Source organism: Schistocerca americana, chromosome X, assembly GCF_021461395.2.
Source record: "Schistocerca americana isolate TAMUIC-IGC-003095 chromosome X, iqSchAmer2.1, whole genome shotgun sequence".
Lineage (NCBI taxonomy): Eukaryota > Metazoa > Arthropoda > Insecta > Orthoptera > Acrididae > Schistocerca > Schistocerca americana.
In genome coordinates, this window is record NC_060130.1 from 662,777,925 (window position 1) to 662,850,013 (window position 72,089).

The following is a 72,089-nucleotide window of genomic DNA, read 5'->3' on the forward strand; positions in this document are numbered from 1 at the left end:
CTTTTAAAAATTAAAAGTTCTTAAAACTGAGGCTTATAAAGTTTTGCTTGCAAGGGAACCTCCCCATCGCACCCCCCTCAGATTTAGTTATAAGTTGGCACAGTGGATAGGCCTTGAAAAACTGAACACAGATCAATCGAGAAAACAGGAAGAAGTTGTGTGGAACTATGAAAAAACGAAGCAAAATATACAAACTGAGTAGTCCATGTGCAAGATAGGCAACATCTATGAGCGACCGAGTTCAGGGGCGCCGTGGTCCCGTGGTTAGCGTGAACAACTGCGGAATGAGATGTCCTTGGTTCAAATCTTCCCTAGAATGAAAAGTTTACTTTCTTTATTTTTGCAAAGTTATGATCTGTCCGTTCGTTCATTGACGTCTCTGTTCAGTGTAATAAGTTTAGTGTCTGTGTTTTGCGACCGAACCACAAAACCGTGCGATTAGTAGCCGAAAGGACGTGCCTGTCCAATGGAAACCGAAAACATTTGATTGCAAGGTCATAGGTCAACCGATTCCTCCACAGGAAAACACGTCTGATATATTCTATACGACACTGGTGACGGCATGTGCGTCACATGATAGGAACATGTTGTCGACCCACCTAACTTGTACACTTGGTGAATGGGTAAAAAGATTCTTCTACCTTGCCCAATTTAGGTTTTCTTGTGAATGTGATAATCACTCCCAAAAAAGTGTGAAAACATAAGAGTTTGTCACATAAACTGCAACAAATGAATGCAACAGTTTCACAGTCGCACAGTTTTGTCTGTGCTCTGTCAAATCATATGTTTTTAACGTTTTCAAATTTTTCCATGTGTAGATAGTCAAATCCTGCATATGTCCAAGCAAATCTGAACATGTCCTGGAATTTTGGAGAGCGAAGTTGATTATATGTTAGTGCCTGAACTTTGATAATTGTCTGATAATAAAAAATTAAAATTTTCTCCCGAGGGAACACTTGAACCAAAGCCCCATCGTTCCGCAGCTGCACACGCTAACCACAGGACCACGGCGCTCATGTGTTTACAGCAACCTGATGTTGCCTATCTTACACATGGACTACTCAGTTTGTATATTTTGTTTATTTTTTCATAGTTCCACACAACTTCTTCCTGTTTTCTCGATTGATCTGTGTTCAGTTTTTCAAGGCCTATCCACTGTACCAACTTACAACTAATTCTGAGGGGGGTGCGATGGGGAGGTTCCCTTGTTAGTTTATGATCATAGTGCTGCCTGTAGCAATTTTTAATAGGTGAGTCAGTTTCTTGTAAATTTGTCAACATTGTGTCTTACTGCAGCAAAAGTCGTGAATTGCAGTTGTGGAAAGTTGCATACTTGCTAAGCACTTGTTTCTTTTGGGTATTGAAAGTGTTTATTAATAGTGTAATAAGATCCACAGGTTATCATTTACCACTATTTATGAAAACAATAATTTCTTTATTCAAAAGACAGTGAGAAGTAACCTGTTAGAGAATTCCATTTAACTTTCATTCTAAATAGAATAGTATTTAGTTGAGAGATATTTAACTTGTGACCAGTTCATAATTTTGCAGTGAACTACATTTATAATTTTATGTCAGCTAGGAAAATGTTTGAACAATAATACTGAACCTATGTCCAATTAATGATTCTGCACTGAATATTAATAGTAATGTTATAAAGACCATTCAGTTCGAATAAGCCCTGAAAGTAATAATGTGTTTCGTTATCTGTTATATTTTTGCAATTAGTTTGTTCTGCTCTGTTAGCTCAAATCTTACCGTGAACATATGCAGGTGTCACAGTTCATTGCACTCGCGTGTAGCAAAGTATAGGTTGTGTCTGTCCGTTAAGGTTGCTCATACTTAATTTCTTGAACGAGAATGTCAATCATCCTCTTGCCCAATTAGGCTGGCGACCGTTTTCCTTGTTCTTTGAACAGTGTAGGTAGGTAAAATATTGTTTGTACTGTTCAGATATTTACGTAATTCTGACTTTCATTTCCAATAAGCCACCTCCGTTAGGTATAACACGGTCAACATAACAAAGTTCCTCTCAGAGGGTAACGCTACTCTGTTGCATTATACCAAAATTGCTTTAACTAGATAGTTTTATTTCACGACCTGCCTCCTACTTTAAGGTTATGGTATAGCAGTAGCAGACGGTAGTGTTATACGTGGCTTTTCCGTGACAGGACTACTTGTTCTGTTGGGGCATAGTACGTAAACTAAATTTGGTATTTGGTTACATAAGGTACGTAAATGCTGTTGCAGTGTTATAATACGTTTTCAAAAGCCGTGGAGTTTCGGCCGTAGTATATTGTTTCCTATTATGTCACCATAGCTGTGTACATTATACGAGAAGATAAGCAGCTAGTGATAAATTAAATTCAGCACATGCTGATGGAAAGGTATTTAAAAGAACCACCTGGTGATTCGAAAGAGTCTCTCTCTCCAATGGTTGATACATGAATTTCAAATTATAGAATAATATTTTAAACAGCTATATATAAGAAACAAACAAAAAAATTATTTTTTTTATTTTTTCCACTGGAACCATATTTAGAAAGCTTAGAAATATGATCACTTTTTCTCCACTTGGTTTTCTAAGCTTTGAGTACAGTTTTTGTATACAAAGTTGCTATGACTATGATGTAGCTGTGTGTTGAATAACAGCTGATAAATAATCTCCAGTCTTCTGCATTTTGCATTTTTTCCTATTTTCTAGCTAAATTGCATCGATAATATTTTCTCGCACTCCCAACCGAAGTGATTTAGTGTAAATAATTTCGTGTAATTCAGTGCGACTCCTTCCGTTTTGTATGCTGTTAACATCTTCTTAAGCATCATCATTTTTGAACCGTCGTTATGTCTCGAGAAGCTTTTCTTCATAAACGATAAACGTCAAAAATATTGAAAATATTTTGGGATTCGATAGTGTGACCACACTTTTCAATTGAAATGTTGCATCCACCTTAGATGAAATGTAGGAAACAAATAGATCATACGACTTCAGTGGGACAATAGATAACAAATTAAGTTCGAGTCAATGCAGACCTGTGTTGCGTAACTGCAGAATTTTATGCAAACACTCAACTTGGCATTGCATTGTGAGGTAAAACAAAGATGAATCATCAAGTTTCCTTTTGATTTTGTTCCACCGAATCTTCTAGAAAATTTTGAAAGAACCACCATTTACAAGTATTTGTGTACAAGCAATTGAAAAGTAAGCTATTGGAAGCTTGAAATCTTTCTGTATTATCAAATATTCGATTCCGTTTCTGGAGCGTATGTGAATCATCATTACAGTTTGGATCTAAATAATAAATCAATGCCAACTGCACTCAGACTTAATTTACGCCTTTTTGGATAGCAGATATGGATGTCATTGCCATGTGAACATCGTTATTGTTAAAGGGATTGTTTGCTAAATAAGTTCGTGTTGTAAACCACAAATCACATACTCGATTAAATGTAATGTAGTAGCGCAGTATGATCTTCGGCTTGTTAATTAGCGGCATACGTCAGCTTCATAACCTCTGTGGTCTACTTTCGGGCGAAATTGTTATTTCTTCTTTAGCTGTGTTGTTCCAAAATATTTTCCGACATGATGACCAAAGGTCTTTAAAAACATCTTAAATTACCAGAGGTAAGAAGTGATGAATTGTCTTGTCAACTAATGAGTCATTCCTAAATAGAAATTTACATTCTTCTCCGAGAAATAGGCAGCTAAACTACAGTTTTAGTTAAGAATGGTACTGACCTATAGCTAGTAATACACTTCTTTTTCCTCCCTGTGTAGAAACCTTAACACTGAATATTTGAAGTCCATATGGGAAAAGATCTACATGAGAAAATATGTTATAGAACAAATGGAATAGAATGTTCCTGTAATGTTCACAAACTCTTCACTATTTGCTTGGTGTCTGTTCATTTCCATATAAATATTTGCTTATAACATACTTAATAATTACCCCAATTTTCTTTCTGGAAGTCACCAATAGTTTGATTTACTATTGATCCTTTAAAAAGGGTTCTGTGAAATATGTGTTATTGGCGTTGTGCAAAAATATATTGAATTAGCTTATCCTGCTCTTTGTTGCTGTTGTGGTCTTCAGTCCAGAGACTGGTTTGATGCAGCTCTCCATGCTACTCTATCCTGTGCAAGCTTCTTCATCTCCCTGTAGCCAGTTCAACCTACATCTACATCTACATTTATACTCCGCAAGCCACCCAAAGGTGTGTGGCGGAGGGCACTTTACGTGCCACTGTCGTTACCTCCCTTTCCTGTTCCAGTCGCGTACGGTTCGCGGGAAGAACGACTGTCGGAAAGCCTCCGTGCGCGCTCGAATCTCTCTAATTTTGCATTCGTGATCTCCTCAGAAGGTATAAGTAGGGGGAAGCAATATACTCGATACCTCATTCAGAAACGCACCCTCTCGAAACCTGGACGGCAAGCTACACCGCGATGCAGAGCGCCTCTCTTGCGGAGTCTGCCGCTTGAGTTTGCTAAACATCTCCGTAACGCTATCACGCTTACCAAATAACCTTGTGACGAAACGCGGCGCTCTTCTTTGGATCTTCTCTATCTCCTCTGTCAACCCGACCTGTTACGGATCCCACGCTGATGAGCAATTCTCAAGTATAGGTCGATAGGTCGAACGAGTGTTTTGTAAGCCACCTCCTTTGCTGATGGACTACATTTTCTAAGGACTCTCCCAATGAATTTCAACCTGGCACCCGCCTTACCAACGATTAATTTTATACGATCATTCCACTTCAAATCGTTCCGTACGCATACTCCCAGATATTTTACAGAAATAACTGCTACCAGTGTTTGTTCCGCTATCATATAATCATACAATAAAGGATCCTTCTTTCTATGTATTCGCAAGACATTACTTTTGTCTATGGTAAGGGTTGCTTGCCACTCCCTGCACCAAGTGCCTATCAGCTACAGATCTTCCTGCATTTCGCTGCAATTTTCTAATGCTGCAACTTCTCTGTATATTACAGCATCATCCGCGAAAAGCCTTCTGAATCTGTTTAGTGTATTCATCTCTTGGTCTCCCTCTACGATTTTTACCCTCCACGCTGCCCTCCAATACTAAATTGGTGATCCCTTGATGCCTCAGAACATGTCCTACCAACCAATGCCTCCTTCCAGTCAAGTTGTGACACAAATTTCTCTTATCCCCAGTTTGGTTCAATACCTCCTCATTATTTATGTGGTCTACCCATCTAATTTTCAGCATTTTTCTGTAGCACCACATTTCGAAAGCTTCTGTTCTCTTCTTGTCTAAACTATTTATCGTCCACGTTTCACTTCCATACATGGCTACACTCCATACAAATACTTTCAGAAATGACTTCCTGGCACTTAAATCTATACTCGATGTTACCAAATTTCTCTTCTTCAGAAGCACTTTCCTTTCCATTACCAGTCTACATTTTATATCCTCTCTACTTCGACCGTCATCAGTTATTTTGCTCCCCAAATAACAAAACTCATTTACTACTTTAAGCGTTTCATTTCCTAATCTAATTCTCTCAGCATCAAATCATTTAATTCGACTACGTTCCATTATCCTCGTTTTGCTTTTGTTGATGTTCATCTTATATCCTCCCTTCAAGACACTGTCCATATCGTTCAGCTGCTCTTCCAGGTCCTTTGCTGTCTCTGACAGAATTACAATGTCACCGGGAACCTCAAAGTTTTATTTCTTCTCCACTCCGAATTTTTCTTCGTTTCCTTTACTGCCTGCTCAATATACAGATTGAATAACAACGGGGATACGCTACAAACCTGTCTCACTCCCTTCCCAACCATTGCTTCCCTTTCATGCCCCTCGACTCTTATAACTGCCATCTGGTTTCTGTATAAATTGTAAGTAGCCTTTCGCTCCCTGTATTTTACCCCTGCCGCTTTTAGAATTTGAAAGAGAGTATTCCAGTCAACATTGTCAAAAGCTTTCTCTAAGTCTACAAATGCTAGAAATGTAGGTTTGCCTTTCCTTAATCTTTCTTCTAAGATAAGTCGTAAGGTCAGTATTGCCTTACGGGTTCCAATATTTCAACGGAATCCAAACTGATCTTCCCCGAGGTCGGGTTCTACCAGTATTTCTATTCGTCTGTAAAGAATTCGTGTTAGTATTTTGCAGCTGTGACTTATTAAACGGATAGTTCGGTTATTATCACACCTGTCAACACCTGCTTTCTTTGGGATCGGAATTATTATATTCTTCTTGAAGTCTGAGGGTATTTCACCAGATGGCAGAGTTCTGTCAGGGCTGGCTCTACCAAGGCTTTCAGTAGTTCTAATGGAATGTTGTCTACTCCCGACGCCTTGTTTCGACTTGGGTCTTTCAATGCTCTGTCAAACTCTTCATGCAGTATCATATCTCCCATTTCATCTTCTTCTGCATCCTCTTCCATTTCCATAATATTCTCCTCAAGAACATCGCCCTTGTATAGACCCTCTATATACTCCTTCCACCTTTCTGCTTTCCCTTCTTTGTTTAGAACTGGGTTTCCATCTGAACTCTTGATATTCATGCAAGTGGTTCTCTTTTTTCCAAAGGTCTCTTTAATTTTCCTGTAGGCAGTATCTATCTTACCCCTAGTGATATACGCCTCTACATCCTTACATTTGTCCTCTAGCCATCCCTGCTTAGCCGTTTTGCACTTCCTGTCGATCTCATTTTTGAGACGTTTGTATTCCTTTTTGCCTGCCTAATTTACTGCATTTTTGTATTTTCTCCTTTCATCAATGAAATTCAGTATCTCCTCCGTTACCCAAGGATTTCAATTAGCCCTCGTCTTTTTACCTACTTGATCCTCTGCTGCCTTCAGTATTTCATTTCTGAAAGGTACCCATTCTTCTTCTACTATATTTCTTTCCCCCATTCTTGTCAATGCTCTCCCTGAAACTGTACAACCTCTGGTTCCGTCAGTTTATCCAGGTCCCGTTTCCTTAAATTCCCACCTTTTTGCAGTTTCTTCAGTTTTAATCTACAGTTCATAACCAATAGAGTGTGGTCAGAGTCTGCATCTGCCCCTGGAAATATCTTAGAATTTAAAATCTGGTTCCTAAATCTCTGTCTTACCATTATATAACCTATCTGAAACATTCCAGTGTCTCCAGGCCTCTTCCACGTATACAACCTTCTTTCATGACTTCTTAACCAAGTGTCAACTATGATTAAGTTAATCTCTGTGCAAAATTCCACCAGGCGGCTTCCTCTTTCATGCCTTACCCCCAGTCCATATTCACCTACGACTTTTCCTTCTCTTCCTTTTCCTACTATCGAACTCCAGTCACCCGTGTCTACTAAATTTTCCTCTCCCTTCACTATCTGAATAATTTCTTTTATCTCATCATGCGTTTCTTCAATCTCTTCGTCGTCTGCGGAGCTAGTTGGCATATAAACTTGTACTACTGTGGTTGGCGTGTGCTTCGTATCTATCTGGACCACAATAATGCGTTCACTATGATGTTTGTAGTAGCTTACCCGCATTCCTATTTTTTATTCATTATTAAACCTACTCCTGCATTACCCCTATTTGATTTTGTATTTATAACCCTGTATTCACCCGACCAGAAGTCTTGTTCCTCCTGCGACTGGTCTTCACTAGTTCCTACTACATCTAACTTTAATCTATCCATTTCCGTTTTTAAATTTTCTAACGTACCTGCCCGATTAAGGGATCTGACATTCCACGCTACGATCCGTAGAACACTAGTTTTCTTTCTCCTGATAACGACGTCCTCCTGAGTAGTCCCCGGCCGGCCGGGGTGGCCACGCGGTTCGAGGCGCTACTGTCTGGAACCGCGCGGCCGCTACGGTCGCAGGTTCGAATCCTGCCTCGGGCATGGATGTGTGTGATGTCCTTAGGTTAGTTAGGTTTAAGTAGTTCTAAGTTCTAGGGGACTGATGACCTCAGAAGTTAGTCCCATAGTGCTCAGAGCCATTTGAACCATTTTTAAGTATTCCCCACCCGGAGATCCGAATGGGGGTTTATTTTACCTCCGGAATATTTTACACAAGAGGACGCCATCATCCTATAACCATACAATAAAGCTGCATGTCCACGGGAAAAATTACGGCTGTAGTTTCCCCTTGCTTTCAGCCGTTCGCAGTACCAGCACAGCAAGGCCGTTTTGGTTAGTGTTACAAGGCCAGATCAGTCAATCATCCAGACTGTTGCCCCTGCAACTACTGAAAAGGCTACTGCCCCTCTTCAGGAACCACACGTTTGTCTGGCCTCTCAACAGGTACCCCTCCGTTGTCGTTGCACCTACGGTACGGCTGTCTGTATTGCTGAGGGACGCAAGCCTCCCCACCAACGGCAAGTTCCATGGTTCATGAAGGTCATTAATTTGTCGTTGATATCTCCATTCTCCCATTTCAGTGAAATGCTGATGCTGGGTAACAAGAAAACAGGTCATGCTGCCAGTTGTTACTGAATCGTGCTATCGGTTTCATGAGTATTTTCATATTTTAAGTATTCTCATACTATTAATAAGAAGTAAAAACTGGAAACTTCAAGAAATTTGTATATAAGATATTCAAAAGGGCTTAAAAATAGTATCCAAGTGGGCTGATGTGTTGACAATCTATTAAATACAAGAATTCTATCCTCCCCTGGACTCGTCCTTGTCACTGAAAATTCGAAAGGGATAGTAATAGTCATTACGGTGTTGATGTTGTGAACTTCAGTTCGAATACTGATCTGTTGCACTTCTCTGCACTAGTCTATCCTGTACAAGCCTCTCCATCTTTGCATGAATAATGCTACCTATCAGTAAATCCATTTGAACCTGCTTACTAAAGTCGGTCTTGGTCTCCCTCCATATTTTTGACTCCCCCACATTTTCTTCCATTACCAAATTGACAGTTTCTTGATGTCTCAGGATGTATCCCGTCTAATTTTCAAATTCTTCTGCAGCATCACATTTCAAAAGTTTTGTCTTCTTCTCTGAAATGCTTATCGTCCACGTTTCGCTGCTACAGCTACATCTACATCTACATGGTTACTCTGCAATTCACACTTAAGTGCCTGGCAGAGGGTTCATCGAACCATTTTCATACCATTCCACTCTAGAATGGCGCGTGGGAAAAAGGAACACCTAAATCTTTCCGTTTGAGCTCTGTTTTCTCTTATTTTATTATGATGATCATTTCTCCCTGCGTAGGTGGGTGTCAACAAAATATTTAAGCATTCGGAAGAGAAAGTTGGTGATTGAAATTTCGTAAATAGCTCTCACCGCAAAGAAAACCGCCTTTGTTTCAGTGACTGCCACCCCAACTCGCGTATCATATCAGTGACACTCTCACCCCTATTGCGCGTTAACACGAAACGAACTGCCCTTCTTTGCACTTCTTCGATGTCCTCCGTCAATCCTACCTGGTAAGGATCCAATACCGCGCAGCAGTATTCCAGCAGAGGACGGACAAGTGTAATGTAGGCACTCTCTTTAGTGGGTTTGTCGCATCTTCTAAGTGTTCTGCCAACAAAGCGCAGTCTCTGTTTCGCCTTCCCCACAACGTTATCTATGTGGTCCTACCAATTTAAGTTGCTCGTAATCGTAATTCCTAGGTATTTAGTCGAATTGACAGTCCTTAGATTTGTGCGATTTATCGTCTACCCAAAATTAATTGGATTTCTTTTAGTACCCATGTGGATGACCTCGCACTTTTCGTTGTTTAGTGCTAATTGCCTCTTTTCGCACCATACAGAAATTCTCTCTAGATCATTTTGTAATTCGAAGTGATCGTCTGATGAATTTACTAGACGATAAATTAAAGCGTCATCTGCAAACAATATAAGGGGGCTGCTCAGATTATCACCTAGATCTTTTATGTAAATCAGGAACAGCAGAGGGCCCATGACACTGCCTTGTGGAACGCCAGATATCGCTTCTGTTCTGCTCGATGATTTACCGTCTATCACTACGAACTGCGACCTCTCTGAGAGGAAATCACGAATCCAGTCACACAACTGAGACGATACTCCAAATGCAAGCAATTTGATTAATAGCCGCTTGTGAGGAACGGTATCAAAAGCCTTCTGGAAATCTAGGAATATGGAGTCAATCTGAGATCCCTTGTCGACAGCACACATTCTTTCAAGGAAATAAAGACCTAGCTGTGTTGCACGAGAACGATATTTTCTGAATCTGTGTTGGTTATGTATCAATAAGTCATTTTCGCAAAGGTGATTCATAATGTTCGAGTACAGCATATGCTCCAAAATCCTACTGCAAATTGAGGTCAGTGATATGGGTCTGTAATTCAGTAGGTTACTCGTATTTCCTTTCTTGAAAAAAAATGGTTCAAATGGCTCGGAGCGCTATGCAACTTAACTTCCGAGGTCATCAGTCGCTTAGAACTTAGAACTAATTAAACCTAATTAACCTAAGGACATCACACGCATCCATGCCCGAAGCAGGATTCGAACATGTGACCGGAGCGGTCGCTCGGCTCCAGACTGTAGCTCCTAGAACCGCACGGCCACTCCGGCCGGCCCCTTTCTTGAATACTGGTGTGACCTGTGCTACTTTCCAGTCTTCATGAACAGACCTTTCGTCAAGTGAGCGGTTGTATATGATTGCTAAGAAAAGCGCTATTGTGTCTGCATACTCTGAGAGGAACCTGATTGGTATGCCGTCTGGACCGGAAGCAGGCTACACTCCAGACAATGCCCTCGTGTATGGTTTTTTAACATTTAAATTTATATTCGATGTTTTCAGTGTTTTAGTGAGAAATACTTTTTTTCTGTTATCAGTTTTCATTTAATATTTTCTCTCCTTCAACCATCAGCAGTTATTTTAGTGTACAAATAGGAAAACTCGTCTACTACTTTTAGTATCTTGTTTCCGAATCTAATTCCCTTAGCATTTCCTGATTTATTTCGACTGCACTCCATAACTTCGTTTTGTTTTTGTTGAGTTTTGTTTTATATCCTCCTTCCAAGATACTGTTCGTTCCGTTTAACTGCTCTTCCAAGTCCTTTGCTGTCTCTGACGGAATTACAAATTCCTCGGCAAATCTCAGAGTTTTTCTTTCTTCTCCCTGAACTTTTACTTCCCTCTTCAAATTTCTGCTTGCTTTCCTTTACTTATTTCTCAATGTATAGACACAATAACAAGTAGGTTAGGCCGTCTAGTTTCTGTACAATTTTTAAATAGCCTTCCATTTCTGTATTTTACCTCTGCAACCTACAGAATTTCAAAGAGTATATTCCTTTAAAACAATTACATAAGTTGTCTCTATATCTAAAGTAGTATAAACTGAAATTCTCCTTGGTTTAACCTCTTTTCTAAGATAAGGCTTTAGGTCAGTATTGTCTCGCTCGTTACTTATTTTCTCCAGAGCCCTAACTGATATTTCATTGTGTCGACTTATACCAGTTTCTCGATTCTTCTGTAAATTATTCGGATTAGTATTTTCCAAACATGGCATTACACCAGTGTTTCTGCAATATTCAGAACTGTCAGCATCGTCTTTGGAATTGTAATTATTACATTCTTTTTAAAGTCTGAGGATATCTGGGCTGTGGCACAGCTCTTGCATACCACGTAGCATAGTGTACCATATTTTAATAGCAGGCAGAAATTGCAGGATTATTGCCTTGTTACAAAACAAGCACTATTCTCGAATTACTAAGGACGTATTTGTATTATAGTATTAGTGAGAGGCTTTGTTCCAGCCGTTAACTGTATTATTTCTGTGTAGTAAGTTAAATAGAAATCAACTGATGCGATGGTAGTGGACAAGCCGTTTACATTACAGGCATTGCTACGCTCCGCCGGATAGCAACAACGGTGAATCCCCTACGCGGCATCGTGTAGAAATACATGCCAAATGTTTTGAGCCCTGGAAGGAACAAATGCTGAATGGTCAGATTTAAATGGGTTCTTCATGAAGGCAACCATTTCTAATGGCGTGTTTACGAATTGGTAGCATCAATTTCGTAATTTTTACTGCGTAATGTGAGATATTTCATTTCTTTGTGTCATTTTAGTATTCTGGCACTTTGATATTTTGCGTCTGAAACTTGTCCGACGACGAATGTTTGTGCTAGTATGAAGGCAACCATTTCTAATGGCGTGTTTACGAATTGGTAGCATCAATTTCGTAATTTTTACTGCGTAATGTGAGATATTTCATTTCTTTGTGTCATTTTAGTATTCTGGCACTTTGATATTTTGCGTCTGAAACTTGTCCGACGACGAATGTTTGTGCTAGTACCTAAAATAGTAAGGAATTCACCACTATTAATCGTTGGTTGCTACGTGAATAGCTACATACACAGTAAACACTGCAATATTAAAGCAAAATCATAAATAAGAATCTTATTTTTTGCATAGTATATTTAGTTACTTTCTAAAAGTGTTCAGACAGGCGCGATTTTTTTCCAAGAATTGAAGTAATTTTAGCGTTTAAGCTTCCGTCCATGCCAATGGCATTAGGTATGGAGCTATAAGGCATAAGTATTACTGCCGGCCGGAGTGGCCGAGGGGTTCTAAGCGCTACAGTCGCAGGTTCGAATCCTGCCTCGGGCATGGATGTGTGTGATGTCCTTAGGTTAGTTAGGTTTAAGTAGTTCTGAGTTCTAGGGGACTGATGATCTCAGCAGTTAAGTCCCATAGTGCTCAGAGCCGTTTGAACCATTTATCTATAGCTGTGTAATTCCAGTGCGCTAAATTTATTTCACGGTATATACACAGAGTTATTCGGAAAGGTTGTTGTAAAACTAATGATTATTTATTGTTTACTGAATGGCCTAAGTGATTGAAGATATCATGGAGAGACAGTTTATCTTCATATATCTGTTGTCTATGAATTTGACATAAGTGTAATTCACGTGCTAGCCGTCAGAAGCGCTTGTCACAGGCAGCCGAATGCATGAGTGATATACACCCACTAAACATACGGCGTCTCAACAGAATTTGTTAGTGCCTTGTCTAATTGCTTTAACCGCCTCCTTCTCCTCCCCCTCTTCTCCACACACACACACACACACACACACACACATATATATATATATATATATATATATATATATATATATATGGTGAGTCATCTAACGTCACCGCAATTGCTTTATCTAACGTTACCGCTGAATATATTTCGTAAACCACATCAAATACTGACGAACCGATTCCATAGACCGAACGTGAGGAGAGGTAATTGTTTAATACAAACCATAAAAAAATGCACGGAAGTATGTTTTGTAACACAAAACTACGTTTTTTTTAATGGAACCACGTTAGTTTTGTTAGCACATCTGAACATATAAACACATACGTAATCAGTGCCGTTTGTTGCATTGTGAAATGTTAATTACATCCGGAGATATTGTAACCTAAAGTTGACGCTTGAAACCTCCGACGTTCAGTTGCGTGTTGTAACAAACACGGGCCACGGTCGGCGAGCAGCATCAGCAGGGACATGTTTACGATGACGACCATGGTTACGAGTGTGGCTGTAGTGCACTGTTGTGGTTTGGTCTAGCTGTCGCAGTGTCCGCATGTAGCGCTTGCTGCTATTGTTATTCTGCATTCGTCTCCGCACGGAGACCAACTGTAGTACACCGTGTTACCAGACGTCTGTGATAGTGTAGTGTTGTAGGAACTGTGACCATGGTGTATTCGAACTCTGAAAAGGCTGAGATGATACTCATCTACCCGGCCGGTGTGGCAAAGCGGTTAAAGGCGCTACAGTCTGGAACCGCGCGACCGCTACGGTCGCAGGTTCGAATCCTGCCTCGGGCATGGATGTGTGTGATGTCCTTAGGTTAGTTAGGTTTAAGTACTTCTAAGTTCTAGGGGACTGATGACCTAAGTCCCATAGAGCTCAGAGCCATTTGAACCATTTGATACTCATCTATGGCGAGTGTCGACGAAATGCAGCTGAAGCCTGCAGGGTGTATGCAGAACGGTAACCGGGCAGAGAGCATCCAACGTGCCGCACATTGCAAAACACCTACCGCCAACTGTATGCAACAGGTATGGTCGTAGCATGCAAACGGGTCCGTAACAGGCCCGTCACAGGAGAAGCGGGTGCAGTTGGTGTGTTAGCTGCTGTTGCCATGAAACCACACATGAGTACACGGGACATTGCGAGAGCCGGTGGACTGAGTCAAAGTAGTGTCATGCGCATACTGCATCGTCACCGCTTTCACCCGTTTCATGTGTCGCTACATCAGCAATTACATGGTGATGACTTTAATCATCGAGTGCAATTCTGTCAATGGGCATTAACAGAGAATGCGTTGCAGTTCTACCAGTTTACCGATGAAGCAGGTTTCACAAACGACGGGGCAGTGAATCTACGGAACATGCATTACTGCACCGTGGACCATCCTCGCTGGCTCAGACAGGTAGAGCGACAGCGACCGTGGACTGAAAATGTACGATGCGGAATCATTGGCGACCATCTCATTGGTCCTCACTTCATTGCAGGGGCCCAAACAGCTGAAACATACATCGCATTTCTACAGGATGATCTGCCAACGTTGCTCGAAAATGTCCCACTGGAAACGCGTCGACGTATGTGGTATCAGCATGATGGCGCACTTGCACATTCCGCAATTAACACTAGGTTGACCTTTGACAGGATGTTCGACGGGCGTTTCATAGGACGTGGAGGACGCATAAATTGGCCAGCCCGTTCTCCTGATCTTACACCTCTGGACTTCTTTCTGTGGGGTACGTTAAACGAGAATGTGTACCGTGATGTGCCTACAACCCCAGAGGATATGAAACAACGTATTGTGGCAGCCTGCGGCGACATTACACCAGATGTACTGCGGCGTGTACGACATTCATTACGCCAGAGATTGCAATTGTGTGCAGCAAATGATGGCCGCCACATTGAACATCTATTGGCCTGACATGTCGGGACACTCTCTATTCCACTCCGTAATTGACAACGGAAACCACGTGTGTACGTGTACCTCACCCCTCATGGTAATGCACATGTGCGTCAGTGAAAAAGACCAATAAAAAGGTGTTAGCATGTGGACGTAATGTGCTGTTCCAGTCTCTTCTGTACCTAAGGTCCATCATCGTTCCCTTTGGATCCCTACGCAATTCGGTGCTCTCCGATAGACACGATCGAACAGCGGAGGAGTGGTACTCAAGCGTCAACTTTAGGTTACAATATCTCCGGATGTAATTAACATTTTACAATGCAACAAACGTCACTGATTACATATTTTTTTATATGTTCAGATGTGCTAACAAAACTAACGGGGTTCCATTTTAAAAAAAAACGTAGGTTTGTGTTAAAAAACATACTTCCGTGCATTTTTGTATGGTTTGTATTAAACAACAACCCTAGCCCCTCGCCTCACGTTCGGTCTGTGGACTCGGTTGTCAGTATTTGATGTGGTTTACGAAATATATCCAGCGGTAACGTTAGGTGACTCACCCTGTATATATATATATATATATATATATATATATATATTGCTTTAAAATCGCTATGTATTTTCGGGATGGATGAGGTACATACATATACACTATTAGCAAAACTATAAATATTTCGATAGAACTTCATGTTAGCCGTGGAATGGAACTGCAGGCAAGAGACTTTGTAATAAATCGGTGTTTTATGAGCACAGAACTTGGGAAACATTAACAAACTGAAACAAGTCGCGGCCTCCACGCAGGTTTCAGCGTACCTCTCTGAACCAAACTAGTATTCCCATGATACAGAGAGCAGGACAGCGTGTTTGCGGTGACATATTGTGCGGGGCCTGCAGGGCATCCACCGCGACGTGAGAGCGCGAACAGTTGTCACTCTCAGTTTAGCCGCCTAAGAATGCCGCAAGCAGTCAAAGACCCCCGGAGCGTCAGTCCACCTGGACTCGGTGCCAACAGCAGGCGAGGCCAAGCCGTCTGCATTTGGACAGCGGCGCGCGCACCTCCCGTCTATTATTTACGAACACGCGTCGTCTAAGAGATAACCCGCTATCCTTCCGCCCACAAACGACTTAAACATAACATCAAATATAAAAGTGCAAAATCAGACGATGTAATTAACCTCTTTATCTCGGGTCACAATTTTTGGTGAAATTGTGATCGTAACTTGCCGAAAATACATACCTGTATTTTACTCATCGAGTACTTGAGTACTAATTATTTTATTCTCATTTAGGCATTCACACGAAAACATTTGGAAAACTATGAAAATTTACTGTTATGGCGGCAAGAGATGAAACTGTACCTTTGTCGTTCCGAATGTATTGGGTTGGTGCATAAGTTCGTAGCGTAGTTTAATAAACACAACAGGCATACATAATAGAGACTTTAATCAGCAATAATATATTATAACAGTCTTCCAATGCTGGGGTAACTATTAAATTCCGCGACGCTAGCAATCACGTGGTTTTAAGGCGGAGAACTCGTCGAGACAGCGCTCCGAGCGAGCGCATTTTCATGCGTAAGGAAAATTCCTTGGAGGTTGTTCGATAGAGAGCGAAAAAGGTGATTATTTGCCCGAGATCGGATGACTAAGGTGAGAGCGGAAAGACTTCCGAACCAAACCTCGTATAGTAAAGGGCGTCCTAAAAAGAATGACCCGATTTTAACTTGTAATAATATTGAGAAAAATGTCACTAGGTAACTGAAATAACGCTAGATGTAATCGGTATGGTCTAGAGTTTCAGAAAAAATCTGCTAGATTCCGCTACTATCTCTGACCTGGAGCGTGTAGCCAGTTTCGCACAATATGGCGTCCGCGCAACAGAAGGCGTATTGTGTTATTGAATTAAGTCGATCTTAATCAGTGATCGCAGTTCAGCGGCCGTTTCATATTCGATTTCGTGCTAAACCACCATCACCAAAGAACCTTCGACGGAGGTATAAACAGTTTGAAGAAACAGGGTGCCTCTGTAAAAGCAAAAGTCCTGGCCGACCACGCGTTCATGAACAAACAGTGGAACAAATCCGTCGAGCATTTGAGCGGAGCCTCCGCAAGTCCACGCGTCGCGCTAGCCGAGAACTTGCGTTACCACGCATGACAGTGTGGCGTGTGTAACGGCGTCGTTTAGCCCTCAAACCATACCGATTACAACTGGTACAAGCTCTTCGAGATACTGACAAAGTGAAAAGTAGACCTTAGCAGTGCTATTCTAGAAGACATGGAAGATGACACTTTTATGTCACGTTTGATATTCAGCCATGGGGCAACTTTCCATATTTGCGGTAAGGTTCACCGTCATAATACGTGTATATGGGGGCTCTAAAATCCTCATGAAACGATTGAACACGAACGTGATTCACCAAAAGTGAATGTTTTTTGTGCTGTTTCGCAAAGCAAGGTTTATGGACCCTACTTTTTTGATGAGGAAACAGTGCCAGTAAAATCATATCTTGCAATGCTATGGAACTGGTTATTCCCAAAAATTGACTCTGACTATTTCATCTATCAGCAAGATGGGCACCACCGCACTGGCACAACAACGTGCGCAGTTTCCTCAATGCCAACGTGACTCAACGTTGGATAGGGCGTACAGGCCTGCGAGACCAGGCTTTACATTCTTGGCCTCCTAGGTCCCCTGATTTAACACCATGTGATTTCTTCCTATGGGGATATGTTAAACAATGTGTTTACATTCCTCCCTTACCTCGTGACATTGATGAACTAAAAACCAGAATATCAGCTGCTGACAGAAGACACCTTACGCTCAGTTTGGAATGAATTCGGCTATCGGCTAGATGTCGTCCGTGCAGCCAATGGAGGACATATTGAACATTTATGATGGATTTTTATAAACTTCTGCCTTTTTTGAGTAATTTAGTATGCAATTCGTTGGTGTTTGGCCCTTTTTCCTAATAAATGATTCTATTTAAAATCTTGTCATTCTTTTTGGGACACCCTGTACTTTTTGTCAGTCTGTAAGTAAGCAGGTGAGGTTAAGTGGAGTAGCAGCACTTGATGCAGTCTTCCTGGTCACTGTTCCTGGACTACGCGTGCAAGATGTCTCAGTTCTTGACAATAATTGACGGGTACACCTTGGGAAAGCAGTTCGCAGTACATCACACTGTCGTTGTTCCACCAGATGCATAGCATTACCTTTCGAGGAAGCGGTAAGGTCTTTGTTTGGGCTCAACCATTCCTTTCTTTTCCTTATGTTAACACAGAGACACAGTTTCTCGTCACCAGTATCGATATAGGACAGGAATGTTCCGTGCTGTTCACGAGCCAGTTGATGACGAACAAGCAGAGATGCACGCTTGGCCACCCGCTCATTTTTGCGGTTTTGGTTTACAGCATGCGATACCCATACACCAAGTTTTTTAATCTTCCCCGTTGTGTGCACATGTCATACGATGTTGGAACGATCTTAGTTTACCACATTTATCAGTTCTTGAGTAAGCAGACGTGGATCATTGTGAATTAATGCATTTAAACTGTCTTCATTAAACGCCGAAGGTCTTCCTGAACGTGAAGAGTCACTAAAGTCAAAACGATCCTCCTTAAATTGAGAAAACCACCTCCTCGCCGTGCTCTGTCCAATGGCATTATTCCCGCAAATGTTTCTGGCTGCCTCTGCTGCTGTCTACTGAACTCAAACAGAAGAATGTGTCGGAAGTGTTCCGGTTTCTCCACTTGCCGCTCTACTTTCTAGCATCCACAGCTCCACCCACTATCTCCAGATGACAATATGTAAACTCCGACAGCAGCAGTGAACTACAAATACAAAATGACAATCGAGAAATAAGCCCATAGCAAGCGTAATACCGACATGCAAAACAGAAACGCTACGAACTTATGCACCAACCCGGTATAACGTTGAAAAAGAGATCTCTATTAATCTCTTTAGTATTAACCATACAGTCAGCTTCATTCACCTTCATAAATTTTTCTAAAAAGAAGCCCTAAAGACTTGAATGTTATATACGTACTAGTGGGCATGTTTGTTGGTTGAATCCTACTTTATGGTACTGAAGATATATTTTGTACCATTATCGTACTATTATCACATACTGGCGCTATTTTCAAATAACATTTTTTTTGGTTAACTAAAAATGTACCTCCTAAAATGGAAGTTTCTGAAAGGAGCAATATTCTGAAAGGGAAAAATGAAAATCGGTGTTCACTCGGGTCACCAAGTCTTCAGCCCGGGAACCAAATTACACAGAGAACATATTATACATCCTCATGGTTCAGCTTGAGTAAAATTCTAACTCCGTCGCTTAGCTGTATTGTTGGCCTTGGTGCGCAAAAAAGAAAAGTAACGATACTTGCTAGTAAATACACTTAAGCAATACTTAGCTGCTTTGATTTCAGCAAGACAATGCTCAGCCACGCGTAGCGAGGAAGAACAACGGTTATCACAATTACTCTTGTCAGTACGTTTACGTTATATGTCTTGGATATGGCTCGCCCCCAACTTGTTCTTCACAGTACTGCGAATGATTTATAGATTAGCATTTAAATGACGTGGAGAATTTATTTTTTTCCTGCAGATCATACAGCTGTATCACAGCATCCGACAAATGTTCTAGTATTTGACGGGGTAAGGTAGCATTACTTAAGAAATTTTGTAATTATTTTTTAAATTGATGTGTTATTTTCTATATAATGCTGAAGCACCATTTTGAATTCTCTAGTTTATCAGTCATGTACAGTTCTGTAATCCGCATCACTTTTGGACTGCCATATTGATAATCTGTGTTACGAAACTCTTTTTCACTCAAACGCTCCCATATTCGTGTTGCAATTTCCAAGAACTTTGACGTTTCAGTTCATTTTGAAAGCTGAGGTACTTAGCTGCAAGCGAGTATCTTTCTTCGTAGTGATGTCCTTCCTATCCATCAGAGATGTAGCGTAGCTAATGTGCAATAACAACATCACCTCCTTTTCTGAACGGAAAAATTGATACTGGCAAGGGAAAATCTGTGAACTAGCGTATGAAAAGTGAGATAAGTCTGTAAGAATAACTCATTTAGCATGTAGGTGTAACAGCTGTTGGGAATGTTGTTCAAGCAGTCACCACCTACAAATAACTAATCGGAATGCAGCCGGGTGACGTCTTCGACAGCTGTTGATATTTCCACAGGTGAACAACCCGTCATTTTCAAGGTAAAACTGCGGCAGTAAGCACTGTGCAAGGGAGTTTAAAACCTCGGATTTCAGAGAAATTCTATGAAGATAACACACAGACACAGACATACATACAACACACACTAAACACTATCACCATTGGTTGTGTGGTCGCACTGGTGTTTAGTGTTTGTGTTTGTGTGTGTGTGTGTTTTATCTTTTTAGAATTGCTCTGAAATCAGAGGTTTTAAATTCCCTTGCACAGTGCTAACTTGCTGAAGTTTTTACTTTAAAATGACAGGGTGTGCAACTGTCGAAATATGGGCGGTTGTCGACGACGTCACCTGGCTACATTCGCGTAAGATATTTGAACATTGCATACGCCGGGATAAACTCATGTCTCACAGTCAATACCAGTCCCGTCAGTCGAGGAAATAGCTCTTGTTTTTCTGGAAGATATCATATAGGTGTACTGAAGAAAGAGGAGAAAGCTGAAAGATGAAAGGAATAGAACTATACGAGGGAAATGAACTGGGAGACAGTACTACAATTAGAAAAGATTAAGTAGACGAAATGGGAGGTATGACACATCCCCACAGAGCTATTGAGATCCTTGGGAGGGCCAATCATGACAAAACTAATTCACCTGGTGTGCAAGATGTATGAAACAGGTGGAATACCCTCAGACGTCTAGACGAATTTAATAATTCCAGTCCCAAAAACGGCAGCTGCCGACCTTCTTGAATATTACAGAACCATCAGATTAATAAGTCATGGTTGCTGACATGAATTATTTACAGGGAAGTGGAAAAGCTTGATAGAGACCGACCTCGTTAAAAATAAAACTTAACGACAAGAATAGCATTATCTTGCTGAAATTTATTAAACCAGCTAAATACTGCTTAAGTGTATTTACACGTAGATATCGTTATTTCACTGTTCTGTAACTGAGTTCAACATTTAAACAAGCTGAGCCACGAGGATGTGTACCGTAATATGTTCTACGGGTAATCTGGTAATGTGGCAAATAGGAAAAGAACGAAACAAACAGCGGTGATCTGAATGAATGGACTGGCTTCTGTTTAATGTTGGAAGACCGATTTTCGTTTTGCCTTTTCAATAGCAAAACTCATTTACTGTCTCCTTCCCTGATCTAATTTCCTCAGCATCGCCTGATTTAATTGTTTTACATCCCATTGCTCTATATTTGCATTTTAGAATGTTCATCTAATAGCCTCCCTTCAAGACTTTGTCCATTCCGTTCAGTTGGTCCTCAGAGTTCTCTGCTGTCTCTGACAGAGTTACAATGTCGACGGCGAACCTCAAAGTTTTTATTTTTTCTCCCTGAATTTTTATTCGTTCTCCAGTTTTTTTCTTTGGTTTCCTTTATTACTTGCTCAATGTACAGATTGAATAACATCGGTGACAGATCACAACCGTGCCTTACTCCCTTTTCTAACATTGCTTCTCTTTCATGTGCTTCGACTCTTATAAATGCGATCTGGTTTCTGTACAAGTTGTATAAAACCTTTCGCTCGCTTTGTTTCACCCCTGTTAGCTTCAGAATTTCAAAGATTATTCTCCAGTCGACATTGTCGAAAGATTCCTCTAATTCTTCAAAAGCTATAAACGCAGGTTTGCTTTGCCGTAACCTATTTTCTAAGATAATTCATAGGGTCGATAGTGCCTCGCTTGCTCTTAATTTCTCCGGAATCGAAACTGATCTTCCCCGAGATCGACTTTTACCAGTTTTTGCATTCTTCTGTACATAATTCTTGTATTATTTTTCAACCATGTCTTACTAAACTGATGTTTCGGTAATATTCACAATTGTCAGCACCATGCGTTCACATAATTCATTCGCCAGGATGAACCATGAATCAACCATCGTCAGTGAGCATGTATAATTACGTTCGACCTACTGCCGGAATCTCAAAGTAGCGAGCACGGAGCACATGGACGTCGACTGCGAGCACGGAGCACATGGACGTCGACTGCGAGCACGGCACGTGGACATCGACTGCGAGCACGGAGCACATGGACGTCGACTGCGAGCACGGAGCACATGCACGTCGACTGCGGACAGGTGGCGCTCGGTGATAATGTGGGTCGGCCTGGAGGCGTACGGAGACAGTCCGCACAGTTGTGATAAACAGTGTCGAGATGGCGCAGTGGTTAACGAAACTGCCTAGTAAGCAGGAGATCCCGGGTTAGGGTCCCGGTCCGGCATACATTTTCACTCGTCGCCTCATGCCGCATTATGTCCCGATGCAGCTGACATCAGTAGTCCCTTCCCTGTCGTTTCCGCTATCCGGCTCCTACCCTCAATTTACATGATCTACGAAATTCGTCACATGTTGGAAATCACTGCCGTCCAGAGTTGGAAACACCTAACATGCCTGCGTAACGAGAAAACTTCCGAGCGATTGTAGCTGATTGGCTGTCATTGTCGTAGCTCCACAACAGTGCATTACTGACCCATGCTTATGCGAAAAATTGTGCTCAACTGGACGTCGCCAGTGCCTCCCATTCGTCGCTGCGGAATGCAGCGAGACATTGTCAACTTCTGTGGTATCGATGCGAGGTGCCGACTTCACTACGGCTCCGCGATCGTTGTACGATACCGCTCCTTCTCATAAGAGAATGTTACCTATTCACATTGAGGGTGGACACTTGCTACAAAACATGCGTCTTCCGTACGACACCTCTCCCTAATGACATTTGCATCTTCGATAGCTGAGTGGTCAGCACGGAAGAATACCAACGAAAGGGGCCCGGCTGGGTCGGAGATTTTCTCCGCTCAGGGAATGGGTGTTGTGTTGTCTTCATTATCATCTCATCCCCATCGACACGCAAGTCGCCGAAGTGGCGTCAACTAAAGAGACTTGCACCAGGCGACCGGTCCACCCGACGGGAATCCCTAGCCACACGACATTTCATTTCAGTGACATTTGCTTCATCCACACCCTGCATCCCCATTTATAGTCAACCACACTTCTTGTTTATAAATCACTTAGATTGATGAACTCTTTACTTCTGAACTGACAGAAATCGAAAGACTTCACGCTGCCAATGACTAGCGTATGACCACTGCTAGCAATAATAGTAACAATAACGGTAATGTTTAGACCCTACAGCAATGTGTAGCATACGTAGTTACTGTTGAATCGTGCTGTCAATTAGTTTATTTGTTGCGAAGCGAATCATGAAACAATTCCTGTCCCATTGCGGGAACTACATATAACACAGGGAAGGCATTTTTATGAGATGTTGAGACACATGTGATGCATATGGCAATTTTACTGTCACAGGTGTATCGTACAAAGTCCAAAATACGTGTTTACTGGATGGACAATATGAGGAAGATGATGTTCATGCATTCGTTTCACAAGCTGTTTCCTCCACCATATTGTATCATGTGTTAATGCCAGTATTAAAAAATGTATTTATTGATAACTTACATAATCTGTAATACAGACTTACGAAATAGTAATACTATAATGATTTTTTAAAATAATTTTGTTTCGTGACAGAAACGCAACTGAACTGTTTTGTTTTTACACCTCAGAATATTTCATTTCACCCTTGGGAGGGAAATTACCCCCAGGTTAGGAACCACTGGGGTAAGACAAATTTATATGTAGGTGCATCTCTTACGATACTGCTGAAACATTCAGACTTTGCCCAAAATATTGGCGCAACCTTAGACGACCAGTAATTGCATATTGTCAACAATGTCCCCCTCGATGACTAAATTCTTCAACTAAGGAATCTGAGCTGTCTTCCAGGTCGGACGTCACAGGTATTTAGCGACCGTGACGACGGGGGCGGGTCCTGGAAATATAGCTCCGTATATTTTAACAGGCCGAAAAAGTAGCTGTCACCAGAGCAGCGTGCCTATAAATTGGGAGCCGCGATGTATTTTACATATTAACTCTGCCTCAGGTGGAGCCGAGAGCACCAGCCGAGGCTCCAGAAGCGGCCGCCTGGAGGCAGCTGGAATGTCAGCCTGACGAAAGATTAGGTGCGGCGCCGGCTATCCCGGCGTCTCCAGTAATGCGGTTACATATTGAGACCCGTCCTCGGACAGGCATGTCATTCAGCATACCCTAACAAGACAAAAACGACGGCTCTTTTTTTTCTCAAAAAGCCGAGATGTAATCAGAGGCCAGTTCGGCATGGAAGTGGAAGTGGAAGGCGACTCGGTGCTCCTCCCGGCAGGCAAGCAAAAAGGACGACGACCAAATCACCGGCGGGGGCCCGGCCCACAAAAAAGTGTCCCAGCTGTGATAAAGACAATACGCCAAAGTGTCAGCTGCATTATTAAAGGGCGACACAAATATTTAGGACAGCGGGGAGCTGTAATGGTTGTACCTGGCGTTCATTAGGCCGGGGAGGGCGTAGCCGCGTGCTGGGTGGCTGGGCGGCGGAGCTCCAAATATTTGTATTGTCCTCGCCTTATCTCCCGCGCTCCCCGACTGGCTATCAAGTAACGAGCTTAACTTAAAAGTTTCGCAGCTAGACAGCACCTTTCGGGATAAAGTCTCCATCTGACACCCGCAGACGCTATGGAAATACTCTTGATAAGAGTCCATTGGTTCTGTAGAGGAGGAAGATTCATCGAACAGCTACAACTGTTCGTTAAACTTCATTCGCAAACCGGTTTCGGAAACTTATATTTACACTGTCAGTGTCGTACAAAGAAAGGAAAAGTCATACCATTAAACAATAAAAAGATAAAAGTTTACATATGATAGTTTTGCTTTCTTTTTAGCACTTTCCTTACATTGCCGACAAGCAAATGAAGACTTCAAATAAAATTCATCAGTGGCTCATCTGATGAGCTACTTGACAGGTTAGTAGCGGCTCCAAGGTCAAGAAAGTCGACAATGGTGGGAGAGCGGTGTACGGCTCCAGTGCCCCTCCATACTGCATCCAAATGACACTAAGGGCAAAGGATGGCATGGCGGTCGGACGGTCCCGTTTGGCCCCTCAAAAGCAGAACATAAAGCTTTGCTTACCATACTTCCTCACATGCATTGAAACCACAAGCTTTCCCTGTGGTAGCAGTATCTTTAACTGTCACACTACAATTATTACTTCTTTAATTATTATATTTTTAATATTACTTCTACAGTGTATGTCATTCAAATTCCAAATAACAAGATAAATGGTTGAAGAGTGTATAATTTTTGCTCTTCCTACACTAGGATCAGGCGGTTACACGCTATGTGTATCAGGCGCAGATCCAAGGGGGAAACAGAGTTTATGTAGGGTGTCCCTCTTAAGAGTCGTCAGGAACGTTTTTTCTTATATTTCTGCGGATATCTGCAGTTAATTTCTCGCAGTGTCGAAATGGAGCGAAATGGAGAAAGTCCACCCAAACACTGCTCATGACGTTTTTCATGCAACGCCCGACTCAGTTATCTCCAACTTAATGCACTCGTATCTGCGAATTACAGTTGTTGTTGTTGTTGTGGTCTTCAGTCCTGAGACTGGTTTGATGCAGCTCTCCATGCTACTCTATCCTGTGCAAGCTTCTTCATCTCCCAGTACCTACTGCAACCTACATCCTTCTGAATCTGCTTAGTGTATTCATCTCTTGGTCTCCCTCTACGATTTTTACCCTCCACGCTGCCCTCCAATACTAAATTGGTGATCCCTTGATGCCTAGAACATCAACCGATCCCTTCTTCTAGTCAAGTTATGCCACAAACTTCTCTTTTCCCCAATCCTATTCAATACTTCCTCATTTACTACGTGATCTACCCATCCAATCTTCAGCATTCTTCTGTAGCACCACATTTCGAAAGCTTCTACTCTCTTCTTGTCTAAACTATTTATCGTCCATGCTTCACTTCCATACATGGCTACACTCCGTACAAATACTTTCAGTAACGACTTCCTGACACTTAAATCTATACTCGATGTTAACAAATTTCTCTTCTCCAGAAATGCTTTCCTTGCCATTGCCAGTCTACATTTTATATCCTCTCTATTTCGACCATCATCAGTTATTTTGCTCCCCAAATAGCAAAACTCCTTCACTACTTTAAGTGTCTCATTTCCTAATCTAATTCCCTCAGCATCACCCTACTTAATTCGACTACATTCCATTATCCTCGTTTTGCTTTTGTTGATGTTCATCTTATATCCTCCCTTCAAGACACTATCCATTCCGTTCAACTGCTCTTCAAGGTCCTTTGCTGTCTCTGACAGAATTACAAAGTCATCGGCGAACCTCAAAGTTTTTATTTCTTCTCCATGGGTTTTAATACCTACTCCGAATTTTTCTTTTGTTTCCTCCACTGCTTGCACAATATACAGATAGAATAACATCGGGGAGAGGCTACAACCCTGTCTCACTCCCTTCCCAACCACTGCTTCCCTTTCATGTCTCTCGACTCTTATAACTGCTATCTGGCTTGTGTACAAATTGTAAATAACCTTTCGCTCCCTGTATTTTACCCCTGCCACTTTTAGAATTTGAAAGAGAGTATTCCTGTCAACATTGTCAAAAACTTTCTCTAAGTCTACAAATGCTAGAAACGTAGGTTTGCCTTTCCTTAATCTGTTTTCTAAGATAAGTCGTAGGGTCAATATTGCCTAACGTGTTCCAACATTTCTACGGAATCCAAACTGATCTTCCCCGAGGCCGGCTTATACAAGTTTTTCCATTCGTCTGTAAAGAATTCGCGTTAGTATTTTTTAGCTGTGACTTATTAAACTGATAGTTCGGTAATTTTCACATCTGTCATCACCTGCTTTCTTTGGGATTGGAATTATTATATTCTTCTTGAAGTCTGAGGGTATTTCGCCTGTCTCATACATCTTGCTCACCAGATGGTAGAGTTTTGTTAGGCCTGGCTCTCCCAAGGCTGTCAGTAGTTCTAATGGAATGTTGCCTACTCGCGAGGCCTTGTTTCGACTCAGGTCTTTCAGTGCTCTGTCAGACTCTTCAAGCAGTATCGTATCTCCCATTTCATCTTCATCTACATCCTCCTCCATTTCCATAATACTGTCCTCAAGTACATCGCTCTTGTATAGACTCTCTATATACTCCCTCCACGTTTCTGCTTTCCCTTCTTTGCTTAGAACTGGGTTTCCATCTGAGCTCTTGATATTCATACAAATGGTTCTCTTTTCTCCAAAGGTCTCCTTAATTTTCCTGTAGGCAGTATCTGTCTTACCCCTACTGAGATAAGCCTCTACATCCTTACATTTGTCCTCTAGCCACCCTGCTTAGCCATTTTGCACTTCCTGTCGATCTCATTTTTGAGACAAAATTGATAATGCGACTAAATTTCAGAAACCTGTCGGTGACTGACGTTCAAAAAAAAAACTGTAGCTGTTCGGTAGATATTCTTCAGTTACAGGATGGATAACACAGCTGCGGAATCAATCCGAGCATCTATCGCTTGCAAATGCATAAAAAAAACACAAATTTCTTCAAGCTTCGAATATAAAACTGCAACTCGTTTCATATGCTGTAGTCGTTTTCAATCTATCAAAGCAAAATGACATTCATAGTACAGATTACATTCGCAATAAAATACCGCTGCAATGTGGATCACGTTGTAAGCATTCCATTAACGTCCAGTTAATGATAATATACACGTTAATATATGAACTGTATTTCACGTGTATGAACTTACTTTCAAATAAGTGAGCAAGGTGGTGCATTGGTAGGATACAACACAGAGGATGGCGATTCAAAACCCGGTCTGGCCTTCCAGATTTAGATTTACTGAGGCTTTCCCTAATAGCTTAAGGCTTATTTCAGGATGGCCGGCTTGTTAAGGATACGGCAGATTTTCTTGCCTATCCATCCACAATCCAGGCTTGTGCACCATCTCTAATGACATTTCTTTTTATAATCAAAATATCCGCAGGTGTACTGCCGGTCTACAGTGTCCAACGGGCACAATATTTTGGCGATCATACATGTCGCCATCATCATCAGGTGAACTGACGGACTGAGCTCCTGTGAACGTGCCGGCCCGGAGATCCGTACGCTATGGCTGCTCAGGAGGAACTGGGTTCGGTCGCGGCGGCGGCCGATTTAAATACCCTCCGCCCGCGGCGCACTCCCTCCGCCGTCCGCGACCCGCGCCACGGTCGCGCGGTGCACCAGATTGCGACGGCGTCTGAGATGACGTCGGTGTGATGACTCTGTCCGCCGTGGTCGTCACAAATGTACGTTTGCTCGATTTACTCTTGGTTAACCCAATCGCTGGTTCCCAAGCCTTGCTAAGATTATAGACACAGTCACGGTTTATGAGGTCGTCATTGGTGCGAATTTCGATGGCCTCTCTAACAACGCTGTTCCAGTATCTCGACGTCTGTACCAGAATCCTCGAGCGTTCATACTCCGTAGCGTGATTTTCCTACAAACAATGTTCAGCTACCGCCGACTTGCTCGGATACATCAGTCGAGTGTGCCTCTGGTGTTCACGGCATCGATCCTCGACGGTACGCATCGTCTGACCAATATACGACTTGCCACATTGACACGGAATCTGGTACACGCCGGTCTTCCTCAAACCGAGGTCATCTTTGGCGCTCCCCACCAGTGCACGAGTTTTATTTGGAGGACAAAACACAGTTCCGACCCGGTGTTTCTTCAAAATGCGGGCGATTTTCCCCGAGAGTGCGCCTGTATATAGAATAAGCGCAGTGCCTACCTCCTCCCTCGTGGTTCAAATGGTTCAAATGGCTCTGAGCACTATGGGACTCAACATCTCAGGTCATAAGTCCCCTAGAACTTAGAACTACTTAAACCTAACTAACCTAAGGACATCACACACACCCATGCCCGAGGCAGGATTCGAACCTGCGACCGTAGCAGTCGCGCGATTCCGGACTGCGCGCCTAGAACCGCGAGACCACCGCGGCCGGCCCTCCCTCGTGATTTCATCCATCTCCGCAGGTCGTGCTGTAGTGGTTGGGCGGAGAGCACGTTGAATCTGCCACTCTGGCTAGCCATTTTTTCGAAATACAGCTCTCAGATGTTCCAATTCCTGGGGTAGACTCTCTGCGTCAGAGATAGTGCGCGCCCTATGTACTAGAGTTTTAAGTACCCCATTCCTCTGTGAAGGGTGGTGGCAGCTGTCTGCGTGCAAATACAGATCAGTGTGCGTGGTCTTCCGATACACCCCATGACCTAGGGTGCCGTCAGCCCTTCTCTTGACCAAGACGTCAAGGAAAGGTAATTTACCCTCCGCTTCAGTCTCCATAGTGAATCTGATGTTGGGATGTATGGAGTTTGGATGTGTAAGGAAGTCAAGGAGTTTATCCATACCATGTGGCCAGTTGACGAACGTGTCGTCCACGTAACGGAAAAAGCAAGTAGGTTTCCCTCTCGCCTCGCACAGTATATACGCCAGGTGTCGAGTGCTCAATGTGAAAGACACGGAGATGCCATATACTAGTGTAAGACAGCGATATCTGCATCTGATAGCGTTTGAAAGGGGTGCCATTGTGGGTCTCCATTCGGATGTGATAGTGGTGACCCCGATATTGGACTGCATGGGAAAGTGAGAGCAGGCATACTCACTATCAAGGTTCTGGCCTGTCACATCTGACCACCACAAGGGACGGTCGCCATATTGTGCACCACCCACATCGTAACCCATTCAGATCTGCATCTGTCAGCCGCGAACAAGTAATGGCTTCCCTACAACATTCTGCGTCATCCCGCGCTGTAGGCGGAGACTAGCTGCAGCCGGACTAGGGGATTATCGTCCGATATGCAGGCTGTCGTTAACACCACAACACAAATAGCTTAGTTTGGAGGGATACCGTGACGGTGAAGGTTAGACAGCTCATGAATGGTGTCGCATTGTGTTCAGCGATGAATCGTCGTTCTGCTCTACCCACCATGACCATATCTGGCTAGTGTGGCGATGACCTGGGAGAGGTCCCATTCTTGCAATGTTTAGGAGTGACAGAGCAATGTTATGCCTGGCATCATGGTGTGGGGAGCCATCGCGTATGACTTCAGGCTACTGCTGGTACTGATTGAGGCAACTCTGACAGCAGGATGGTACGTCACGGACAATTTACGTCTCCATGTGTCCTCTCATGCGACAGTATCGAGGTGCTAGTTTTCAACAGGACAAAGGTCGTTCACACGTGGCACGTATCTCTATGAAGTTTCTGCGTTTGGGTGGAGATACTTCCGTGGCCAGCAAGGTTCCTATTCTGTCTCCGATAGAACATGTGTGGGACAGAATGAGATTTTCACTCTGCAGCGGAGTGTGCGCTGATATGAAACTTCCTGGCAGATTAAAACTGTGTGCCCGACCGAGACTCGAACTCGGGACCTTTGCCTTTCGCGGGCAAGTGCTCTACCATCTGAGCTACCGAAGCACGACTCACGCCCGGTGCTCAAAGCTTTACTTCTGCCAGTATCTCATCTCCTACCTTCCAAACTTTACAGAAGCTCTCCTGCGAGTTTTAATCTGCCAGGAAGTTTCATATCAGCGCACACTCCGCTGCAGAGTGAAAATCTCATTCTGGAAACATCCCCCAGGCTGTGGCTAAGCCATGTCTCCGCTATATCCTTTCTTTCAGGAGTGCTAGTTCTGCAAGGTTCGCAGGAGAGCTTCTGTAAAGTTTTGGAAGGTAGGAGATGAGATACTGGCAGAAGTAAAGCTGTGAGTACCGGGCGTGAGTCGTGCTTCGGTAGCTCAGATGGTAGAGCACTTGCCCGCGAAAGGCAAAGGTCCCGAGTTCGAGTCTCGGTCGGGCACACAGTTTTAATCTGCCAGGAAGTTTCATGTGTGGGACAATTTCGGGCGTCAACTCCCTCCCAGTTCCAGTGTCCAGGATATCAAGGATCAGTTACAACTGTGTGCCAGCTTGACTCAGCAGGGGATACAACGGCCTTTGGTCGTCCTTGCCAATCGAATTAGTGCTTGCATCCAGGCTAGAAGTGGTGCAACGCCGTACTGACAGGGCTCGTACTGCTAAGTTATTCGCCAATTTCACTATTTTGTAATCAGTGGTATAACAACACCATACCTGCTACCTACAACAAATGCTGTACGCTTCGAGAGTCCACAGGTAGAGCCGGAAAAACACTGGAAATTGAGGAAGGAAAGACAGACAGGGAAAGATCCTCGATTGAGAAAAAAATAACGAAACACTTACTTTCGTGAACGTAAGTGGTAACGACTAAAAGAAACATCATTAATCTCATTAACACGCTCCCACAGCTATAGTCTGCAGACATGTGTTAACAGTCGTAGTCCTAACTGAAATACTGGCAACGGTGAGTGCACACGCAGTTCTCAAACTTTCGGAGAATGCTTTGCAAATGATGTTTTTCCTTGAATTCAAAAATGGTTCTGAGCACTATGGGTCCCAACTGCTGTGGTCATAAGTCCCCTAGAACTTAGAACTACTTAAACCTAACTAACCTAAGGACATCACACACATCCATGCCCGAGGCAGGATTCGAACCTGCGACCGTAGCGGTCGTGCGGTTCCAGACTGTAGCGCCTTTAACCGCTCGGCCACTCCGGCCGGCAAATTCCATCCTTGAATTCCTAGTAGTTGTAATAAAGGGATGTGTTAATTATTGGCGAAAACAATTATATTATAATTGTATTAAAACATTATATATATTTTACTGTCGTTATCATTATAATCATTGGCATTTCCAGCACTGCAAAAGGGAGCGAACGAGAGACTGTAACAAACTGTGACCTTCCCCAGAACCGAGGCCTGGATGCGCGCCTCCAGAGTATTCTGGAGGAGAAAAACTCAGATTTCCGTGCTACCAGTTGTATTTATTTTTTCCGTGCTTTCCATCGATCGCTCAAGTCTAACGCCCGGATGGTTCGTTTAAAAAATACATGGTCGATTTCGTTCCCCACCTTCATTCGACATTAGCTACTGCCCATCTCTAAGGACCTTCCCGTCGACGGGAAGTTACTACCAAACTTTCCTTTCTTTTCTTTTTCCCTCATCCCATTCCAGCTAACCTTGCACTCCTGCTGTAGTGACGTGACAGTGGCCAGATGTCAACCTCTTATATTTCTTTCTTTCTTCGTATCTTCACGTAAAACCACTGTAATCCACTCGTCACTTGGATTGCGTTATGGAAGTGGACAAAATCGTTGGGATACGCCTGCAGTCTTTGAAATAGTGCATGCGAGCGCTGTCCAGTAGTCTATTCTAATGCTCACGCAAATCTGTAAAATTTTTGATCATTTGACGCAGATGGTGAATTGAAAGTGATCTCTCGTATTCGTAAATAATTCTGAAATCATTAATCAATAATTAATTCAGGCAGCGTTATATTTTCCGTCGAAGTACTTTGTATGAAGCTTTTAGGAATATTAAGAGTTATTTTAAGTTGTGACGCGACGGCATCATACTACCTAATTACACAATATAAATTTAAAATATTTCTGAAGTATACTTTAATTTTAAGTATCGGCAGTATGTTGATCGATACTGACTGGTAGATGAGGCCGGTGAAACTGTGTTGCCATCTTTGGCTTAAAATACCTGAAAGCTTCCTGAATATTTACCAATTATTAGTTGCTAAGACGCAAAATTGTAGGGACTCATTATTATGTTGTATTAGCGTCTGCAGCAGTAAACCGAAAAAGCTGGGAAGCTATCCACTGTTTTCTTCTGATGCGTTTGTTTGGATGATCTTGGGGTGCGCTTAGCGGCGAGAGAGAACGGAGTCGAGGTTGAGCGAGCCGTTAGGACGGGTCGCGCTACTGCACGCGCTGCGTGATGGCAACCACAAAAGTGAAATTGTTTGTTAAATGTTAATAATACAACCTCAATATCATTTCCGTGACAAGTTCTGATAACTGAAAGTATTTTAAAAGTGTTTCTCAGTTTCATTGAGGCTAGACATCGACAAATAAAGTGTAAATGACGCTCTCAAGCGTACAGCAAAATGTGCATTGATCGCTCGGTTAGCCGTGCGGTCTAACGCATGGCTTTCCGGATTGGGAAGGAGCGCCTGGTTCAAAAATGGTTCAAATGACTCTAAGCACTGTGGGACTTAACATCTGAGGTCATCAGTCCCCTAGACTTAGAACTGCTTAAACCTAACTAACCTAAGCACATCACACACATCCATGCCTGAGGCAGGATTAGAACCTGTGACCGTGGCAGCAGCTCGGTCCCGGATTGAAGCACCTAGAACCGCTCGGCCACAGCGGCCGGCGAGCGCCTGGTCCCCGGCACGAATCCACCCGGCGGGCTTGTGTCGAGGTCCGGTAAGCCGGCCAGTCTGTGGGTGGGTTTCAGGTGGTTTTCCATCTGCCTCGGCGCATGCGGGCTGCTTCCTCTTATTCTCCCTCAGCGATTGACGTGCAAACAAGTTCTCCACGTAAGCGTACACCACCATTGCTCTACCACGCAAACATAGGGCACAATAATCCTGACAGAATGGTTCGGTGTGGGTGGCAGAGGGGTGAAGTGGACTGCGGTAGTCGTCGTGGGGTTGTGGAGGAACCTCTCCGTCGTTTCTAGGCTCCCGGTTAACATACTATACAATACAATACTAAATGTGTATTCACCTGCTGCGAAATGTAAATCAGAAAAAAATGACGTTGCAACGGTTTACACAATAGTAAGTCGTCTCCAAAATTTAACAGTCGAGGAAGAGCAAAGCTCTGGCTGGCAACATGGCGAACCATATTTGAGATTTGGACCATATTTGAAATGCGAAATAACTGTGTAGCTTATTCGCCACTATCAACAACATCTTCTCAACTGCTGCAAGATGAGAATTTTTGTATAATTTAATAGTTAGTTGTATGTAAGGGAGAAATGGTTGTGTCTGTATGCATACTCGTACTCAACAGTCTGAATTTTGAGCGATATAACCATTTAAATTTTCGTATTTTTTAATGTGACCTAAGAGCATTCAAAACCATTTTCCTTTTGCCATTTTGAAAAGAGTTAATATGTGAGTAAAATACGTTTCCTCAAAACGTAAAAATCTGAAATGACAATTTGTGACTGTCGTCATATTTTATTAAGTAATTGGTGGAATTAATTACCTCTGATTCAAACAATGGTATGGAACATGTCGCCTTTCTTATTTTTCTTCAGTTTAATCTGCTTGCAGTCAAAATAATATTTAACATTAATTATTTCAGTAATTAAATAAAATACATTTCAAAATGGTAGTCAGAATGCTTCATAGTCAAATTACCTGCTTGCATCCATCTTGTTTCCAAACAACATTGCAATAATAAGACAAAGCGTGCATAAAATAAATTCAATTCATACCAAAAGAATATTCATAAATTGTCCCATCAGGACCAGCAACCAATTTAATTTAGTATTTATTTCAGAAGGATATGCTAACTAACGGTAAGTTGATTGCAGCTATTATCCTGACGCTGTCCGTTCAATATCGGTTACGTGGTTATCGCTAAGTATCAAAACGATATTGAAGGTGGGCCGTGCAGTGCTTACCTGTGTATATGTGTGTGTCTGAGATACGAAAAATGACCGAACCCTATATCCACCTTATGCTTTAGAATTAAAATGACGATGGCCTTTAATAATAAATTCAGTACAGGCTTACACGCAGTCATAAATAGTCAGTATTGCTACCAGTGACGTATTTTTCCAGTGTTGTAACAATTCTTAAACCCAAGCTGGTTTTCAGTGGCGAAAATAAGACTTTTCTGGATGTTATGTTACTGAGATAGTTGTATAAAATAGAGCCCGTTACGTGTGATTTTCCCGTGACTTGCTAGTGTAAAATTTAAGATACGTTCAGAAGTCAAGGTCACAAAGTGAGATCTAGTGTACAGGCGCACCACAACTAATTGGAATGTATCTGTGACTTCATACACAAGATTAAGATGAGTTTTCACACGAGTTTGTTATAGGTAGACCTGTTGCAGATACGCCACCTATATTTGACAGCATAAAGAGGGCGAGGTTATAAAGTGAAAATGAAAAAGGAAGATAGCTCTTAGCCTGCGCATATAGATTACGTCGCAATGACTACACCAAATTCGAATCCACGTAGTGGATTAATGACCGCCGGCCCTTGTGGCCGAGCGGTTCTAGGCGCTTCAGTCCGCAACTGCGCTGCTGCTACGGTCGCAGGTTCGATTCCTGCCTCGGGCTTGGATGTGTGTGATGTCCTTAGGTTAGTTAGGTTTAAGTAGTTCTACGTCTAGGGGACTGATGACCTAAGATGTTGTCCCATAGTGCTTAGAGCCATTTGAACCATTTGATTAATGACCATTGGTCCACTACGCCGTCAAACCTCGATGTTATTTATGATAGATTTTATAATTTGCTTAGTAAGTTACTGGACTAGTACCGCATATATATCTCAGAAAAATAGTTCCATACACATTTAGCAGTTTTTGAAAGTTAATCACAATAGTAATATGAGGAAACAGGAAGAGAATGTGTGTGGTAATTGCACATTAAGTCCCCATCAAGACTTCCCCACAAACTGAGATTGTTCTGTCTATATGGGAAAGAATATTTCTTTCTTCGAATTGGCCCATGACCCAAATATACTGGAAACCTGTACATTAAATCCACAAAGTATAAGTCATGTTTGAACTTTCGCTGTGAGCAGAGCATTCTGCAGCGTAGAATCTCTGGATGCCTTGAAGCACATCACCACTGTAGGCACGACAAAGTGCCAGTAGGAGGGTTCAGCGACAGTTGCACGGCGCAAGAAATATCCGTTGGTTATGTATATACAGTATCGACCAAGAGCGACCACACCACAACAGGACCGATACCCAGCCTAAAATTCACAACGAAATCCAACAACATCTGCAAGAAAACTGTCTGCAGAGATTACAGCTACCTTAAGAGTTTGAAGTTTCAGCATAAAATCTATGGCGGAAAATCAGAGCCATTGGTTTCCAAGTCCGTTTAGCGTGTGTCCCGCTTGCTGTAGCGCCGAGTTAGGACCGTTTATTGTGGAGAGACAGCGTTAAGTTTAGACCTGGGGCGGATAGAGGAATCTTGTCTTTACTGATGAATCTCTCTTCGGGTTGTGCCATGAAATGTTGCGGTGAGGTACTGTCACGATATCCCAAGATAATGGTTTGGTACCTCGCCCTGCATTAACCGCAGTCGTTGTCATTCCGCAAGTGTAACGGTTTCCAGTAGTGCTGGTAATTCATCGTACGGAAATCGATGATATACAGCTACTACTAATCAGTCTGGAAAAAAGTATGGCCCTATGACTCTACCACCGACCGTTCCTCCCCAAAAATTGATCCTGAAGCGACCCTGCTGCCTCATCTGCATGACTGCTCGAGGATTTGCATCTGCCCAAATGTGCGTGTTGTAATTTAACGTGCCAACTCTTGTCAATCCTGCCTCATATGTAAACAAAAATCACGCCGTGAACTGCGAATCTGCAACGGTCCATATCTCAACAGGTATTAATTTGTGGACACATCATTACAGGAACATTACATCTAGTTTGGACCAATACTACCTCCTGCAGGAATGTGACACATTTTAAACCCCCTGTACGTTTATTTTACCTGTTTGTGAACTATAAGGATTGTTTTGTTAAATTTTGTTGTATCAGTTTCTCATTCCATTATTCCCATCAACAGTGAAGAATTTCGTATTTACTCTTATTTCGACAACATAATGGATGACACTACTATTTGACCGTAACATCAAAGAACACCATTTTCCTTGAAGCATTTCTATTCCATAAAATGACTTAAGTTTTCCAAATCTTTGGTTGTCAATGGAATTTTTACAGTTTTATTGCTCAATGAAAGGAAAACAGAAATAACTAAACAGAAAGTTACAAAAAAGAACAAAAATCGTCAGCTCGTCTTACTGCAATGCAGAGGACCCATGTTCAATTCCCGGTATTGTCAAGGATCTTTTCTATGGTGGGAGGACTGAAATGGAGTCCACTCAGTCTCCTGGTGCCAACTGAGAAGCCCCTTGAAAGAGAAGTAATGGTTCCAAGGATTGGAGAGCCGACAACGCCCAGGAGAGCGGTGTGCTGGCCGCGTACCCTCCTATACTGTATCTGAATGACCCCATATGGCAGAGAATGATACAGCGGCCGGTCAGCATTGTGTGGTCTCCTTGGTCTGATCACAAAGTTTGGAACTTTTAGACAACTATGCCAGTCAGCCTTGAGTTCATCTGGTGGACAAATTACCTTGAGGCGAAAATATCCACCACAGTGACTAACCAATGAGGATTTCAGATATGACTCCTGCAGCGAATATCTGGGAATCATTGAGGAGAGGATTTTATTGAAGAAGTTGGATCCCTTCTCGAATCCAGTCACACTCACGTTTGAGGAGAAGTGTCCGTTGCTTTTGTGTTGTTATTCGCAACCATCTCATGTGCTCACGTCACGCCTCGAATTTCATCAATGCCAGAAGCAACGCTAGTCGTGTCACTTCTGGGTGACCGATTTACAAGCACTGAGTGGCCAACGCGACTTCACTGCTGCAAACACCGCATTAAAAATCTCATATGTAGAGTCTTTAATTCGAGACTTCCATTTTGTTCCTGATGTGGAAGAAAGCATGGCAGTTCTCAAGCTAAATAACTCTTCCTTGTACCATATTTTGAAACTAGTACACGCTTTCAAAATGAACGCCTCGTGGCTTTCCAACAAGTGGCAGCGGTCCAAACGCGGCGTCACGCTTCAGGAGGCCGCAATGCTCGCAAATCATTGCCAGATGGTGGCATCATGATTCTTTCCTTTCTGATGTGTCAGTGGCCTCAGATCAGCCAGTCACACGCCATTGGTATGGGCGTCAAGGTCTTCCATCATGCTCAGAATACTTCACAGCACACATACGTGGGATTGTGGAAAAGATGAGCATCTACGAACTGTCTGCCATAAACTGTCAGAACGATCGGACCCTGGTACGCCACATGAGTAAAGTAACGGCGCATGAGCTTCAGGTCGCTGTTTGTCAGGCGTTCCTTTTGCTTCCAAGGTGTTTATAAACCCTAGAATTGCGTCCATTTCTAGGTGAAGATACAAACCACCGTTTCCTTGGTGAACTTCAAACTTATCTGTAGATCCCAAAGGATGAGGAGTCGCAGCACATGGTAGCTATAATCACCCCCTTTGGTTTATACAAATAAAAGTGCTTTCCTTTTGGGATCTCTCCCACTCCAGCAATCTTCCAGAGATGGTTGGTACACGTGATCTTGTCCGTCACTGCCTGCACTAACTACCTCAGCTGCTCAACTGCCATGGGTGCTACGCATCAGGCCCACCAGTGAAACCTTTGAACACTGTTTACTACGCTATGTGATGCAGGGCTGAAGTGCCACTTAGACAAATGCCAGTTTTTTCAGGGACAGCTGGAATACCTCAGACACTTTCTCAGCACAACACAAAATTACAGATATTCTACTTCGTCTATTCACAGGATGCGACCCAGCCTTTCACAATCAGCAGGAAATCTCATGTTTCCACATGGACGTGGAGCACCATCAAATACTGGATCGGTTTCCCATTACAGCTGCTCATATCACAACAAAAATGCACAGCAACCGCATATTACACAGTGTCGCCTTGACTGATGTTGGACAGACACCCACTGTGTCGTCTTGCTGACCACTCAGCATCTTCAAGTTTTACAAGTTCTCCATTGTGGGCACTGGGAAATGTGAAGGATGAAAGCCCTCACGTGTTAACAAGCTTACTGACAATTGCTGAACAAGGACATGGAAGCCATGATGAAAAGATGTTCCACTTGTGCACGGAATCAGGCTGTTCCACCCAATCTTCCCCTCCTCCCTGGCCCACCACCTGTTGTCTGTGGGACCACATTCATTTGGGCTTTGCGGGTCCTTTCCTGAGTTTTATGTGGCTCACCGTCATGGATGCTACTCAAACCACCAATATGTGGTCATCATGGCGTCCATCACAACAGGCAACATAGTTCATGTGCTTTTCCTGATACCATCTAAGAGATTCCCCACACCACTGCGTCAGACAGTGGGCCCCAACACATGGCAATGGTTTTTGAACAAATCTGTGACTCAAATGGCATCAAACACCTATTCAGTCTGCCTTTTTCCCCATCCTCTAATGGCGAAGCAGAGTGCATGATGCAGATGTTTAGGCAGCAACTGTTAGTAGCAGTGGGAATCACTAACACTACAGCGGCTCTGACGATATTCCTCAACCCATACAGGACCATTTCTGTTCACGATTGTAGCTCACCAGAGCTCCTCGATGGGTGGCAACCACGAAGTCTTCTCCATTTTCTAGCTCCACAGTCCTGTGAACCTTGGACCCAGCACATCGTGTGATGTCCACCAGGCACTGCAGTTTCTACATGCTCATATAGGGTGAAAGAAACGTGGACACTTCCTATAATGGTTACCACCCATGGGTGGTGCCTAATGAAAGTTGATACTGCTGAGTATTATGAGTGCCATCATACCAACCAACTCTATACTAGCCTGTCGACTGCACCACCACTGGTGGTCCAGCTGGACCTGGAAAGCTGGCCTTTGCCAGTCCAGAAACCGCACGGGTATAACTTGCACAACAGAACTTCAGCGGTGGTTTCCATAGACACCTGCGCTGAGGTGGAGATATCCACACAGCCTCCACAACCCCAGACAACTTCACCCACTTTGCTGCACTCCAGCACTTTGCTGGATGCTCTCAATTCAAATGATTCAAATGGCTCTGAGCACTATGGAGCTTAACATCTGAGGTCATCAGTCTCCTAGAACTTAGAACTACTTAAACCTAACTAACCTAAGGACATCACGCACATCCATGCCCGAGGCAGGATTCGGAGCTGCGACCGTAGCGGTTCCAGACTGAAGCGCCTAGAACCGCTCCGCCACACCGACCGGCAAGATGCTCTCAGTTCCTCACATTTGCCAGTGAGCTAAGGTGCAGGGACACCAATCGTGCCACCAGATCACCTTCCGAAGTACCGTCCAGGGCACTTCAGGTCCTAAGCGCCCTTTTCAGGGGGGAAAGATATGGCATCCCAGCTCGCAATATTTGAAAACCTGCTGGAAGACAAGAAACTTGAATATGACTGCTGGAAGGCATTGCTACATCTGTTAGCGCTAGTATCGACGCACTATAACACTGCCCTTACTGAGCCGCGGAGCCAAATCGATTTTTCCGGCTAATTGGAGTTGGCAGTCGTAATGAAGATAGCTGCGCCACAGTTCTGCTACAGTGGTGTATTCGCCTCGCACACATATCGCCAGCCGTAATGCACCATTGTTCTTTGTTTCCTGCTTCGCTACGTCGTGGTGTCTCTGTTTAGATTCCTCGCTGGACTTGTTTGTTTCTCGAGCCATTTACACTTGTCCGTTCTTCGTTGTTGTCTTCCGTCCGCTTTCGCAGAGCCACTGGTGACACTCCAGGCCAGTTGGCCAGCCACTCCGGGATAGGCCGGCTGATGTGGCCGTGCGGTTCTAGGCGCTTCAGTCTGGAACCACGTGACCGCTACGTCGCAGGTTCGAATCCTGCCTCGGGTATGGATGTGTGTGATGTCCTTAGGTTAGTTAGGTTTAAGTAGTTCCGTCATATAAAATCTGTGAAAAGAATGACAAAACACTGGCTAATGCGATACTTCTGTGGCATTTTATATGCAGCAGTAGCAAGTGCCTGTGTGATTTACAATGTATATATGCCGCAAGAACATAAAAGCAGCACATGTTGGGCCGAATTTTTGAAGAAACTTTCTGTTGCACTGGCTACATTACACACGAAAAACAGGATGACAAATCCCCACGAGAAGCAATATGCAAGTTCTAGGGGATTGATGACCACAGATGTTAAGTCCCATAGTGCTCAGAGCCATTTGAACCAACTCCGGGATATCTGAGTCGTTCTCATTCTTTGTCAGGCTCCGGTCATAAAAGATATCATGTCCCATCGCTGCCAGGCATATATGGCAGTCATAACCGTAGTTTATAGTAACTCTCGTTTTTGTCTTGAAACAGATTTTTCAATTGTTACGTTTTTCAACAGCATGTTTTCGAGTTAAAAAATTTTCCTGTTACGTGTTATGTACAATATTGCAGCGTAAGCCAAATGGCTCTGACAACCAGTTCGAGAAATATACTCTGGAAACATACTCTCACTTCTTGATATTCTTAAATTTTCATCCGTTGTACAAATACGCACAGAACAACGTCCACACAAGTCAAAGACATATTGTGAACATTATTCTCTTCCCTTTCCGTAAAAGAAATTCGTGACGACAAGAAGATAATCAAGCTACAAATAAAACTAGAGTTATTACTTTCTCTTTGTGGAAGATTATCTGTCGTTACCAGATCTTATTACAAATGGGACAAATGCCGAAGAAAAATTAGAAGATTCTCGGATAGCCTATCAATTTAATCATTTAATAATATTGTGTTCACACTGAATTCAACAGTATGACATTCATTGCCTGTTTGTGAGACAGCGACGAAACAGATCACTTTATTTGGAATTTTTGTAGCCTTTGTAGTCTGTATTATTCTGCTAAATAAAGCAAAATATTTGATGAGATTATCATTCAGAAACATATTTGTAGAATAAAAATCCGCTTCAGTTACTAGTAATTTTCTTAATTTATTCCTCGGCCAGTTTCAAAGCTTAAAGCTTCATCTTCAGGGGCCATCAATTAATTATAAAGACATGAATTGTGTCTGTCGGGCTAGTCAGTCAAACAAACGCATGGGAGCGTAGGACGAGCATCCACGTCGGCCACCTGGACAGCACGACACGGAAGTGACTAAATAAAGCAGTTTTATCCAAATCTTGCCTTGCCTTGGACTAGGGAGTGGCTAAAAGACCTAATGGGGAGAGAGTTAGGGATGATCTGTAATTTCAAATAACAACGCATGGTGAAAAGTAATACCTCCGAATTTTTTGTTGAAACTCTTAAAGCTTCTTAAATAAAACAAACGTTGTTTAAATTCTACATCTTTTCTTCATGTCTACATATTTGTCTCTTAACGGTGTCACCCTGGAGACGAACACATTTTTCCCAACAAGATCTGTTTCTTGATACCGTCACTGTAGAATGTTTGTCTTTGTTTACGGTGACACAACCTTGTCCCTCGATGGACGGCTTCATGAATATCAAATTGAAGTCTTCGGAGGCGTTCTTCAACGTTTGGACACCCAAGAAAATCGAATGGTATCAAGTCGGAACTATTCAGAGAGTGATCGACGATACTGAATCCAGGGCGTTGGATTATTGTAGATGTTGTAGCGCTCATGTGTGTCCGGCATTTGAATGCTGTAGGAGAGGTTGTTCCAAGTTGGGACGAACTCTTCGGATTCGAAACTCGATTACAGCACGCTGTTTCTCAATTACCGACATTGTTACGTTACAACATTGTTAAGGCTTTCGTGGCCACTTGTTGACAAACTGCCTATTGGCTTCTGTCTCGGTTCTTTGGCCGACGTTCATCTAATGATTTTTCTGACGTTTCGCCAGTACGAGTGGCTGGCATTGTCAAAGCTTCACCCTCCATTGCCGGTGGTGAACTGAGCCGAGCTCACGGGCGCAGACTATATGTACCTGGTGCGCCAACGTCCGAGGGCTTCTCCGCGGTCATTTCGGTGCGGTTCTCCTCTTGCTACCTGCGACGGTCGTTCGCTGCAGCACGGGAACCCAGGATCCGTTGACCTTAAGGCTTTCCTCTTTCTTGTTGAAACTTTTCGCGTGTTTTTGTATTTCTACAGCTTCTCTGAACAAGCGCGTGTGATAATGCTTCTCTACAGCCAGAACTTCCGTGTCGGCGAATTTTATTACGTGGTCGGTCTCATTCAGTGCGTGCTCTACCACGGACGATTTCTCCACCTGCCCCAACCTACAATTTCGCTTATGCTCTTTGATCCTGGTGTTGATGGATCGTCCAGTCATTCCGACATAAACTTTTCCGCATGTGCATGGTATACGGTATATTCCCGACATTGCAAGTGGGTCTCTTTTCTCCTTCGCCGATCTAAGACATTCTTTGATCTTCCTTGTCGGTTTGAAAATCGTCTTTACGCCATGTTTGCGCAATATACGGCCGATTCTGTCCGTCACTCTGGGAATGTATGGCAGAAAGGCCGTACCCGACATTTCTTTTTCTGGTTCCTTACTTCGCCGAGTGTTTGGCTCTGTTACACTTCTAATATAATTTGTGGAGTACCCATTGCTCCTCAGGACAGTTTCCAGGTGTTGAATTTCTCGTTTGAGGTGTTGCGGCTCACATATTCATCATTAGATGAACGTCGGCCGAAGAACCCGAGACAGAAGCCAATAGGCAGTTTGTCATTGTTACGTTACATATGCACATGTTATACACTACGATTTGAAGTCCCCTAGCGGCACGGGACTGCAGATACGTGCAGATCAGGTTCCTTTCAGAGTATGCAGACTCACTAGCGCCTTTCTTAGCAATCGTATACAACCACTCACTTGACGAAAGGTCTGTTCCTAAAGACTGGAAAGTAGCATAGGTCACACCAATATTCAATAAAGGAAATAGGAGTAACCCATTGAATTACAGACCCATATCACTGACCTCAATCAATTTACAGTAGGAATTTGGAGCATATACTGTACTCTAACATTATGAATCACCTTGAAGAAAACGACTTAATGATACATAACCAACACGGATGCAGAAAATATCGTTCTTGTGCAACATAGATCTCAGGTCGAATCCATATTCCTAGATTTGCAGAAGTCTTTTGATACCGTTCCTCACAAGCGACTATTAATAAAATTGCGTACATATGGAGTATCGTCTCAGTTGTGTGACTGGATTCGTGATTTCCTCTCAGAGAGGTCAAGTTCGTAGTGATAGACGGTGAATCATCGAGTAGAACAGAAGTGATATCTGGCGTTCCGCAAGGTAGTGTCATAGGCCCTCTGCTGTTCCTGATTTATATAAATGATCTAGGCGATAATCTGAGCAGCCCCCTTAGAGTGTTTGCAGACGACGCTGTAATTTAGAGTGTAGTAAAATCATCAGACGATCAATTACAATTACAAAATGATCTAGAGAGAATTTCTGTATGGTGCGAAAAGTGGCAATTGGCACTAAGCAAAAAAAAGTGCGAGGTCATCCACATAGGTACTAAAAGAAATCCAATATATTTTGGGTATACGATAAATCGCACAGATCTAAGGGATGTCAATTCGACTAAATACCTAGGGATTACAATTACGAGCAACTTAAATTGGAAAGATCACATAGATAATATTGTGGGGAAGGCGAAACAGAGACTGCGCTTTGTTGGCAGAACAGTTAGAAGATGCGACAAACCCACTAAAGAGACAGCCTAAATTACACTTGTCCGTCCTCTGCTGGAATACTGCTGCGCGGTGGGGTATCCTTACCAGGTAGGATTGACGGAGGACATCGAAAAAGTGCAAACAAGGGCAGCTCGTTTCGTGTTATATCGCGCAATAGGGGTGAGGGTGTCACTGATATGATGCGCGAGTTGAGGTGGTAGTCATTGAAACAAAGGCGGTTTTCTTTGCAGCGAGATCTATTTACGAAATTTCAATCAGTTTGCCTTCTTATTCTTATTTCTTTCAGACTGCTGCCTTGACAAATTAGTTTTTGATTGTCTTTTGAAATTTTTTAATTACTGTTTACACAAAAGTGCAAGGCATGACTGTTCAGATTTTACCAAACATATTTTTCTTTGAACAGTGGCGTATATTTTGTGAGATATTTATAAATGACAAAAAGAAGTACTTTGAAATTGTATTCAGTCCTTTTAACGGCACAAAAGTAAACTCAGACTAATACGAACAACCATCACTGACTTCCTCCACATTGTCATACACGATCATTTCTGCTTCTACAAAATATTTCTGTTACAAAATATGTTTTCTTGGATTCTTAATACTATACTATGTAATTAATCTAAAGGAGGGAAGGCTAACTAGAATACTGAATAAGTGATTGATAGTTCGCCCTGAGTACCAACATGTAGATATTATTAGACACAGTGCTATCTCTGCATAGCAATAATTACTGAACTCACGTTTGCAGCTAACAAACTCAAAAATATAACCGTTTTCTGAAGTGCTCTCTCTTTATGCAATCATCTTAAAGAATAAACCTTCATCCTCAGGTCACACATCATGTAACATCTCAAACACAAATCTCTGTGCGGTACATTCGCCATCTAAGCTGCTCATTCTGCCGTAATACAACTCTCTCTCTCTCTCTCTCTCTCTCTCTCTCTCTCTCTCCACGACTCAACAACTATTACTGTCCAAGACCGCGGCTTGACTCCACTCTCAACTACTTGCATCCTCGCGTCCTACTCAGTAATGCAACCTCTGGAAACTAGACACTGTGTACCGTTATGTGTCAACACGCAAAGACGTTTAAAGTGGCAATATTCCGAATAAACAGATAATTTTCATTGTATTTGCGTTCAAAGATGCACGAATGGAATTTTTCACATTACGTTGCACTGTCAAAGGTCAAACAAATGTAAAGTGCCTGAAAAAATCTCCAGACCAGTCGAGAATCGAACAGCAATTTTTTCTTTCGTTCTTTGACATTCGTACACTAACACACGAGTCTTTAAGAAAAAGAACTGTATAATGTTTTCCTAGCATCTCTAGGAAGCAATCCATGCTATCCTTCTCATTTAGTTGATACATTTCTATGCTGGCCTTAGATTATGCAACCTCGAATTTTGCTGAACACGCTTCCATCGTGAAGCCCTGACCGCCGTGTAAATTCAACGAATCAATATACACACTGCTTGATATTTTTGGCAACGACTCTTGCGAGGCTGATATCGTGGTTAGATTTCTTCCAAAGGCAAGCTGATTTAGGCAAAGTTCCATTTATAAACTATTAATATTTGACAAACAGTAGTTTTGCCTACAAGGCATTGGTATAAAATATAGGAATTCTGCCATGCTTAATTAAACAGAGAAGTCATTTTAAGATACTTATCTTGGACAGCATAGTGTGCCGTGAAATTTTCTCTCAGGTGCAAGAAGTTCCGAGCGGCCATTGCAAAAGGAGAGAAGAAATATTTCTGCGTGTCGACAACGCTGAGATCATCCGAGCCTAGTTGTAGAAGTATGGGAGAAGAACTGCCATTAATCTCTTCTAGGAATCACCCACGCAACCAAGAAAGTAGGGGATAACATAAACTGGAACCACTGGGTGGCGATTTGAATCCTGCTATTACTGAATGCCAGTCCAACGTCTTATCCACTACACCAAAATATTCTACATAAAAATAAGTGCGAAAGAAGTATGGTAATCAATACGCCAGTACTGTAGTTTACATCTGGATGTTGGTCGTGGGTTATTAAAGAGTGCACAAACTATTAGAAATCGACAGGAATCGAAATTTAGCGCCGAGGCTAGGAGATAAAATAATTTTCTAAAAAAACATCACAAATCCAACGTTATCGCTACAGTAATATACATACATCATGCCGGCCAGTGTGGCCGTGCGGTTCTAAGCGCTTCAGTTCGGAACTGCGTGATCGCTACGGTCGTAGTTTCGAATCCTGCCTCGGGCATGGATGTGTGTGATGTCCTTAGGTTAGTTAGGTTTAAGTAGTTCTAAGTTCTAGGGGACTGATGACCTCTGTAGTTAAGTCCCATAGTGCTCAGAGACATTTTTTTTTTAACATACATCAAAAAAAAGTTTCGCATCTCCTCGGTTCCGAGAGTTCCGGAACCTGTAGAGATAATTGGAATAGATATCAACATAAGCACCATTTCCGCCCTTATTATGGCTCATGAAAACCACACATTGCATGTTGTACCACTATACAGCGAGACCTTCAGAGGTGGTCGCCAAGATTTCTGTACAAACCGGTACCTCTAATACCCAATGGCACGTCCTCTTGCATTGATGCATGCCTGTATTCGTCGTGGCATAATAACCACAAGTTCCTCAAGGCACTGTTGCTTCAGATTTTCGCACTCCTCAACGGCGATTCGGCCTAGATCCCTCACAGGAGTTGGTGGGTCACGTCATCCATAAATAGCCCTTTTCAATCTATCCCAGGCATGTTCGAGAGGGTTCATGTTTGGAGAACATGCTGGCCACTCTACTCGAGCGACGTCGTTATGCTGAAAGAAGTCATTCACAAGATGTGCACGATGGGGGCGCGAATTTTCGTCCATGAAGCCGAATTCCTTGCCAATATGCTGCCGATATGGTTGCACTATCTGTTGGAGGATGACATTCACGTATCGTACAGCTGTTACGGCGCCTTCCATGACCACCAGCGGCGTACGTTGGCCCCACGTAATGCCACCCCAAAACGCCAGGGAACTACCACGTTGCTGCACTCGCTGGAAAGTGTGTCTAATGCGTTCAGCCTGATACCGGGTTGCCTCCAAACACGTCTCCGACGATTGTCTGGTTGAAGGCATATGCAACACTTATCGGTGATGAGAACGTGATGCCAATCTTGAGCGGTCCATTCGGCATGTTGCTGGGCCCATCTGTAACACGCTGCATGGTGTCGTGGTTGCAAAGATGGACCTCGCCATGGACGTCGGGTGTGAAGTTAGGCATCATGCAGCCTATTGTGCACAGTTTGAGTCATAGCACGACGTCCTTTGGCTGCACTAAAAGCATTATTCAACATGGTGGCGTTGCTGTCAGAGTTCCTTCGAGCCATAATCCGTAGGTAGCGGTCATCCAATGCAGTAGTAGCCCTTGGGCGGCCTTAGCGAGGCATGTCATCGACAGTTCCTGTCTGTCTGTAACTCCTCCATGTCCGAACAACATCGCTTTGGTTCACTCCGAGATGCCTGGACACTTTCCCTGTTCAGAGCCCTTCGTGGTACAAAGTAACAATGCGGACGCGATCGAACCGCGGTATTGACCGTCTGGCCATGGTTGGACTACAGACAACAAAAGCCATGTACCTCCGACCTGGTGGAATGACTGGAACTGATTGGCTTTCGGACCCCCTCCGTCTAATAGGCACTGATAATGTATGTTTGTTTACATCTTTGGGCGGGTTTAGTGACACCTCTGAACAGTCAAAGGAACTGTGTCTGTGATACAATATCCACAGTCAACGTCTGTCTTCAGGAGTGCTGGGAACCGGGCAGATGAAAAACGTTTTTTGATGTGTGTAGAACTATATGTCACTTTATTATGTTTCATTATATTCCCCTAGGTAGTGGGCTTAATGCTATAAGTATTTATTGCAACAAATAAAATACCTTGAATACATTGGCCAGTAAATCGAAGCTGTCGTAGGATCACGAAACCTTTTGATCGAGGAGGTATGAATTAAATTCGGAAAACTGGCACATCATGTTAAAAGCAAATGTCGCACGCCATCCAGCTTCCACAAAAGGGAAGACTCAAGTTGATGCAACTTCGAGAGGGATTTCATAAAATTTCAAAAGGTACTGAATACAGCATGCCCTTGCTTTGGATTTTGAAAAATTATACGTGGCACACACCTGGAGACAGTGTAGGATTTAAAACTGAAGACATTGTACAAAGATATTAGATGGTCTAGGTACTAAACAAGGAAGGAAAGGCTCAAGGACGTAAGAAATATATAGGAAAGCTACATAAAAGGCAAAAAAGCATCATGACAATACCACGAAGAGGAAAAAGGATGAAGATGAATTCTGGGATACTAAAATGCGAGAAGAATTTAACAATGGCATTGAAAGACTTAAGTCGAAACAAAGCGCTTGGAATAGACGAAATTTCCTTTGAATAACTAAGATTCCTGCGATAAATTGTTCTACTTGGTGTTTGGAATGTCAGACATCCAAAACACCCTAGGTTCAAGAAGAAAGTAATAACCGCAATCCCAAAGAAGTTGGTGAAAGGTGTACTACAAAACTATCGATTTAGCAAATCTTGATTTCAAAGTACGGACGTGAATTCCTTACAGAAGACTGAAACGAATAGTAGAAGCCCACCTCAGGAAACATTAGTTTGTGTTCCTAATAAATGACGCATCATGCGAGGCAATACTGACTTATCCCAGAAAACAGAGTGAAGAACAACGAAAACACATTTATAGAATATTTGGATTCAGAAAAAGCCTTTGAAAATGTTGACTTCAATACAATCTCTGAAAATCTCAAATTATCAGGCAGAAAACACAGGGAGTAAAGTCTGGTATTGTATAGAAACGAGACTGCAGTTATAAAACTCAAATGGCGTTTACGAGAGGCAGTTGTCGAGAAGAAAGAGAGACTGAGATTGTGGCCTATCCCCCACGTTATTCAGTTTATGTTTTGATCAAGCAGTTAAAGAAACAAAGAAGAAATGTGAAAAAGGAATTAATGCTCAGAGCGAAAAAATAAACACATCAACGCATCCGGATGAAATTATAATTCTATCACAGACGACATAGAATTTCGAGGATCAGCTGAATGGAATGGACAGTGGCTTAAAAGGAGGTTATAAGATGAACAAAAAAATATATATGCGACGGAGCACGAAGGGATTATTTGAATGGGACACAAGGCAGTAGATGTGATGTACATGTGCAGACAAACAAGTGACTACAATTTCAGAAAAAGATATATGATTAATCCAAGAGAAGGATCTTCACAAATTGAGCAAGTCAGTAACGCGTTGGTCCAGCTTTGGCCTTTATGCAAGCAGTTATTCGGCTTGGCATTGATTAATAAAAGTTTTGGATGTCCTCCTAAGGGATATCGTGCCAAATTCTGTCCAGTTTGCACGTTATATCGTCAAAATCCCTATATGATTGGAGGACCCTGCCCACAATGTTCCAAATGTTCTCAATTGGGGAGAGCTCACGCCACCTTGTTGGCCAAGGTGGAGTTTCGTAAGCTCTAAGATAAGCAATAGAAACTGTCACCGTATCATGGCGGGCATAATCTTGCAGAAATGTAAGCCAAGGATGGCTTCCCATAAAGAGCAACAAAATGGGGTGTAGAATATCGTCAACGTACCGTTGTGCTGTAAGGGTGCCGCGAATGACCAAAAAATGGGTCCTGTATGAAAAGAAATGGCACCCCAAATCATCATATCTGGTTGTCGTGTGACAGTCTTTATTACACCGTTGTTCGGGACGTCTCCAGACAAGCCTTAGCTGGTCACTGGGTCACTGGGGCTAATTTCGGAGCGGGACTCATCACTGAAGACAGTTCTACTACATTCAGTGAGATTCTAGAATTGTCTCGAGACGCCCCGGACAGTAGTGTTACACCATCCGTCGTCCGCCATACAGCCCGATAACCAGAAGTGATGGTCTGGGCTGCCATTTCTTTTCGTAGCACAACCCCGTTTTGTTTCCCTTCATACGAAGCCTTCCTGGGCTTACATTGCAGCAGTATAGTGCCTGCCCACATACGACTAGAGTTTGCCTCCTTGTCTTCGTGCTTGCCAAATCCTGCCATGGTCAGCGAGGTCGTCGGAGCTCTCCCCAATTGAGAACGTTTGGAGTACTATAGGCGTAGCCCTCCTACTGTATCGGGATTTTGACGATCTAACGCGCCAATTACACACCAATTACACAGAATTTGCCACTATATCCCTGAGGAGGACAAATAACAACTCTGTCCGCCAAAGCCAAGCGTAATAGCTGCTTGCATCAGTGCCAGAGGTGGACCGATGACTTATTTAATGAACCAACAATTTGTGAAGTTTTTCTCTTGAATAAACCAACCAAATTTTTTTCTGAAACTGTAATCATTTGTTTGTTTCTACACGTACATTATAACTACTGATTTCTGTCCCATTCACATAGTTTCTTTTTGGCGCATCGTTTCTCTCTCTCTCTCTCTCTCTCTCTCTCTCTCTCTTTCTTTTTTTCTTAGAGTATAGACTAGAAATTGAGGTACTAAAAATAGGAGACTGCTACTCCAGTGCAAAATAACTGACGATGCCATATGCCAAGAGGATATGGCAACAGGCTAAAAACATGTCTGAAAAGCGAAGTATGTTAACATTTTATTTATGTTTCAGTTTTAGGAATTCAGGTCTCACAGTATTTGTTCTAAATGTGGTCTTACACGAAAGCGAAATGTGTAAGACGTACGATACACAGAAAGCGAAAGGAGAAACTATTGAAATGTGGTACTGTAGAAGAATGCTGAAGATTAGTTAGATACATCAATGAAGAAGCACCCAGCCATATAGTGGAGAAATTAATTTGATTAAACTATTGGACTGTTTGACAGAACACATGATAGGTATCAAGGAATTGTTAATTTGGTGATGGAAGAAAGTAGATGAGGGTGTCGGAATGGGCGGAGAAAGAAAAATTGTAGAGAGAAATCAAGGCTTGACTGCATAAGTAGGCTGAAGTAGATGAAGGCTGCAGCAGTAATGCACCGATGAAGGGATTTGCACACGATTTTCTAGCGTGGAGAGACGTTTGAAACCAACTTCAGACTGAAGATAAAACAGGATTTTGAAACATGAAGCCGCTGAAATCATGTTACCATTTCATTATAGGTTTGTTTCGAATTTTTTGAACACACATTTAGAACTTACGACCCAATGGCCAACCTGTTCGTATGATGTATGAAGCTTTTCCTCCCAATTTTGGGTTATGGAACTTAATTTCAGGTTTAATAAGGAAACATTTACTGTTTTTCTACTTGTAAAGATGTAGTTTACATTATTTGCCTCATTTCAAAGGTTTTGGTTGCTTTTTAATAGTGACAGCACTATCGGCCGTGAAACCTAACCTAAACTTGAGGTGGGTAGTGCTACATTCATTCTGCAATACACTGATACTTCCAACATTTACTTATTTTGTTTCCGCCGTGTTTATGAGGCAAATATTTGATGTGTTCATGATTTAACAATCTATAATTTCGCTGGACGAGTCTGACAGATGCTAAGAATGTACGATGAGGACTTGAACAGTGCTGGCATATCAGTCTTCAACTTACACCGAACCGAGGACATATCTGTAAAACGAGAATTTCTGTGCACTACTCACTTGCATCCTTGCCAAAAGATGTGCTGGCACCCGGAAAGCACCTTGGGAAGAAAATGAGTTAAGGTGAGCGTACAAGAGTGAGGCGTAATTGGGAGAGTGGTGTGCGGTGCAGATAGGCTCGGCTGGGGAGCGGCCCACGTCTTGGCAATACCACAGCTGGCACCTCCTCCGTCCAAAAGTCAACATATGTCTCAGCGCCGCGCCAGTTGCTTGCTAGCTGACGTCTCACCACCTCGCATTCCTCCGAGAAACGGCTAGTTGCTAAAGGGATCAAAACGATTGACATACAAATAAAGGTTTCTCTTTTGTATCAAGTAATTTCCAGGAAAAATGGTGTACACTTGCGATCCATTTCTGTGGTGGCATGAACTGTAAATTATAACCGTAGATGACCCGTTTTACTTGCATGTATTCAGAAGTAGACCTTTTTGCGACAGTAAAATCGTGTGGAAACCAGACACACAAAATGACGAAATTTCGTTTTGGGATTGCCTGCATACTTAAATAGTAGAGAAATTTCTGTTCAAATGACGTAAGTGTTTTGTATTTTACGTAATTCTAAACACTTTTAATTCATTTACTAAAAGTGTGCTGACGTAGGATTGTCGCTACATGTTCTCTGAAAACAATCTGTCATCCAAACGTTTCCGTAATTTCACAGATAGTGTATCTACGGAACATGTACCCAGAGTTGGCCAATATGGTACAAAAGGCAACTGTTTCGGTTTCAGACAGTGAGCCTCACAACAAACGTTGTATCTTCGTCGTTGCTTTGTGAATTGTATCTCTAGTTTAGCCCAAAGATGGTTCGATTCAGTAATATAGTTTTTAAAAAGAAAAAACCTTCCAAGCTACATAAGTAAGAGAATAATGGAAGTTTCTTGTGATAATGCGAACGATGCTACTAACAGCAATAACGCTGCACAAGTGAAGAGACGGCAACATTAACATTAACATCTAGTGCAAAGAAAATTCCTGGGACTGAGGACCAAAGAACTGATCCAAATCATATTGTTTATACTCTTACTCTTATTCAGATTCTCTGTAGACCATGAATATATTTTTTCAATAATTCAGTATCGGACAGATCTCAGAAACTGACGTTCTGTGTATCAAAATGCTCTGATTCCTGGTACATATTGCATTTGCACCAAGTGTTTGGTCTCTTTGGATATAATCCAAGGAAAGTTTCAAGAATTGTAGACAGACTGTGTTATAGTCTGCTGTTTAGATTATATGATGTAATTTCCGCAAACAATAAAGAAAATGTTATTTAGTGTCATGTGCGCTGTAAAATACATGATCATTCATAGACAGCGAGAGGAATCGTAAGCCTAAGCGCAAGAGGAAGGAACTAGAGAGGCAAGCTGGACAATGCTGCTACAAGAAGCACACATGAAGAGTTATTTAGTGGCTCAGAAACTCTTTTTTACCGTTCGGGACTTCATTAAGCGGTTGTTGAAACTACAAATATCGTTTCCCGCAAATGTGCTTTTATGAAATATAAGGAACACTTCCAAGTGAAATTATTAAAGATCATCATCATTCCAATCATCACAAGTCGTTGTGCTCTTGGCTGAGCGACTTGAGCCCATGAACCAAGCGTCACCATCCTGGACGGTTAGCAGCTTCTCTTACAACTTGCTGAAGAGTGAAACCAGACATCTTCTTGAGTTGCTCTTCCCCTCGGTCTCTTCCCCTCGATATTACCCTCCATGATTCTATTCTCTAAGTCTTCTTCATCTCTTCTCACAATATGGCCAAAGAATTAGAGAATCTTTTGGTTGACACGAGAAGAAAGGCACCTGGAGATATTGAGTTGCTAAGTAATGGACACATTTGTTCTTCTTTCAGTCAGTTTTATGTGCAGCATCCTGCGCAAGCACCAGCTCAAATGTATCAATCCGATGCTTGCATCTGGTCGTAAGTGTCCATGTTTCGCAACAAAAGAGAAGACGGAAAACACGAGTGTTTCAACAAGCCTCGTGATGTTCGTTACTGCTCTGTTCTACAAGATCTTGGTGAGATTCTTCATAGTCACTCGTCCTAGCGTGATTCTTCTTATTTCATATTCCCAGCTTCCCGTGTCGCAAATCGTTGACCAAGATAGACGAAAGAATGAGTAACTTCCAATTCCTTTAATCGACCTGTGAGTTGAACTTATGATTCTCGATCAACTATCATGAGTTTGAACTTACTGAGATTGAGGTCCAAACCATATGACAGGCTAATGTCGTTTACGTTTGTTAGCAAAACACCGTGTCATCAGCAAATCGGAGGTTGTTAATTGTTCTACCACCAACTGAGATGCCTTTATTCCAACCATCAAGATCATTCCTAATTACATGTTCTGTGAAGATGTTGTACAGTTTTTCAGACGGAACACAACTCCGTCTTACATCTTTTGATACACTACCAGTGTTCGTCTTCACAGCTACGACGTGATTATTGTATAGACTTTTGATCAGTGCTGTCAAGTGAAGTGGGACATCAAACTCTTCAAGCACCTGCCACAGCTTTTCGGGACAACACAGACAAAGGATTTCCTATAGTCAAGGAAGCAGATGAAGACAGGAACATAGGGCTCTTGCGGTTTCTCGATTATTTGTCGAATGTTGAGACTCTGTTCACGAGTTCCTTTTCCTTCAATAAAACCTGGTTATTCTGTGGATATAGGAGGCTGAATGTGTGCTTTCAAGCGCTGGTCGAAGAGATAGAGCAGAATTTTGCTTGAGTGGGATATAAGAGCAATAATTCGATAATGGGAGTAGTTTATGACTGACCCTTTCTTCTGTCGGTACATGAAGAGAGACATCGAGAAGTCTTCTGGCCACTCCTCAGTTTCCAATATACTTGTACACGTTGAATGCTGCCCATTAACAGCTTCCTGCCGTATTTTTTGATCATCAGATATTCTGTCTAGACCAGGAGATTTATAGTTTTTCAGATGTTGAATTTCTTTTTCTATTTCGCTGCCTAAGACCGTAAGTTACAATCTAAGTTCTGAGCTACTGAACTCTCCGTACGGTTGTCAGCCCCAGAATGAAACTTTTTCACAGAACTGCAACAGCGTCTTCCGTGTGTCTGATAGAGTTGCCATTCACATCGTCTACGACCCACGTACATGATTCAATTATTAAATTCACCAGTGATGCTGATGAGGTTCTTGGACAGATCAGGTACTTAACTTGTCTGTGTCATGAAGTGTGATCTTTCCTTCCTGCAATTCAATTGTATTTCTCTGCACAGGTTCTTATATTAAAGATAAAGACCTAAGTTTTCAGTGTTCGTACAGCACACCTATTTAATCGTTTTATCATAGCCTTACTATAAAATTTCAACAATAAAATATCAGTAACAACAAAAGTTGATGAAATGGTAATCACTCTTTAGACAATATTTGTTTTCCTCTGAGAAAAATGAAATATCATTTTTCTCAGACGAAAAAACATTATTATCTGAAAATGATTACCATTATGTGAAAATTCCTGTGAAAAAAGGTGTCAAACATCCCCATCATGCTTTAACAACAAAATTACTCTCATACTGCATGTGCCGCAAGAGAAAATGTTCCTTAAAATTAATATGAGAAGTACAGAAGCGTATGGGTTCCCTTAAACGCTGGCCTGCTTTGTAACTTCTAGTGACAGGTTATCTATTGAAGAGTCTGAGGTCGTCTTACGGACACAAGGAAATTCTCAGTCTGCCAGCTTCACAGAACTGTTCACGTCATACAGAAATCCGCTTTCAGGAACTTGGTTCAAATGGTTCAAATGGCTCTGAGCACTATGGGACTTACTTCTAAGGTCATCAGTCACCTAGAACTTAGAACTAATTAAACCTAACTAACCTAAGGAGATCACACACATCCATGCCCGAGGAAGGATTCGAGCCTGCGACCGTAGCGACTGTAGCGCCTAGAACCGCACGGCCACTCAGGCCGTAACAGTGTAGTTCTTCGTACTCTAGCTGAATCACCACGGAGTGGCCCGCGTTTTCCAACACAGTAAATGCAACCTGTCTCATGTCAAATACTACATTATTTTGACAAAATACGACGTAGGCCAACCGTGACACTTGTCTCTCTCCCACTTAGCACTGAGTGTTATCTTACTACCAGTAACACTGTTGTTCCTTCTAGACGAATGTATGACAATACTCTTCTTCCAACACATGAACAACTATTACATTTCATTTAATTCATGCTTCCTGCAGAAAAAAGGATTTTGTTCACATATGATTTAGGTGTAACTTACTTTTTATGAAATCATAGCAGAAGGTCAAATAAAATTTTAATAAAAGTTAACTTGTCATAAATTAAATATTCAAGCGTGTGCGTCATACCTATCCCACACCAAATAGTCAACGAATGGTTAGCTTCACAGCAAATTTGCTTGCAAGATGAACAAAATGCTGGTGGGTTGTTGACGAAAGTGCATTAAGAAACCTCTCTCTCACTAGCCTCATTTCCTTCAATGTTCCCTGCAAAAAATGGACTCTTGTTCAAAAACGAATTCAGTGTATTATTTTTACGAACTAATATTAGAAGGTCATGTAAAATTTTAATAACTCTATAATTAAATATACGAGGGGTGGCAACTATTTATTCAAAACCGATCCAAAAAGTTAAATGTTTGCACCTGTTACTGTCATTCAAAGTAGTCACATGCGTTGTGTAGAACCCGTTGTCAGAGACGTAGAAGGCGTAGTATACCGTTAGCAGAGCAGATGTGACGTATGTACTAGTACTTACGTCACATTTAGCCAACGCCGATAAGTCGAGGTATAGTTAACTGCATAGTAAATTCTCTCTACAGGACGAATGAAATACCAGAGAGACTGAAGTGCACTATGGAGCTTATATCTCAAAATACTAATTTCCTTTCTAAGCATAATATTGTTATCCCTTATTCTGATACGCTGACGTCTCGCTTAACGTACAGGTTTTTCATTAGGCTGCATCAGTGTCTCATGCTGTCTGTATTTTTAACTGTCGGATGCAAAGCGATGATTCCCAAGAACACTGCGGCATCGAATCATTACCAAAACCCTATAGACACCCAAGCACATATAATTCCATTATATCACATTGTTTATGGGTTATACAGTGATTCTACCCCCCACCCCCCATGAACCATGGACCTTGCCGTTGGTGGGGAGGCTTGCGTGCCTCAGCGATACAGAGGCCAGACAAACGTGTGGTTCCTGAAGAGGAGCAGCAGCCTTTTCAGTAGTTGCAGGGGCAACAGTCTGGATAATTGACTGATCTGGCCTTGTAACACTAACCAAAACGGCCTTGCTGTGCTGGTACTGCGAACGGTTGAAAGCAAGGGGAAACTACAGCAGTAATTTTTCCCGAGGGCATGCAGCTTTACTGTATGGTTAAATGATGATGGCGTCCTCTTGGGTAAGATATTCTGGACGTAAAATAGTCCCCCATTCGAATCTCCGGGCAGGGACTACTCAAGAGGACGTCGTTATCAGGAGAAAGAAAACTGGCGTTCTACGGATCGGAGCGTGGAATGTCAGATCCCTTAATCGGGCAGGTAGGTTAGAAAATTTAAAAATGGAAATGGATAGATTAAAGTTAGATGTAGTGGGAACTAGTGAAGTTCGGTGGCGGGAGGAACAAGACTTTTTGTCAGGTGAATACAGGGTTATAAATACAAAATCAAATTGGGGTAATGCAGGAGTAAGTTTAATAATGAATCAAAAAATAGGAGTGCGGGTAAGCTACTACAAACAGCATAGTGAACGCATTATTGCGGCCAAGATAGACACGAAGCCCACACCTACTACAGTAGTACAAGTTTATATGCCAACTAGCTCTGCAGATGATGAAGAAATTGATGAAATGTATGTTGAGATAAAGGAAATTATTCAGGTAGTGAAGGGAGACGAAAATTTAATAGTCATGGGTTACTGGATTTCGAGAGTAGGAAAAGGGAGAGAAGGAAACATAGTAGGTGAATATGGATTGGGGCTAAGAAATGAAAGAGGAAGCCGCCTGGTAGAATTTTGCAAGGAGCATAGCTTAATCATAGCTAACACTTGGTTCAAGAATAATGAAAACAGGTTGTATACATGGAAGAACCCTGGAGATACTAGAAGGTTTCAGATAGATTGTATAATGGTAAGACAGAGATTTAGGAACCAGGTTTTAAATTGTAAGACATTTCCAGGGGCAGATGTGGACTCTGACCACAATCTATTAGTTATGAACTGTAGATTAAGGCTGAAGAAACTGCCAAAAGGTGGGAATTTAAGAAGATGGGACCTGGATAAACTGACTAAACCAGAGGTTCTACAAAGTTTCAGGGAGAGCATAAGGGAACAATTGACAGGAATGGGGCAAAGAAATACAGTAGAAGAAGAATGGATAGCTTTGAGGGATGAAGTAGTGAAGGCAGCAGAGGATCAAGTAGGTAAAAAGACGAGAGCTAGTAGAAATCCTTGGGTAACAGAAGAAATATTTAATTTAATTGATGAAAGGAGAAAATATAAAAATGCAGTAAATGAAGCAGGCAAAAAGGAATACAAACGTCTCAAAAATGAGATCGACAGGAAATGCAAAATGGCTAAGCAGGGATGGCTAGAGGACAAATTTTAGGATGTAGAGGCTGATCTCACTGAGGGTAAGATAGATACTGCCTACAGAAAAATTAAAGAGACCTTTGGAGAAAAGAGAACCATATGTATGAATATCAAGAGCTCAGATGGAAACCCAATTCTGAGCAAAGAAGGGAAAGCAGAAAGGTGGAAGGAGTATATAGAGGGCCTATACAGGTGCGATGTACTTGAGGACAATATTATGGAAATGGAAGAGGATGTAGATGAAGATGAAATGGGAGATATGAGTCTGCGTGAAGAGTCTGACAGAGCACTGAAAGACCTGAGTCGAAACAAGGTCCCAGGAGTAGACAACATTCGCTTGGAACTACTGACAGCCTTGGGAGAGCCAGTCCTGACAAAACTCTACCATCTGGTGAGCAAGATGTATGAGACAGGTGAAATAACCTCAGACTTCAAGAAGAATATAATAATTCCAATACCAAAGAAAGCAGGTGTTGACAAATGTGAAAATTACCGAACTATCAATTTAATAAGTCACAGCTGCAAAATACTAACACGAATTCTTTACAGACGAATGGAAAAACTAGTAAAAGCCGACCTCGGGGAAGATCAGTTTGGATTCCGTAAAAATATTGGAACACGTGAGGCAATACTGACCCTACGGCTTACCTTAGAAGCTAGATTAAGGAAAGGCAAACCTACGTTTCTAGCATTTGTAGACTTAGAGACAGTTTTTGACAATATTGACTGGAATACTCTCTTTCAAATTCTGAAGGTGGCAGGGGTAAAATACAGGGAGCGAATGGCTATTTACAATTTGTACAGAAACCAGATGGCAGTTATAAGAGTCGAGAGACGTGAAAGGCAAGCAGTGGTTGGGAAGGGAGTGAGACAGGGTTGTAGCCTCTCTCCGATGTTATTCAATCTGTATATTGAGCAAGCAGTAAAGGAAACAAAAGAAAAATTCGGAGTAGGAATTAAAATCCATGGAGAAGAAATAAAAACTTTGAGGTTCGCTGATGATATTGTAATTCTGTCAGAGACAGCAAAGGACTTGGAAGAGCAGTTGAACGGAATGGACAGTGTCTTGAAAGGAGTATATAAGATGAACATCAACCAAAGCAAAACGGGGATAATGGAATGTAGTCAAATTAAGTCGGGTGATGCTGAGGGGATTAGATTAGGAAATGAGACACTTAAAGTAGTAAAGGAGTTTTGCTATTTAGGGAGTAAAATAACTGGTGATGGTCGAAGTAGAGAGGATATAAAATGTAGACTGGCAATGGCAAGGAAATCGTTTCTGAAGAAGAGAAATTTGTTAACATCGAGTATAGATTTAAGTGTCAGGAAGTCGTTTCTGAAAATATTTGTATGGAGTGTAGCCATGTATGGAAGTGAAACATGGACGATAAATAGTTTAGACAAGAAGAGAGTAGAAGCTTTCGAAATGTGGTGCTACAGAAGAATGCTGAAGAGTAGATGGGTAGATCACATAACTAATGAGGAGGTGTTGAATAGGATTGGGGAGAAGAGAAGTTTGTGGCACAACTTGACTAGAAGAAGGGATCGGTTGGTAGGACATGTTCTGAGGCATCAAGGGATCACCAATTTAGTATTGGAGGGCAGCGTGGAGGGTAAAAATCGTAGAGGGAGACCAAGAGATGATTACACCAAGCAGATTCAGAAGGATGTAGGTTGCAGTAAATACTGTGAGATGAAGAAGCTTGCACAGGCTAGAGTAGCATGGAGAGCTGCATCAAACCAGTCTCAGGACTGAAGACCACAACAACAACAACAGTAATTCGCAGATACGAGTGCATTAAGTTGGAGATAACTGAATCCGAACGTGGACAAATTTTGGTTCCTCGTATGATGGGTGTAACCGTAACCGAGGTTGGCGAAGGGTTTGATGTTTGTATATTTCTACCACATACAGGAAAAGCGGAAAATCATCACATGCCTTTTCACAATGCGGGCGAAGGTGTTTCTTGAGTGATCGTGTCGGACGGTTGTTGATGGGGGTTGTGACGAAAAATAAACGGACGACAGCTGCAAAAATTACTGCCGAACTGATTGTCGCACCCGCGAACCCAGTCAGTACCAAAATAAAGCTAACGGAGCTCCATAAGCGGGGAATTGCAGGAAGAAATGCTATTCCAAACCCACTCATCAGTAATGAAAATGTCGATAACTGGAGAAAGTGACGGCAAAGCCATAAAATCTGGACTATGGAGCAATGAAAGAAAGGCATTTACTCGGACGAGTATTGTTACACTCTGTTGCCAACTTCTGGCCGAGTTTACGTCCCAAGAGTGAAACATGGCGAGGGTTCGGTGATGATTTGGACAACCACATCGTGGTATTCCATGAACCCCATTGTAGCTCTGCGAGGTCGCGTTATTTCCAAGGGCTATGCGACTATTTTGGCTAATCTGCTCCATCCCATGGAACCGTGTTTGTTCCCCAATGGTGATGCTGTGTTCCAAGATGATATGGCCTCTGTTCACACAATTCGCATTGTCCAGGACCGGTTTTTTGTACACAAGAATGAATTTTCGCATCCCCCGTGACCACCACAGTCAACAGATCTCAAAATTACTGATCTTCCGTGGACCACTTTGCAGAGAAGAATACGTGATCGGAATCTACCTCCACCATTGCTACCTTAAGTTGTCCCTGTTTTGCGGAAAGAACGGTATAAGACTGCCTGGAAAATCGTATGGTATCTGCATTTTTCCATTCTGAGACAACTGGAAATTGTTTTGAATATCATCGGGTTTCCTTTTCCACCCCCGTAATTGGGGGTTATTGCGTGAGCTTTCGCCCCTGATAAGGTCCATGTCCATCTCAGTGTTAATAGCCAGCTGCGATAACATAGCATGCGCTCTGGTGTTCCTAAGCTTCTTTTTGGTTTCGGGCGGCTAGCTGAAGTGGTAAAGACTGCTAGTATTGCTTGCGAGATGAAGACTGAGCTGACCATCCGTAGCAAAAAGTGGCAGTTGACGCTAAATAATGAAAAGTGTGAAGTCATCCCCACGAGTACTAAAAAGAATCCGTTAAATTTCGGTTACACGATAAATCACACAAATCTAAAAACTGTGAGTTCAACTAAATACTTAGGGATTACAATTGCAAACAACTTAAACTGGAACTATCACATAGATAATGTTGAAAAGGCAAACCGAAGATCACGTTTTATTAGCTGAACACTTAGGAGAGTCACTCAAGTGCGAACTACAGGGTAGTCATGTAGATGTTGGCCGTCACATTATCACTTCTCATGAAATATCTGTCTATTTTCGGTAAATGTTGTTGGCTTTTAATCACAGCCAGTATCAGAGAATATCATAAACGTAGACGGTTTGAGAGGTTCATTCGCCCCCGACCTCCCGCCGTCCACCTCCCTCCCCCCTCCCCCCTTCCCCGCCACCAGTGGAGCATGGTTGCAGCTGAAATGCCACCCCTCCCATTTTTGGTTTCTCCGTCAGTCCTCGTCGATCCATTTGCTAAACTTCTGCTTACTGCCGATTGTTTCACCAGCTATTGTTTCCCTATCAGTCTCCCTTCAAAGCAATTCCATTTCTCTTGCAATATTTATTCCACTGACGACACTATTACAGATAGCGACCCGGCAGTTCACCCTCTGCCATCTTGCTTAATGCGATGCCCATTTTATTGCAGCTCTGGAAATTCGATTTCACAGTTTCGCTGTATGCCACAATCTAAACCTAGCATTAACTGTGCTATGATATAATTTGTGACAAGTACATCGTTGTCCTGTTCATACTAGTTGCCTCATTCTGGTGCTAAAGCTTGTTCCTAATCAAGGATTTGTTTTCTTATATTTAAATTCATACTGAGATACTACGTCTACACAGTATTTGCCGACCCTCTATTTAAATCTTTAGCAAATTTTCATGTTTAAATAGCAATCTGTTCGTTCAGCTGCTTTTGTGTTATTCCTATCCGTTTCTGCGAGAGAACTTGTTCGACTCTATTGGTCGCTTAAACTATCTTAAGTGACTCTTTCCGGAGTTTATTTTCTACTTAATTCCGAATAACGCTCCTTACGCCAAGCGAGGCGTCGTTTTGCATTTAACGGCGGGGATGTGTAGCTTATGAGCAGCCGCTCGACCATGAAATCCATATTTTCTCACCTCCTACCTAACTGTCATAGTATTTGCAGTGGATCCTGATGCAATTTGAAATTTCAGTGTGATGTTCTCGATATCACGACCCTCTTCAACTGTCGGCGGTCTCTATCAGTCAACAGACGAGGTCGTCCTGTACGCTTTTGTGCTGTACGTGTCCTTTCAGGTTTCCATTTCTTTATCACATCGGAAACAGTGGACCTAGGGATGTTTAGGAGTGTGTAAATTTCTCGTACAGACGTATGACACAAGTGGCACCTGACCACGTTTGAAGTCCGTGAGTTCTGCGGAGCGCCCCATTCTGCGCTCTCACGACGTCTAATGACTATCGAGGTCGCTGATATGGAGTACTTGGCAGTAGGTAGCAACACAACGCACATAATATGAAAAGCAAATGTTTTGGGGGTGTCCGGATACTTTTGATCACTTAGTGTATTCTAAAATATATTCATCCTGTAGGCTGTCGCCTACCAAAAATGTTGGATATATCCTAGTAACATTGTGCTTTTTTTGCCGAACTGGAGCACAGCTTGTAAAAATTATTCAGCGATTGTTTCTACCAATTTGTTCTTCAGGTGTCGTCTCCTGGAAGACGGTTGGCGACCGTAATGGAAATGTTTGCTGTATTACGCGTAACGTAACATTGGAGTTGTGTACCCGATATCAAACCACTAAGGAGAACGGTTCAAATCAATATTCGGCCATCCAGGTTCACGTTTTCCGTGATTTCCCTAAATCACTACACACAAATGCCGGGACGATTCCTTTGAACGGGCATGGCAGATTTCCTTCCCCATTCTTGAAACAGTTCAAGCTTGTGCTCCGTCTCTAGTGATCTCGATCGACGGGACGTTAAACACTAATCTTCCTTCCGAATTTTTACGTATCACTTTACTGTTGTTCTGGAATAATTTCTATTAGTTCCGATGTTTCACATGGCTATTTAAGTACCTCTTCATACGTTCTGTGGTCTATCAATATTATTCAATACAACCGAATTCCTATCATACAAAGGCTTCTCAGCGAGGTAGCTCACAGTGTCCAATCTTCGAAGCCGTACGAGCTACAGAGCAAATGATACACTCATATGCAGGATCGAATGTTACATTGCCCTCAAGGTCTTTCCTCTCCTGTAACTTTTTTTTTCGTGTGTGACTGTACATATCGTTTCCAGTTCCCCCGTTAGTCAGCGTAATAGGTATCTGAATTACTGCGCTCTTTCAATGATTGTACAGTTTATAACATTGTTTATTCTTGGCTTGTTAAAGACGGTCCTTCGGTATTCTTGATATGTCTATCTAGTCCAAAATTTTCCTTGCCTTGTCAATCGTTTCTAAGATTGAGTGAGAGTCTTTTATGTTACTAGCAAGTATCAGAATACCGTCAGCATAGCGAATTTTTTTATCACCATCGATTTTAATTCACCTTAACGCTCCTCTCAGTTCGTTTTCTGAAACTGCTGCGGAATATTGATTAAAGAGTTGAGAATAAACTATGTTCATGCCCGATAACGTTCGCCGTTTTTATAATGTCACTAATCGAGCTTCCAAATTGGCTTTGAGCTATTCTATTCCAGTATAAGTTCTTGATTATTAGCGTCATTCAAAAAGAAACGAGCCGGGGGCTGTACAATGAAAACCGCCGAAGGAATCTTAAATCCGTTGTCTACGGAATAGGGTTTGGTATATAAAGAGTGTTGAGGCCTCAGACCCGCCACTAGGGCGTCAGAGGCGCACATACGGGGCTAACGAGATATGCGGACCTTGCAACGAGCATGCGAAGTCACGCTAAGCCGGCTTGTCCGCCGCACTTCGCGACCGCTCAGTCCGTGTAGGGCCCGTGGGAAATCAATATATAATTGAAAAGGTCTTAACTTTGTCTTGTGCTATCGAGAGCTTGCATGCATTTGAACGCGCAGTCAAGAATTATAAGAATTATTAAACTCGTCTGAAATAGTTCCTCGCTCGCCGCCGGAGACGGCTGTTGGCTCTGGTAAGACCTGTAGTGTCACGTGCTGTGACGTATGTGCTACAGCATGCCTTCCTCGTGGGCCTCGGCACACACACACACACACACACACACACACACACACACACACACACACAGACACACACACGTGACGACTTAGCGAGCACGGACCTGCACGGACCGTCCACTGCACTCTGTCGCGCTGAAAACAGGAACAGGAGCTTCAAAAGAATAACATAGATGCGTAGTGAGTTTCCTGACTGGCCGAAGAAGTGCGGGGAACGGAAATTTATCGAAGAATGGCACGAGTGTACGAAAACACTGCGTATCCTTTGCATGGGTCAAAGAGTGGCACAAGCGATTCAAGGATGCACGATTTGAAACGCCACACCACATTACCGACACCACTGACGAGCAGGTGGATGCCCTCGTTATTGAATACTTGGCAGCTACGGTGGCAGAAATTGCCCCAGAGGTCGTATTGATCGTCAGAATTGTTAGCGCACAGGAATTCAGTGAAACTGTGTTATAATTTGTACTAAATGCCCATCGACATCGACATCTACATGACTACTCTGCAATTAACAGTGACGTGCTTGAAAGAGAGTTCGTTGAATCACCTTCACAGTATTTCTCTTAAGTTCCACTCTCTAAGAACGTGTGGGAAAAAAGAACAAGACACAAAGGAATTAAGGACATTATCTGGCAGTGGTTAGTGATTTATATCAATGGGGCAAGTTGAATATTTGGACTCGACCGTGATTGGAACTCGGGTGTCCTGTTTACTAGGCAGATGCACTGATCACTACGCCATAGGGACACGGTGGTCACCACAATCGCACGAACCATCCTAGCGCGCCTCCTGTCAGATCCAAATTCTCATCTTACACCTCGCGCTACTTATCTAGTGCGCCCCTGCCCATTATCGTCATTAATCGGGGCATTTCACCGATTCCTGTAAGAGCTTGAGCGTGGTGTGAATCGGCACTGAAGTTCAACTCAAATGGCTCTAAGCACTATGGGACTTAACATCTGAGGTCATCAGTCCCCTAGACTTAGAAATAGTTAAACCTAACTAACCTAAGGACATCACACACATTCATGCCCGAGGCAGAATTCGAACCTGCGACCGCAGCAGCAGCGCGGTTCCGGACTGAAGCGCCTAGAGCCGCTCGGCCACAGCGGCCGGCTGCACTGAAGTGTTCATGTGCCAAGAAGAGATACCACATATATAACAGGTGATGGGCAATAATCCCTTGAGTGCAGATGCTTACCAACCTCGAACTCTTACGAGAATCGGCAAATGCGGCGAGTAATGAGGCAACGAGCAGGGGCATTGCATCAGTTGAGTATGGTGCAAGCTGAGGATTTGGGGTTGACAGGAGGCGTGCTAGGGCACTTGGCGTACTGTTCAGCGCATCTGCCTAGTAATCAGAACATCGGAGTTCGAATCTTGGTCCAGCACAAATTATCATAGTGCCCCATTGATATACGTCAATGCCCAATGGCAGATAATGTCTTTCATTCTTTTGTGTCTTGATTATATAGGGTGTCCCATTTATCTTGACCACCCAAAATAACTGTTTATCCAGATATAAATTACAGAACGTTTCAAGCAAATGTTCTTTAGCCGTCAGGGGGACAGATAATGTCTTTCATTCTTTTGTGTCTTGATTATACAGGGTGTCCCATTTATCTTGACCACCCTAAATAACTGTTTATCCAGATATAAATTACAGAACGTTTCAAGCGAATGTTCTTTAGCCGTCAGGGGGACATCAATCAGCATGAATGCCTTCGTTGTAGCTTTGTTTTTCACGAAGATATGAACAGCGGTATGACTTTTTATTCGGTAATTCATTTCCTCTCCTAAAGACCTTTTCAAAATGTATCACAGTGTACCATTCACTGAAATACAACGTTATTAATTACATAACACAACATTGAAGTTGACGCGCCCAGAGCTTAGTGCAGGTACTCGGGGTAATGGAACACATCCACGTGCTGACGTTGACAGAAGACAAATGTAAACATAAGTCGAATGCACACCCGTCATTCCGTCAACCATCGTCAGTTGAAGAGTTGTGTGAGTGGAATGTACACCAACCAAGAGAGGGAAGAAGGGAGAAGGTGAGTTAGCAGAACAGTAATTGCAATACTGTACATTTAGTACAGTAGTTTAGTCCTTTTAAACACTGTTGGGTAGAGCAGCCATATGCCTACTCTACAGGAAAGGGTGTCCTTCCTACAAACTGCATCGACGTAAAGTTTCTTTTATTGTTGTTGTCATTGTTGTTAAAGGTAGGCGAAATACTACGCAGGTAGCGGAACTGTACAGAGAGCGAACTCCTGACATCCACCCACCTTCCCAACGGATGTTTTCTCGTCTTGTTGCAACGCTTCAGGAAACGGGAAGTTTCAACAAATGAAAATAGAATCGTCGTAGCACTCGCCCAGACGAAGCTGCCGAAGTTACTGTTCTCGCTTCCGTTGCTATGAATCCACATATGAACACACGACATCTTGAACACGAGATTGGCATTCCTAAAACCAGTCTACATTGTATTCTTACACTTCAGCGGTTCCACCCTTAGCATGTAGACCTACATCAAGAATTGCATGGGAATGATTTTCATAATCGTTTACAGTTCTGTCAGTGGGCACAGCAACAAATCCTCGCCAACCCGAACTTCTTCTCCAATGCACTATTTACCGATGATTGTTCCTTCTGAAACAAAGGACAGGTAATTATTTGTTTCAAGTTTCTGCTACCAGTCACTTTTTATTTTATGCTTAATCAAACATAATGCAACGCGTTTCGAACATGTTCTGTTCATATTCAGGCGTTTATACATACATGCATATAGAGAAATGTTACTTAAAAATAAACAGTCTTAAACTACACTACTGGCCATTAAAATTGCTACACCACGAAGATGACGTCCTAAAGACGCGAAATTTAACCAACAGGAAGAAGATGCTGTGATATGCAAATGATTAGCTTTTCAGAGCATTCACACAAGGTTGGCGCCGGTGGTGACACCTACAACGTGCTGACATGAGGAAAGTTTCCAACCGATTTCACATACACAAACAGCAGTTGATCGGCGTTGCCTGGTGAAACGTTGTTGTGATGCCACGTGTAGGGAGGAGAAATGCGTACCATCACGTTCCCGACTTTGATAAAGGTCGGATTGTAGCCTATCGCGATTGCGGTTTATCGTATCGCGACATTTCTGCTCGCGTTGGTCGAGATACAATGACTGTTAGCAGAATATGGAATCGGTGGGTTCAGGAGGGTAATACGGAACGCCGTGCTGGGTCCCAACGGCCTCGTATCACTAGCAGTCGAGATGACAGGCATCTTATCCGCAAGGCTGTAACGGATCGTGCAGCCACGTCTCGATCCCTATTATCAGCTCGGAGACTATGGCTGCGGTTACCCTTGACGCTGCATCACAGACAGAAGCGCCTGCGATGGTGTACTCAACGACGAACTTGGGTGCACGAATGGCAAAACGTCATTTTTTCTGATAAATCCAGGTTCTGTTTACAGCATCTTGATGGGCGCATCCGTGTTTGGCGACATCGCGGTGAACGCACATTGGAAGCGTGTATTCGTCATCGCCATACTGGCGTATCACCCAGCGTGCTGGTATGGGGTGCCATTGGTTACACGTCTCGGTCACCTCTTGTTCACACTGACAGCACTTTGAACAGTGGACGTTACATTTCAGATGTGTTACGACCCGTGGCTCCACCCTTCATTCGATCCCAGCGAAACCCTACATTTCAGCAGGATAATGCACGTCCGCATGTTGCAGGTCCTGTACGGGCCTTTCTGGATACAGAAAATGTTCGACTGCTGCCCTGGCCAGCACATTCTCCAGATCTCTCACCAATTGAAACCGTCCGGTCAATGGTGGCCGAACAACTGGCTCGTTACAATATGCCAGTCACTACTCTTGATGAACTGTGGTATGGTGTTGAAACTGCATGGGCAGCTGTACCTGTACACGCCATCCAAGCTCTGTTTGACTCAATGCCTAGGCGTATCAAGGCCGTTATTACGGCCAGAGGTGGTTGTTCTGAGTACTGATTTCTCAGGATCTATGCACCCAAACTGCGTGAAAATGTAATCACATGTCAGTTGTAGTATAATATATTTGTCCAATGAGTACCCGTTTATCATCTGTATTTCTTCTTGGTGTAGCAGTTTTAATGGCCAGTAGTGTAGATTAATCTAGAACTCTTTATCCATTGAGTGACAACATATAATATGCAATAGTGTAATGTCAATAAGCAGCTTCGTCATCACACCAGTGATGCAAGTGAAGCAGAAAGATGATGAAATTATAAGTGATCAACTGTCATATAAAAGCCTTTCACACTATTTTCGTAACACATAACTGATGCAATTCTACCTGCGTCCTATACAGGCTGTGATATACATAGTCAACCACAAGGAAGAAAACCAGCAGAAGACATAACTGATTTCGATATCTAGCCATACACTGCCCCCCTGCTTCCTCCCAAACATGTTCGAAACGCGTTGTATTATGTTAGATTAAGCATAAAATAAAAAGTGACTGGTAGCAGAAACTGGAAATAAATAATTATCCCACACAGTCACGGTGCACAAACATAGGCATTATGGCTGAAAATAATTACAGAAGGACAGGTAAATACAGGTAACATGCATTATTGGTCCAGCGACAACCCACGATGGCTTAGACAGGTAGAACATCAGCGTCAATGGAGAGTTAACGTCTTGTGTGAGATGCTTGGTCTACAATTATTGGCCCTTATGTCATCAATGATAGTTTAAAGGGCACAGAGTATGCCAACTTCCTCAGACGAATTCTTCCTCCTCTTCTGGATGAAGTGCCGCTAAGAACCAGAATGCTTATGTGGTATCAACACGATGGATGTCCAGCACATAATGCCTTGCATACACATCGTGTTCTGAACCGAAGGTATCCTGTCAGATGGATTGGTCGAGGAGGAACAGTTACTTGGCCTGCTAGGTCTCCTGATTTAAATCCTCTGGACTTTTTTTCTTTGGGGATGCATTAAAGACGTTGTCTATCGTGATATTCTAACAACTTTCAAATGGTTCAAATGGCTCTGAGCACAATGGGACTTAACTTCTGAGGTCTTCAGTCCCCTAGAACGTAGAACTACTTAAACCAAACGAAGCTAAGGACATCACACACATCCATGCCCGAGGCAGGGTTCGAACCTGCGAGCGTAGCGGTCGTGCGGTTTCAGACTGTAGCGCCTAGAACCGCTCAGCCACCCCGGCCGGCCCCAAAAACTCCAGAGGACATACAGGAACATATCGTGCTTGCTTGTAGTTCTCTTCAACAGGCAACACTGGAAGCTGTAAATAATTCTTTCATTTAACGAGTGCACCAGTGCATTGGCGTACAGGGTCACCACTTTGAGCACCTTTCAATGTTGTGCTCCTGGGCAATGGTGCAGGAGAGTCAAAGTCAGTTGTGTGTAATGTTTTTACTTGGTTTTCATTTGTTTTCTGACAACTCCAGCAAGTGGACGAGTTTATGATCCCGGGCTCAAAGTCAATGTTGTGTTATGTAATTAATAAAGTTGTGTTTCATTGAATGGTACACTGTGATGCATTTTTAATAGGTCTTTAGGAGAGGAAATGAATTACCGAATAAAAAATATAAGGTGCCATTTAAAAAAGTCATACTGCTGTTCATACCTTTGTAAAAAACAGAGCTACAACGAAGGCAATCATGCTATTGATGTTCCCCTGACGGCTAAAGAACCTTTGCATGAAACATTTTGTAATTTGCATTTGGACAAACAGTTATTTAGGGCGGTCAAGATAAATGGGGCGCCCTGTATAGTGGCTACAAGATGAAATTAGTGACTGTTGCTTCGGACATGTCTGCAAGAACAAACAAAACAAAAAGAAATGACCACTTACATCATTCCGTAAGAGCTCTGATTTCTCTTATTTTATTAGTATGGTCATTTCTCCCTGTGTTGGTTAGCGACAGTAAAATATTTTCAAATCCAGAGGTGAAAGTAGGTGATGTAAATTTGGTCGAAAGATTTCGCAGCAACGAAAAACTCCTTTGTTTTAATGATTGGCATCTCAACTCGCTTTCACATCCGTGACACAACGTGTGCCATGTTGTCTATTATATTTACACAAATATGTGCCATCTTAATTGCTGACTAGCGTATTAATATACGAGTTGACCAGCTTACTAACTGTAATTTTACTGCAGTTATTCCATTTTTATGGATTTCTTGGAGGGAAATGTGTTTTTTGTGTGAAAGAGTTTATTTTATTTCTTTATTTCCACCAATATATTAGGTGTCCGGCATATCGATCAGTTTTATGCAAAAGCGTGTCCAATGTGTTATTTTTGGTTTTATGTTTTTATTATTCAGAAAAGATTCCCAACACTTAAATCCGTATCTGATGCCAAAAAATTTCACTTCTTCAGAAACAGCTTTCTTGCCATTTCCAATCTACATTTTATATCCTCTATACTTCGGCCGTCATCAGTTATTCTGCTGCCCAAATAACAAAACTCGTCTACTACTTTAAGTGTCTCGTTCCCTAATCTAATTTCCTCAACATCACCTGATTTAATTCGACTGCATTCCATTGTCCTTGTTTTGCTTTTGTTGATGTTCATCTTATAACCTCCTTTCTATATACTGCCCATTACACTCAACCGCTCTTTCAATTTCTTTGCTGTCTCCGACAGAATTATAGTTTCATGGTCAAACCTCAAAATTTTATTTTTTCTCCTTGGACTTAAATTCCTACTACCAATTTTTCTTTGGCTTCTTTTACCGCTTGCTCAGGTATAGTTTGTATAAATCAGTAATAATTTACAAACTGCGAAACGCAGTTTCCCAACTCACGTATAATAAGTTGGCAAGAATCTTGACTTATTAAAATGGTGAACCACGAGGGGACTTAAAAAAGTTACACATTATTATACCAACCCAAGCTTCTTTTGCTGAATGCTGCACTGTACCTCAAAGCGACACAGATACATGCCTACATTTTTCAACAGTGTCACCGAGCCTTAATAAACAATTGTCGCCACGCTCTACAAATCTTTCATTTCGTCGACGAAGCCTTTCGAGACCCGCTGTGTAAACGTCGTGAACGTTGGAAAATCTCTTTCTCCCCAGACGTTCTTTCAGCTTGTCGAAAGGATGGAAATGGCGTGGTGCAAGATCTGGACTTCCCGAACAGCATCATCCACGTCTGTGCCACCTTGATCAAATCGTTGGCTTTGTTTCACTACCGCTGGACACGACATTGATTTTGGTCCATCTACTGCCAGGATTTCACACTGACTATGTGTGCATTTTAGACGATTTGTCCACACAAATCTTACTGCCCCTCGTACTTCAACTTTGGAGTTCGTTTCCAGTTGCAGCAC